Source organism: Elaeis guineensis, chromosome 1 (assembly GCF_000442705.2).
Source record: "Elaeis guineensis isolate ETL-2024a chromosome 1, EG11, whole genome shotgun sequence".
NCBI lineage: Eukaryota > Viridiplantae > Streptophyta > Magnoliopsida > Arecales > Arecaceae > Elaeis > Elaeis guineensis.
This window is the reverse complement of record NC_025993.2, coordinates 149,577,643-149,649,731: the sequence shown is the minus strand read 5'-3', so window position 1 is coordinate 149,649,731 and position 72,089 is coordinate 149,577,643. Positions and strand designations below refer to the sequence as shown.

The following is a 72,089-nucleotide window of genomic DNA, read 5'->3' as shown; positions in this document are numbered from 1 at the left end:
TTCAGCCCCATCCCAGACACCTGCCTGTTGTAGCAGTATAGCACCATAAGAAGCATAACTCCTAAATAAAAATTTTATTGAACAGAAGACTATAATTGAGATATCATTTGTTCTCTTTTTACATGGCAGTGACAGCGGAACCAGAACAAGTTATCCCCTTCCAAGAATCTCCACAGGGATCACCACCACTCCATGTCCACCCGGACAGTTGTGGAGGGCTATTTAAGGAGCTATACAGCACTCCAAGAGCTTGAACTGCAAACCAGAGGACACACACTCACTCCCAGAATAGCAAGAGTGATGAATAAGAACAAAAATGAACATAATGAAATTGCAACTATATTGCTCCAGTGATTTCACAAAATAATAGAACACAATAATGAAAGCAGATAGTTGTCAAAAAACAGCAGAAGCTCGAACAAACATGATGAGAGGAAAACAAGATTAAAAAATAATCATCTTGCAACGATGAATCTTCTTGGTCCTGAAATTCCTACTGTCTTCTACTTTTGAGTCATACAATAAAAACCAATTCACCAAATCAAGAAACGGAAGGAGAAAAAGTGCAGAAAACTTAACACACAACGAAAAACGAATTAACCGGGAGAAACAAAAGCCGGAAAAGGATTCGAATAGATAAATAATAACAATGGAAAGATGAATTCAATAAGATAGTAGAAGCAAATGATGAAAACCATCAAAGGGATCGGTGGCCGATTCCACCCCCACCACCGCCAGCGAGCCGAAAAAAACCGCAAGAACCGCGAGCGCTGCCAATGCCGCCATGGAACGATGCATTGGCCTCGGGTGATCGGAGAGAAGCCGTCTCTCTCGCAGCCCTCCCATCGGAAACCCACCCCTACCCCCCTTCCCCTCTCGCTCTCTCTCTCTAAAACTTAACCACTCTCTCTATACTTGCCCGTGATGACAGCTCCTCCTGTGATCAAGAAAACAGAGAGATTCAGATTCTTGCCTCCAGACAGAGAACTAGTGTCGGCAAAGTATTTCCTTTCTTTATTTTCTTTTTTATCAAAGAAGGAGCTCACCAAGTGATGGAAGGGATCAGGAATGAAGGGGCTTGAGATGGACGAAAGAAAAACAAAACAAAAGAGAATCTTCGTAGCAAACCTTGGTATACTTATATATCTAGAGAAAGAGAGACTATTAATAAGTGGGTATTCGAGAGTGAGGAGAAAATTTTCTTTTAAAATTTAAAAAATAGTAAAATATATATCTGACTAAACCACTCCGTTAGACCGACTCCAAGAAGGGAAAGAAGGGTCGCGTCAGAACGTGAAGGCCGTGGGCGCATAAATGAGGAGCGGTGGGTGCGTTACGTAGGTGGGACCCTCGTCCATCCCAGTTATTATACCATTTGCGGTGCTGGTTATGCAGGGGCACGCAGGTGGGGAGATCATGAGGTTGGCCGCGGCATTAACTGCCGTTGTGGAGGTACTCCGGGGTGGTCTTTTGCTTGTTTTTTATTATTATTCGCTTTCCGTGCGATGACGAGCGGGGAATGGCGTGGAAAGGGAAAAGTGTTCCTCTCTGGCCGACCATTGCGGGATGACATGCACCGGGCGTTTGTATCTGGGGTTTTCGTCAAAAGATGTGATCGAAGACCGGATACGAAAAGAAGACACCCGGGAAACCATGCGCTTGCAACCCACATAGTTAAAATGGATGGTTCGTGGAAATCATGAAAGCGATCGTGACAAATAGTAAATGATATTGGTTGGATTTGGACCACAAATTTATGGCTCTTTTGTTAACGTTATGGTTGCTAGTATTTGATGGATGGTATATGCTCTAGGTACCTCTTTTGATTCAGATTCAGATTCAGACTAGTTAAAGGATTGAAAATTTTTAATTTTAATCCAATATCTATTCATGCGATAATTGGATCCGGTTCAACCATTTGGGTTTGAGCAACTAATTATAATGCACATGTAGCCACACATCATTGCTAAAGATTTTAATTTTGGAGTAATTAATTCATAACTAAGTAAATTCGAATAGGTTACCTTTGTTACTACGATCAGAAATCTCTCTTCCCTGAGATTTGATAGGGTGCACATACTACTATATATATTTTAGGAGTTTTAGAATCCTTTCTCCTATAGAAATATGATATATTTTAATTTTTTAAAAGATGAATCTAATGAAGACTATTTTTAGAATCAAAAAAATTGAAAAAAATGAACCATCTTTATATAGTTCAAGGATAGGTTAATCTAGGTATATAAAAACCTATATATGATCTGTGGTGGATCTAGATAGGTTCCAAGTCGTGATTCATAATCTCGGTTTGCATCAAACCCTCATAAAAAGATTTGTAAAGAAGGTCATGATTTAGGACATAAATTATGATTATCGAAAGAAATGTAAGAGGTACAGGAGTAAAACTATAGAATCGATTTTGAATCAAGTTAGCCTTTTTAAAACTCAATCCCATGCCCTAACATCTTACAATATTGAGTTTACTCAATGTACAATTTTATCACTCCTAGATCCATGATAATAATATTTTATGGGCATGTTTCTTGATACATACCTGATCCACAGGTTGATGGCATAAATCTAAATAAAGCATTTACCTATGGTTTGTGAAACCATTTTGGATTTTTGCAAAGGATGAGGAAAGAGTGACTGTTTAAGGCATAAAGGTGTTTGCTTGAGATAATAATGGTAGTTTCTAAACATTATTATGACAGTAATATGATGTTCTTAATTTGGTAGGGAGGAACTGAGAATAAAACTTATTTGTGTTAACTTGGAAATTAAGAAGTCGATTTCCAGCAAGACGAACGAAAACACTTGATTTTGAAAACTTTTATTTATTTTATGTGTGTGCGCGCACATGCACATACATTTGTATTATATATATGTATGTATATACATACATACATCGTACATACATACATACATGCATACACATACACACATACATATGGGGTGGATTTGGATAAAGTCGATTGGATTTGGCCTCATATGCAATCAGATCAAAATTAGACAATAAGAATCCTATATCGATGATCCAAATATTAGATATGATCTATTACTTTAAAATTACTTGTACACAAAAAATCATATGATCTAGAAATCCTAATCTGTGCATTAAGTGATCAAAAAATATATCTAATTTAATTTTACTTCAACTATCCAATTTTTAACTAGTTGATATATAGACTAGGATCTCCAAATCTTATAAGATTTTGGTGTGCATTGAGAAGGCAATCCGTTGATCAAATGGATCACTTTTTTTGGGGCAGACCCAAGGCGACTTGGTGAAGTCGCACTAGATGTGGATCTAAGGCCATCGACTTGACCAGGCACATGAGTAAAGCTTGAAACAGACATCTACGACTAACAAACCTTGATCCGAAGGTTGGATGGCAGAGTTCTTCTCCATTAAATGGTCAGAACATGGATCAATGGTCTAAAGAATCAAGCTTAATAAATCTACAGATTCCGACTAACAGCCTAGAGCTCAAGCTCCATATAAAAGAAGTATAAAAGAGACTTTGAGGTAAGCAAGCTAAACTAGGAGAAGAACCAGAAGAAAAGCACTATACTCTTCCACACCCTCTCTCTCTTTTCTCTTTACTGTTTTTAAAGCTCCGGCTAACTTAAGCATTGAAGAATCCCTCATCAAAAACCTCGACAAAGATGGACTTCCTTTGCACATTCCCTCCAACGTCTTGGATCCTGGATAGCATCCAGTTTCAACCACATCAGCACCTTTCTAGAGTCATGCGGTAATAAATTGGTGCTAGAAAAAGGGCCTCAGCCCCTTTCGAGAGAAAATAGAGCATGGTGCAAATGAGAGCACAGAACTCCACTGCCTCCCATCGATAGTCCATTCATCTTAGCTAGAGCAGTGCTATCTGTGGGTCTGTTGTGGTGCAGCCTCCGACCACAATAGACCCACAATCACTCCACACCCTAACTCACCAGATCTAGCACTCATCGATGTCGTGCAGTGACTCCAATAAGTGACGAAGCAGTAGCAGCATATGGAGTTGAATTCTCAAGCAGCTTCTTCTTGTCGCAATCGGTAATCTTGCTCTTAGAGCCTGAGATCTGCCCTTTAGTGACACTCCCGTTATTCTCCTACCTTTGGAGCCTAATCCTCCTTCCATCAGAACTTGAGGGAGGAGGAATGGTCGAGAAGCTCTTCCTCCATTGAAGATTCAACCTCGGTCTACTTCCTAAGGCTCGAGAGATCATGGTGAGAAGAGGAGCTTGAGAAGAAAGTCTAATATATTGATCATCGCCTTGGTAAAGTTCAAAGTGGACCTCATTGGAGTAATGAAGGCCTTAACTTCAACTCCCAACCTCCATTCTCCCAAAACCATTCTACGTGAACCCATCCTGAATTGTTCAAATACCTTAGCTGGAGCCGTACGATGGTTCCATGGATCTCCACGATCACCTTCAGGGTTACACAACCCTTATGATGTTGCAGGGTGCCTCAGATGCCTTCCTTTGCCTCGCTTTCTTGGCCACCCTCAAAAAATTAGCACGAACGTGGTATTTAGGATTCTAACTTAGATCCATCAATTCATTCGCGTAGCTCGATTGACTATTAATTATCCACTTTGGTAGCAACTGAGCTCTACCAAAAAATTCCGACAGTCTCTTCTCTCTCTCAAGCAAGAAGAAGGTGAGTCACAGTGTGACTATATCATGCACTTCAATGCCACCATCCTTGAGATGTGCAATCTCAATGAGTCAGTGATAATATTAATGCTCAAGCGAGGGTTACGAAATGAGCATCTCATCTTCTTTCTTAGCAAGATTTTTCTAAGAGACCATGCTAATCTGCTTGTCTAAGCTTAGAAGTATGTCCAGACGGAGGAGGCCCAAGTAGTGCGCAAGTATGCGGAAGGCAAAAAGAGGGGTTGGAAAGATCCTTGAATGGCCCGAGCTAAAAGAAAATCTTTTCGACCATCAAAGAGCTACAGATCGAGAAGTCTGCTCAGTGGTTTGATAGCTACATTCCTTTGTCTGCCCCTCGATCCTAGATTTTATGGAGATTGAGGGCCAGAGAAACCTACAATGACTAGAGTCAATGAAGGCCCTTTTGGATAAGAAGAGTAAGAGAAAATACTGTCACTTTCACCGCAACCATAGCTATAATATTAAAGAATACCGCTAGCTCAAGGACGAAATCAAAGCCTTGGTTCAAATAGGTTACCTCAACAAGTATGTTCGTGAGCAACTGAATCAAGCATCCAAATAAGGAAAACAGTAGCAACTAGTCAACAGCCAGCATCATCAACACCATCTCCGGCTTCACCAATGGCGTGAGGGGTAGAAGACCAAACTGAGGAAGAAAAAGAAAGTGTTCAGGAGGCATTGTTTTTTTTTTTAATAATAATTTTCAAGGAAAATACATTTCTTGCTATGGTACTATTGTCATACTACTGACAATAGCAAGCCACACTATAAATAAAATTTTAATTCATAATGAAAGTCTGACTGTGAAGGATAAAATGACCCATCGATCCAAGAAAAGCATAGGCAGAGCCGAGATGAGATCGAATGAGGTTCAATCCAAATGACAACACCTCCGATGCAATCTCGAAATGCTCATAAGGCTCATGACGACCCAATAAGGAACCAAACCTAGAGCAAGCTGAGGAAATTGGGGCCTTTTGCTGGATCACATGTATGGACGAAGCCTCGAATCTCCAGAGGCTTGGGGACTGAAGGTGGCTCGATACTATCCAAAGAAGCATGAAGAGATTCTTTGGAGCTTTTTAGAATTCGGAGGTCCCACATACGCAAAAATACGAGGAAACCTGAACCGATGCTTGACCCCCTCAGGCCATCTGATGCTCTTTGCCCATATGTGGGTTGAGGAGAAGGCCATGACGAAGAAGACGATGGGGCAATCCTTCAGGGACCTTGCCAGGCCACCTGGCGCCTTCTATCTACAGACGGGTCAAAGTGGAGGCCATGACGATGAAGACGAAAGGGCTAAACCTCTGGAGATTTCATCGAGCCATCTGGCCTTCTCTGCCTATGAGCGGATAGAAGTGGAGACCATGATGATGAAGACGAAGGAGTTAAACCTCTAAGGACCCCATCAGGCCATCTAGTACTTTCTGCCCATGGGTGGGTCAAAGTGGAGGCCACGATGATGAAGACGAAGGGGATATCCCTCCGAAGATGCTGTCAGGCCACTTGGCACTCTTTGCCTATGGATGGATCGAAGTAGAGGTCACGACGAAGAAGATGAAGGGGCTAATCCTCTAGAGACTCTACTAGGCCATCTAATATTTTCTGCCCATGGTGTTATGCAATTTGCAAGAATATGAAGATTTGAGAACATTAGCAAACCACTCACAAAGGAGGCGACATCAGAGTTTTGCTTGAGAAGGGAGCGTCTCCCTTCTTACTTTGCTTAAAGGTGGTGCAGCAGCTAGGGTTTGCTACCCCTCCTATATGGCATGCAACCAGAGAGAAAAGAGAGAGATAAGGGTTTCGAAAGAAAATAATTCGATTCATTCCTCTTGTAACAGGTTACATATATATAGTTTATATAATGGATCAAAATCCAAACTAAAAAAACTTTCTAGATTAATCCAAATGCACTCATCCAAACTCATGTACATCCATGGTCTAATTATGCACTCACCCCTTGAGTTACACTACAAGAAAAGAGAATTTTTGCGATGAATTTTTTTACGATGAAATTTTTTTTTGTCATAAATAAAGCTATTTACGATGTTTCAATATTTTCATCGTTAATAAAAAATTATTTACGATGATATTATATTTTCATCATAAATAAAAAATATTAACGATGAAAAAAAATTTATCATAAATATAGTTAATTTACGATGATTATTTTTATCATAAATAATAAAATATGATTTTAATTTTAAATTTTTAAATATTATCAATGAAAATTTTTTCATCATAAATAGTGCAAGTGTTTGCGATGAAAAGATTTTTCGTCGTAAATATCTATTATTTACGATAAAAAATTTTATCACTAATATTTGAAAAAAAATAATTACCTTATTTATGATAAAAATATCTTTTATATCATAAATAAAAATTATTAACGATAAAAATTTCATCAATAATATTTTAAAAAAAATTTAAAAATTTAAAAATTTAAAAATTAAAGATTATTTGTGATGGAAAGGTTACGTCGTAGATAATAAAATATTTATGATAAAGAAAATATTTTTTATCACCAAATATTAATCATTTACGATGAATCTTTTTCATCGCTAATATGTGAAAAAATAAAAAAAAAATTTAAAAATTTAAAAACTTCATGATTAGCGATGAAATAATTTTCATCATAAATAATTTAGATATTTATGATGAATAATTTTATTACATCTCTAATACTAAAATTTTGATGACAAAAATATTTTATCACTAATAATAAAAAAATTAAAAATTTAAAAAATATAAATTATTTATGATAAAAATATTACATCATAAATAATCTCGTATGTACGACAGAAATTTTATTTTCTATCGCAAAATCATTGATTATTTATGATGAATATTTTTTGTTGCTAATATGTGAAAAATAAAAAATTTTTAATTTTTAAAAACTAGATTATAGGTGATGAAAATATTTTCATCATAAATAATCAAGAATTTTATGATAGAAAATAGGTTTTCCATCGCTAATAATCTTATTTTTACGATACAACTTTTGCATCGCTAATATTTAAAAAGTCTTAAAAGTTTAAAAATAAAAGATTAGTTGCGACGAAAAGGTTATGTCGTAAATAATCTATATTTACAATGGAATATCACTTATCCATCACAAAATCTTTGATGATTTACGATAAAAATTTTTCATCGCTAGTATATGAAAAATAAAAAAATTTAAAATTTCAAAAACTCGACTATTAGTGATGGAAAAACTTATTTTCATCACTAATACATCTTTTTACAATGAAAATATTTCATTGCTAATACTTAAAAAATTTAAAAATTTAAAAATAACATAGTAGTTGCGACAAAAATATTACATCGTAAATAATATATATTTACGATAAAAATAACAGATTAGATAAGTAAATTGAAACAAAGTCACTTGATATGCATCCTAGACAATGTGATCCAGTTTAAATAATTTTTTATTGGAAGACTTGGATTCCAATTCTAAATCCATTCTCATATAAATACCAAACAGTACTGTTCATTCAATTCTAAACAAAACCAAACTTATATCTCTAAATCTTTTTTTTACATTTATGTTGGTTGCCCATCTTATATTATAACTTTACAATCATGGTCTAAAATATAAGTGGATTCTGACATGATAAAATGATGTATGAATCATTGAGGTACCTATGATAGGATCTTTAAAGGCAAGGACCATGCATGAATACTTGAGGTACCTATCATGAAACCTTTAGAGGCCAGTAAGAATTACAAAATATTTATCCTTTCAAAGCAATATATATATATATATATATATATATATATATATATATTATATATATATATATATATATATATATATATATATATATATATATATATATGTTTAGATCTGATTAAATCAAAACTGGACAACGAAAATCTTATATCAATGATCCAAATCATTGGATGTAATTTACTATTTCAAAATTGCTTTTATACAAAAATATTATCTGATTTGAAGATCCCTAACCTATGCATCAAATGATCAAAAAAATATATCTAATTTAATTTTATTTGGACTATTCAATTTTTGACTCGTAGATACATAAGTTAAGGATTAGAAATCATATGATTTTTTGTGTGCAAGCAGCTTTGAGATATTAGATCACATTCAACGGTTTGAATCATTGATTTATAACTTCTATTACAGAATTTTGATATGATCATATCTGAGTCCAAATACTATCGATCTGATCCAAACTTGGCGACACACACACACACACACACATATATATACATATATATATATACATATATATATATATACATATATATATATATATATACATATATATATATACATATATATATATATATATATATATTTTTTTTTTTTTTATGGAAGACCCACCAACCAAGGAGTTAAGTTGCATCACATGGCTCATGTTTATTTTCTGATCCTAACTTGGCTACATATATATATATATATATATATATATATATATATATATATATATATATATATATATATATATATATATATATATATATAAACTTTCTATGGAAGACCCACCAACCAAGGAGTTAAATTGCATCACATGGCTCATGTTTATTTTCATCACAAATTTTTTAGAAAAATAGAGAATTTTTTTTCAGTAAGTATTAGCGATGAAAATATTTTTCGTCGCTAATAACATAATTAATGACATAAAGCTTTTTATCGTAAATAATTTTTTTTAGTGAAAAAACTTTTTTAGTGAAAAATATATTTTTTTGACGGAAACTATTAGCGATGAAATTTTTCTGTCGTTAATAATATTATTAGCGACGAAATTTTTTCTTCCGTCGTAAATAATATTTTTCAAGCAACTATTAGCGATGAAAATAAATTATTAGTGATGAAAATATTTATCGCTAATAGGTCGTGTCCCATCTAGTCTTATCCCGAAACTCATTTTCTTCCCCTCCGCCCCCCCCAGTTTCGTGCGAAAGTGGTCCCCCCTCCCCCTCTTTGCTGTTCCCCCTCTCCCCGCCGCGTCCGCCATCCGGCCGCCGCCATGGCCGCCGCCATCGCCGTCCATTACCGTCTGCCGTTGCCGTCCGTCGCCGTCGCCATCGCCGTCCACCGATAAGGTAAGGTTTTTTTTTGGTATTTTCTCGGGCCACCGGTGGACCGTCGGGGATGGGGGAGACGTCGACGGGGATGTGGCCGAGGCTGGCGGGGATGGGGTCGGGCCGGGCCGGTGGGGACAGGGCCGGGCCGATGTGGATGGGGCCGGGCCGGGCTGGGTCGGTGGCACTTGCGTCCGCAGTCGGTAAATATTTTTTTTGGGGGGGTTTTCTCGAGCCACCGGGGAGCCAGCGAGGATGGGGCCGGGCCAGGCCGGTGGGGACAGGACCGGGGCCGGCGGCGCCTGCATCCGCCACCGGTAAACTTTTTTTTTCTTTTTTTTTGGTGTTTTCTCGGACCATCGGGGGGTCGAACGGATGGGGCCGGGCCGGGCTAGCGATGCAGATCGAGGCCAGTGGGGATGAGGCCGGGGCCGACGGGGATGGGGATGGGTCGGACCAGGCCGGCAGCGCCTGCATCCGCCGTCGGTAAGTTTTTTCTTTTGGTGTTTTCTCGGACCATCGGGGGGCCAACGGGGATGGGGCCGGGCTAGGCCAGCGGGGATGGGGCCGGGTAGGGCCAGGCCGGTGGTGCCAGCATCCGCCATCGGTAATTTTTTTTTTCTTTTTTTTTTGGTGTTTTCTCGGGCCATTGGGGGGCCGACGAGGATGGGGCTGGGCCGGGCTGGGCCAGCAATGCAGACCGAGGTCGGTGGGGATGAGGCCAGGGCCGACGGGGATGGGGTTGGGTCGGGCCAAGCTGATGGTGCCTGCGTCCGTCGTCGGTAAGTTTTTTTTTTTGGTGTTTTCTCGGACCATCGGGGGGCCAACAGGGATGGGGCCGGGCCGGGCAAGTGGGGATGGGGCCGGGATGGCAGGGATGAGGCCGGGGCCTGCGGGGATGGGGCTAGGTTGGGTGGGGATGTGGCCGGTCTGATCTGTCATCCAATGAAGTTGAAGCTAATTTTGTATTTAATCTTGATGAGTCGGAAGATGATGATCCGTTCATAAATGATGATGACATAGAAGATGATACATATATCGATTATTATAATTTGAAGGAGGATCTACACATCAAAGAAGATACGAATATTGATGAGTAGATCTATATTTTTCATTCAATCTTCTCTTACAATAATGGTATGCGATATAATTATATTTATTAGAATATTATTTATTTATTATTATTATTATTATTATTCAATATTATATTTATTTATATGTCAATTATTACAGATATGGCACCAGGAGACAGACGACGACGTTCGCGTTCAAAGTCTAGCCTGAAGGTTAAGGCACCTTCATCGATCTCTATTGTCACACCGGCTCCACCATTGTCAGAGGGTCCTGCATTGACAGGTCCCAGTGAGGCGGGTCCCAATGAGATGGATCCATATGGTGTTATTATACTTTTTATATAATAAAATTTGATTCTTTCATTTGGGTAGCTATCATACTATGATTTATTTATTGTTGTTTCAGGCCAATTTTCATCTGTAGTGAGGCGAGGGTGAGGTCCATCGAAGAACCTCACTCTAGAGCGTTGGAGACGTGAGCACCCAGGATAGCATCTCCGGATCGAGATACTAGCCGGCTACACCAGGCCCTTTAGTGGATGGTGCGAGCCATGGCAGACTGAGCTGGGCATCATATGCTGCAGCTATGCCCCTGTGACGCTCTTTGATTGGCGTCACGTTCTACCAGCTCAGAGAGAGATTTTATACACCCACTTACAGGTAAAATAAATTATATTATGAATATTTAATTTGGATAGTATTCTTCTAATATTTATTATTGGCAGGGTGTATTAGACATCATTGATTTTAAGAAGGATCGTGTGAGGTGAGCCATGGACAGTCATTTATCATTGCATTTCAGAGATTATCGTCATCACATGCATCAGCATTGGTACCATATGGTGCAGGATCATGGGAAGGAGGCAGCATGGTAGTAGCCCTATAACAGCATCACTATGGGTGACTGGACTGTCATATGCCGGCATTACGAAGATCCGGCATATCAGGTTACACATCCAAACTTCTTTTTTTTTAGAGTTTAATGATTGAATTATTTATTCTTAAATTAAATTTATTATCTACTAATTTGACTGGTAACTGTACAGAGAAGATGTATCCAGAACGTCGTGAATCGGCAAGACTGATCATACCGCATTATGGGGGTTCGAGATTGTTCGCTCGTCATATGAAACATATGGTAGGTAATTTTAAATTTTTAATTAACATATAATTCTGTAGTTATTTAAATTTTTTTAATTAATTCTCAAATTATAGAGAGATGCTGAGAGTGACGAGCTTCTTGATAGGATTGATATCTATCAGCGAACCCACCAGTGACGGTCAGAGGAGTGGATGACGGAGAGCCAGGAGCTCTTTATAAATTTTTTTAATTATTTTTTATTTACAGTCTGATTTTTATTATAAAATTAAAATAACTATAACTTTAATTTTCAGGACCGTATGACAGACATGAGATCTCAGTCTATCCCTGAGGGCTCGACTGTACTCACAAATGATGAGATCTATGATCAGATGCTTGGTACGAGATCCTGTTATGTTAGAGATCTAGGATATGGGATCACTGCTCCCTCATCGTCACGCTCATCTAGGGCTGACATCCATTCTGCATGCGAGGCTCGATTAACGGAGGTGCAGAGGCAGACTGAACAGCGAGCTCAAGAGTTGGCTGTATGCATCGACGAGTATCAGCAGCTCCAGATCCAGATGATAGAGTGGATGGTGTAGATAGAGCAGACGATATAGCTGATGAGGAAGCAACAGATCGGTCTGAGCTCTTTCGAGCGCTCTCCTTCTCCAGCTCGTTCTCCAGATGCCGACACTTGACAGCTTCTTCATGTATTTTTTTATTTTTATTTAAATTTTTTTATATATTTAATTTAATATAATAAAATAATAAAATTTATTTATCTATTTATTATGTAAATTTTTTATTTTTAGTTTTTTAATTTATAAAAAATATTATAGATATAAATTAAAAAAATATATTCATAAATTATTTTTTAAAAAATATGATTAAATTATTAGTGATGGAATTATTTTTAATAAAATATTGGTCATCAAAAATATTTTAGTATGATAATTTAATTTTTTAATAAATATAAAATTATTAAAATTTTACATATAATTAATAGCGATAAAAAATTATTCATCGTAAATAATTATTAGCGACAAAAATTTTTATCAAAAATTATCTTATTTACGACGTAAGATTTTTATCACTAATATTATTTAATTTTATTTTTTAAAATTTTTTATTAAATTAATAGTGATAAAAAAATTTCATTGTAAAAAATATTTATTGCGATAAAAATTTTTCATCACTGAAAATTTTTAAATTTTTTTTTTCAAAAAATATTTTAATTAACTTAATAGTGATGAAAATATTTTTATCACTATTAATTTTTATTTTTAATGATGTTATAATTCATTATAAATACTTTTTTTTATGATTAAAATTTTTTGACGAAAATATTTTAAAGATGAAAATTATTCATTGCAAATACCATTTATTAGCGATGAAATATTTTTTTATCATAAAATATTTTCAATGACATGATTATTTGCAATGAATAATTAGCGATGAATATTTCATCGTTAATAACTATTAGCGACAAAAATTGATTATTAGTGATGAAAACTTTTTATTTTCTTAAGATCCATCAAATCAGGCCTTAAGATCCTAAGATCAAAACCTGATCTTAGACCCAAACAGAAATCCCATGAATCTGTTCTCGCAATTCGAGTCAGCTCGATCAGAGCTTGAGTCGACTCGACTACACTCGAGCTGGCTCGACCAAACCCCGAGTCAGCTTGGATGCCATGCCACCAGCATACCATGAAATGCTGCTCTCTGTTTGGTATCGAGCTAGCTCTCTCAGAGCTCGATTCAGCTCGACCTGATCCGAGTCGACTCCTCCTAGAGTCGAGTCGACTCCTCTGCCGGTAGAAGCCCTTTGTTTGGTTCCTTGCTCCATCTTGTGTCTTAGGTATTCAGAGTCCTAACCAAACTCTTTGAAGTTCTAATTGCTGAACCTCAAGCCCATGAAAACTATGCACTACCTCCATTCTAGGACCTCTTCTGTCCTAGCCTATGACCGTATCCGTCATAGTGTACTTGGAGTCTATCAAACCGACTGCACCTATGGTCACCTCCAAGGCTATGGGGTACTACAAAATCTCCACAATCTCTACTTTGGTTCCCCCAAAACCTTGACGATCACCACTCTTCATCAAATTCTGATCTTCTGCACGACCTGACCAAAGAGGAGTAAAGCGAACTATGTAGTCCTCCTCACCATCGTAGTATATCTCAATCTTGGAGCATCCGAGAGACTGCCACCGCCTCCCTTATGATTGAAGATCTCATCCTACGTCCGGATACTTCTCTTGTAGGTCTTATCATCAGCAACTATGCCCACCACTAATCCAGCAGCTGCACCCGTTGCTGCCTCCATGACTCCATCTGTTGCGCCACCAGCTATTCCACTTACGACTCCCAACAATCATAGCCCCAGCAACTTTGCTCATCGTTGCTTTAATGGCTTTAGTTAGCACTGGCTCAACGGCTCTGACCGCCACTGCTACTGCGATATGCTCCACCACAGCATCAGAAAATTCTGAAATGACCGCAAGTCCACTCTCCTACCTCGACCCACCTATGGTGCATGCTGGTGGAAATCTCCTCATGGGTCTCCAAATTCTCTTTGCATCTTGTCACCACTATAGCACCTATTCCCTATGTATACACCTCTAGGCCCTCTCTTGGTGTCCGCCCACCACTGCCAGAGCGACTGGGAGACTCCACCTCCCTCTGCACCTCCTCGCCTAGAGCCCATGCCATGGCCATAGTCTTCATCATCACCTGTGAAGGAATCTCTCTCTGGTACTCCTCTTTCTCCATGTGTGGATGCATCTGTGCTTGGTGCCCCACCTTTCTGTAATCCAGTAACCCCACAACAGGCAGATTCGATAAACATACCATCAGCTATCCAATCTGCATCGACCGAACCCCCGACTAATCCTCCATGATTAAAGCAATTACCTCGACCTCTTTGAATATAATAGATCCCACCATCTGATATAGATGACTCCTTAACCTACTCCCTATCATCACAATCCTATCACTTTTAGAGACATTCAGCATCCCTGAATCGCTTTTGAAAATGAAGTCCTTTTCCTCCATGTATCCAAGTGATATTACGCTCTTCTTGAGATTTGGGATATGATGCACATCTGTCAAAGTCCGCACTCTCTCATCATACATTCTCAGTCTGATGGAACTCACTATTGCTACATCACGAGAGTTTCCATCTCCTAATATCACTTGCTGCCCCTCATCCATTTGTATGTAGGAAGCGAACCATGTCTGGTGAGGTGTACAATGATAAGAGCTAGCAAAGTCCAGTACCCATCAATCTATCTCCTTCTTATGTCCAACCGATAACATCAGAAGATTATCTGATACAATCGCTCTCAGCCACTGCATTGGATGACTCTAGTCTGGAACCTTCTCTTTTTTCTTTCTTCTTCTGTGGACAATCTCTCTTCATGTGCCTTAGCTGCTTGCACATGCAGCACTTAACCTCCCTGATACTCCTTGGAGACCTCTACCTTCCCGCTGCCTTGTGTCTATCCTTCCCCCTCTTAGACCTTTCACTAGCCACCATGGCATCTTGGGGAACGTCCGTACTACCTCTCACCATCCACTCCCTCTGCTCATTCGTCCAAAGGACCGACACTCTCTCTTCATAAACTAATATCTTCTTTCCATACAATAGAGTCATTACCAGTAGATCGTAGCTCTCGGATAGCGAGCATTGCAACATCAAAGACTTGTCCTCCTCCTCTATAACCACACCCAAATTGAGTAAATCCATATCCAACTGGTTGAACCGTTGAACATATCCCAATATATCTTCATCTTCTTCCATCCGAAGGCTATAGAGTTATTTCTTCAGCATAAGCTTGTTGCACATATTCCTTTCTATGTACAGTGAGTACAACCTTGACCACAATCCTTTGGGTGTCTTCTCTTCTAGCACGCAATATAGCACTAAGTCCACCAAACACCATCTGATCAGCGAACAAACCCTCTTCTCTAAAGAACTCCAAGCCCGATCTGTCAACTCCTCTAGCTTTTCCTCCAAAGTCAAATTCAGCTCATTTTGAACCAACAGATCCTCAACCCTTATCCTCCATATCGAGAAGTTTTTCTTTCCGTCAAACTTCTCAAAATCGGTCTTCAACCTGTTACTCATGATGTCTCAAACCACAACCACAAACAATACAAATCTGGTTGAGAAAAAATACTTTTGACAGAAAACCTCTAATCCTGACATCTCCTTCCTTCTCCACACTCAACTTAGGCTTTGATACCAATTGTTATGCAATTTTTCAGAATATGGAGACTTGAGAACACCGGCAAACCACTCACAAAGGAGGCGGCACCAGGATTTTGTTTAAGAAGGGAGCATCCCTCTTTTTACTTTGCTTAGAGGTGGCAGCTAGGGTTTGCTGCTCCTCTTATATGGTGTGCAACCAGAGAGAAAAGAAAGAGATTAGGATTTTGAGAGAAAAAGATTCGATTCATTTATCTTGTAATAGGTTATATATATATAGCCTATACAATGGATCAAAATCCAAACCAAAAAAATTCTCTAGACTAACCCAAATGCACTCACCCAAATCTATGTATATCCATAGTTTGATCATGCACTCACCTCTTAAATTAGTCTCCTTAAGACCCATCAAACCATGTCTTAAGACCCTAGGATCAAAACCTGATTCCAGACCCAAATAAAAATCCTATGCATCTATTTTCGCAGTTTGAGTTGGCTTGATCAGAGCTTGAGTTGACTCGACTGCACTCGAGCCAGCTCGACCAAATCCTGAGTCAGCTCAGATGCTATGCCACCAGCGTGCCATGAAAGGCTGCTCTCTATCTAGTATCCGAGCTGGCTCGATCTGATCCGAGTCGACTCCTCCTAGAGTCGAGTTGACTCCTCTACTAGCAGATGCCCTTTACTTGGTTCTTTGCTCTACCTTGTGTCTCAGCTATCCAGAGCCCTAACCAAGCTCCTTGAAGTTCTCATCACTGAACCTTGAGTCCGTAAAAATTATGCACCACCTCCACCCTAGGACCACTCCTATCCTAGCCTATGATCGCACCCATCATAGTGTACCTAAAGCCTATCGAACCGACTCCATGTATAGTCACCTCTAAGGCTATGGGGGCACTACAAAATTCTTGCATATGGATGGGTCGAAGCAGAGACCACGATAAAGAAGACGAAGGAGCTAACTCTCTAAGGACTTCGTCAAGCCATCTGGTGCTCTCTGCCTATAGACGAATCGAAGCGGAGGCTACGATGATGAAGATGAAAGGGGTAAGCCTTTAGGGATCCCGTGTGGTTCACAAGGCTAATTCTCAAAAGACCCCGCACTACCAGCAGAAGCCAGCAATGATGATAGTAGAGGATCTAACCCTCATAGAACCCCATCTCGAAGAAGAAGAAGGAACCTTAGAAGATACATGAAGAAAATTTTGACAAAAGGACACTTCGTTAGAGGTTCATACACATTCCAGAGAAAGTTTATTATAGATTAATCTTTTTTGAGCAAGACTTGCTACAACAAAGAAAAAAAAATATAAGGTTTGCACTCGGTTAGCTTCCATGGATGAAAAATCAAACACCATTCGATGGTATTCTCGATGATGCCACAAAGAGAAGCCCTCTTCCGATGATCACCGACCCCGCTAAAGGATATTGGGGATGGTATGATCGATTTTTTATTGAAAATCCATCCACCTCCAAAATATTCTTTCAAGAAGAGTTAGAGAGCTATATTGGGGAGGCAAAAGATGGCCCTTTAGAAAAGTCTAAGATCTTTCTATAGAGGACAATGCATTAGAAGTTCTTAGGTGACCACTATTGCGGCTTCGCGGTTGGAACAATGAAAATTTTCAACACCTCCCATGCCAAAGTGGGATGCTTATTAGTATATTTCCTCAAAACACTTTGTGACTGATCGGAGGAAAGAGAAGACTCTCCCGGACAGAGGAAAGCACTAATGATCCTTTAACATAGGATGAGGTAGTGCCATCATGACATTGCGAAAGATGACCAAGGCAAAACCAATCTTGAGCGATAGGACCTCTATTTATAGAGGGGACAGATCTGAATGCATTCAAATATCCCACTGAACACGTGACAAGTCTCGCCATTCGAAGGGCCTCAAAGACCATGACCCTTGAAAAAAGGAGCTCCGATTATCCTTCCGAACATACCATCATTGTCAGATGGTGCCAGCATTAAAGGCCATGTCTCTCTAGGCCTCTAGATCATATGATTCTCTATCATGTGACCTCTTAGGTGGATCACTTTCTCTGATTTATAGAAGGTGGTATGGTGTTCATCAACATCCAGCACCTGATGCGTGAGCAAATCCATAATTTTCAAAAATTCATCCATCATACATTGCTGAAATAAGTATTTCAAGGAGAGTCAAGGGAGACCCTGGCTCGGATGTGGAGTTTGACCCATTCGAGCTCCTGACCATAATAAGAGCCAATCAACATAGACAGCAAGAAGAAACAAAGGACTTCATTGAGAAGGTAAAACACAATATTTTTTATTAACAAAAATTTTATTATAAAAATTTTGCCAAAAAATAGAAGGCATCAAGAATAGCTACAAAAACAAGAAAAAACTAATCTTCGTCTGAGAAAAATACTCTGGCTTCTTTATCACTGTTCCCAAGATGAAGACATATGAAGGCGACCGAGTATGCCTTGAGGACTTTATTCTAAAAGCCCGTCAAAGCTTTGTACTCCTCGATATATTTGGATCTAGCCTCGCCGGTAGCTCCCCCAGTAGCCTTGGCAAACCTCAACTAGTCCTCAGCTATCTTTCTGGCCTCCTCGATGGCCATTGCTCGATCCTTGGCTGCCTGAAGCTCTCGATCAAGGACAACAATATCATGCGCAAGCGGTAGAAAAGAGCAAAGGTTAGAAAGAGGATCAAAAGATTAGGACAAGTATGAGAATCAGCAACTCGCCTTAAGAAGACTGGCATAAGAGGCCTCTGTGATCTCATCTGAGGGACGAGCCCCCCTCTCCAACTAATTGACTAGCATCAGCATTGACTCCACCAGCTCCTGTGCGAGCTGATGGTCTTAAAGCAAAGGCATCCTCCGCACCGACTCCATAGTGATGGTGAACTCCCCTTCACCTCCGAACAGGTTAGGGCTTGCCCTAGGCCTCATCGATCCGCTTGACAGCTCAAGAGAAGGCTGGGTCTGGCCAGAGAGATGAAAAGGAGCCCAAAACAGCTCCAAGGCCACCAATGCAACACATTGCAGGAACCCCACTGCTATCGGCTCATCCTCGATCCCTACTAGATTTACACCCAATACCCCCAAGGACCATGGTAGAGCAGGAGCAGGAAACTCGGCTGAATACTCCTCAGCCTCTTGGACAAGGACTCCTTGCTCGAAGACCTCATCCTCTTCTTCACCACCAATTTGATGGATGAGAGCGATGACTTTATCTCTTTAAGACAAGAAAAGCAATGTGATCACCAATGGAAACTACGTCAGTAAAAGGAAGGAGTCTTCTCCCAATAGCTACAATGATGAGAGAGCAATTGATGGTTAGATGATAGAAAATCTGATCAAATGAGTGGTCTATTTATGCGGACCACCGATGGTGTAGATTTGACTATCGAATTGTTAGATCTTGCCACTTGGTTAACATTAGAGGCATTAGATTTTATGGCCCTTCATCACACCCTTCCCAGATTGAGCCGCATGAGGCAATCTGCAAAGCATGCCTCAAAGCCTACCAACATAGAACATGTGGTGAGTCCCAACAAATCTAGAAGCAATTTTCAAATCTCTTCTCTCCAAGGCATCATTCGGCGACTCCTCGAGCTCCATTCTCTAATAATGATGGTGTGGATTATGAAACGATACATTATCAATCCTCAGAAGCCCTTTTCTTCAAGCGCAATAAAATAGATGCTTTCAAGAGGAAATCAGATCAGCGGCTAGCTGCCAGATTGACTACTTCTTTCATCTGAGCCAAAATACTATTTTGAGATTGAAAGTAGAGAGCAAGTATTGCAGAGGCGACCCACCGATTGGATAGATCCTTTTCATTGGAGCACATCTAAGGTGACTTGGTGAAGTCACACCAGATGTAGATCCAAGGCCACTGACTCGACTACTCATATGCGTAAAATCCGTGATGGACATCCATGACTAACAACATCGATCCGAAGGTTGGCTGGAAAAATTTTTCTTCCATTAAATGGCTAGAACATGGCCCAACAACCTAGAGAATCAGGCCTAACAAACCTATAAATTTTTGCTACTAACCTATGGGCTCAGTTTTTATATAAAAGAGGTACGAAAGAGATTCTGAGATAAGCAAACTAAACTGGAAGGAGAACCAAGAGAAGAGCACTCTACTCTTCCTCGTTCTCTCTCTCTCTTCTCTCTACTATTCCCAAAGTTCTGACTACTAACTTAAGCATTGAGAACACTCTTGATGAGTGTGAACTTCTTTTGCAGGTTCTCTTTGGCATCTCGGATCTCAGACAATATCCAATTCCAGTCACATCAGCACCCTCTAGGAGTCTTGTGGCAATAGTGTGTAAGTAATTTTCTGGTGATAAGTCATATCCAATGGTTTGGATTATCGATGTAGAACTCATATTATAAAGCTTTGATCTGATCGGATCTAAGTTCAAATATGATCGATCTTATTCTAGTTTGACTCTCTTTCTCTCTCTCTATATATATATATAATATGTTTGTGTATGTATATATATTTATGTGTTTGTATCTTTTATTAGACATACAAGACACCTTATGAAGACTGAAGGGATAAAGAGTGATAAGTGGACTGCAATTATGAGGGTAGTTATCACAAGCATTTACATTAAATTTAAAGCTTGATGTTTAGGTGACTTAGACCCACTCCAACCATGCATTACCACTTTATATCAATTTTTTTTGATATGCATTTATTTTTTAAAGTACATATCAATAGGTCAAAGAGACAAATCTAGTCTTCCTACACAACCAGCTGAACAAACTTAGATTAAACACATCTATTTCTTTAGTCTTGGTTTTTTTAAGAGGGATCTTGATTAAAAGAAATTGGGGGGAGGAAGTGTGGAGAGAGAGAGAGAGAGCTCTTTTCCTAAATAATATAAAAAAAAATTAATTACATAAATAATTCAAAATCTAACTTTTTAATCAAAATAATGCAAAAGGAGAAAATACCATTTTGAATGGCATTTTCTCCCTGCCACGTCACCCCTTTTTTTTCCACGATGGCATCGTCCAAAAAAAAAAAAAAGGAAACGCCATTCAAAATGGTATTTTTATTTTTTCCACCCAAAAAAAAGAAAAAAATCGGGAAAGAATGGGAAAAAAATATTTTTTAAAATTTTAAATTAATAAATAAATTAAAATTTTAATTTTGATTGAAATTTAAAATATAAAAATAAAAATTTGAATTTATAATTCAAATAAAAAAAATAATTTTAGATGATCTTTTTTTTGAATTATTTTTTTAAAAAAATGTCTAAAAAAATTTTAAAAAATAAAAAGTGCCATTAAAAAATCAAAATTTTAAAAAAATCAAGAAAAACAAGAATTATAATTTGAAATTTAAAAGAAATAAATTTTGTAAAATTAATTAAAATAAAAATATCATTTCAAATTACTTTCTCAAATTAAAATTAATTTATTTAAAAAATATTTGAAATAAATAAAAAAAATAGCCTAAAAAAATTTCATAAAAATAGAAAGAAATGAAAAAAATAAAAAAATTATATAATTATAAATTTGAATAAAAAAATTAAAATTTTAATTTGAAGTAAAATTTGATAAAAAAATAAATGCATAAAAAAGTGAAAAAATAAGGAAAAAATGTGAAAAAAAGAAATTTGTAAATTAATTTTTTTAAAAAATAAGAATTTTAACTTTAATTCAAATAAAAAATATAATTTTAAATTACGTTGTCCATTTTAAAATATTTTTTAAAAAATTATCTCAAGAAAAGAAAAAAATATTGTAAAAAAATAAAAAATACCCTAAAAAAGAAAAAAAAGGAAATAATAGAATTGAAAAAAAATAGAAATTATAATTCTAATTGAAAAACAAAATTTATAATTTCAATTTTAAGAAATAAAAATTATAATTGTAATTGAAATAAAAAATAATATTTTAAATAACTAAATTAATTTAAATATAATTGTTTAAAAAATATTTTAAATAAAAAAATATGTAATAGAATGCCAAAAAGATAAAAATGGAAAAAAAACTAAAATTATAATTTCAAATTATAAAAATTATAAATTAAATTTAAAAAAATGTCATAAAAGAAGTAAATAAAATAGAAAAAATGGTAATAAAATAGAAATTATAATTATAAATTAAAAAAAATTAACTTTAATTTAAATTAAAAATTATCATTCAAATTACTATCCTTATTAATAAATTTAATAAATAAATTTTAATTAAATTTATTTATTAAAAAATCATAAAAAAATAATTAAATAAATTAAAAAAATTAAAAAAACTAAAAAAAAGGAAAAGAGAAAAAAAAAGAAAACACCGAAGAGAATGACGTTTTCTCCTTTCCCCACCTTCTTCTCTCCTTCTCCCTCTTCTCCCTTCTCCCTTCTCCCTCTTCTCCCTCTTCTCCCTTCTCCGGCGTCTCTCCGACGGCACGACGGCATGACGGTGAGCTGCCTCCTCTCTCTCCCTCTTCCTCTCTCTCTCTCTCTCTTTTTCGTTGGCCACCGGTGTCAGAAGGTCGGTAAAAAAATATAAGAAATAATTTTGAATTTAAAAAAAAATTAATTTTAATTGAAATAAAAAAAATCATTTCAACTTATATTTCTCATTTAAAATTAAATTTTTTAAAAAAAATATCAAAAAAAATAAATTTAAAAAATAAAAATTATCATAAAGAAAGCCAAGGGGTCGACTCACAGAGTGTGCCAGCCAAAAATTTTGTGTGCCGTTCAGCCCTTTTAGCCATGAGTCGATTCATAGGGTCGACTCAAAAATATAAACCTATTTTTCTTACAAAATACACTTCCAAAAATGTTGAAATTGCCTCCAATAGATTACACATCTTTTGTTCTTGCTCTTAAGACTTCCGAATCAGATCTGATAAAATTATGATTTTGCCCCTGAAATATAATAAATCTTTTTTCAAGCCAAAATCATTAGTAATTCTCTCAAATGCTTTGTAACCATCAAAATCAATTCAAAGAGCAACATTCGATATATTGTTATTTACGTTATAATTTTTATAGTCCTTTCAGCATAACTTTTTCTCTCCTAATATTCTGAGACACGTTCAAGTATGCGTATCCATATGCACAAAGCATAATATCCGATCATTTGAAATTAAATAATATAAAATAAAATTAATATTTAATATTATTAAATAAAATAAAAATATCAAATATATAAAAAATAATATAATAAAAATATAAAAAATACTAAATACAAATATAACAAACACTAAGTCCCACAAGGACGTCGCGGTGCCCGTGGTCGCTTGGACCTTCTCAGGAAGGTCCTCGCCAGCTGCTCCTGCTGTGATGGCTCCTCCTCTATATCAGTGGAGGAGATCTGTTGATCATGCTGCTCAGAAATAACTGATGCTGTCGGATCATCTACGGACTGAGAGACCCGTTCAACTCTCTCATCTGGATATACGGATGGACCTGAAAAGAAAGTATCATACTCATGTGGCCAACTGGTACCCGATGATGTCATCTGAAGGATGTAGGAAGAAGAAGGCGCTGCCATCTATAGATCAAAAAGCGGTGGCATCTGTGCAGCATCGAATGATGATATCTGCGGAATATGCGGTGATGGCATATGTGAAACATATGGTGACGGCGTATAACTCATATCTGACGTCGGAGCTGCTCCATACCAAGGCGCACAGGTATATGGATCAACACCAATTGCCACCTATATTCTGAAACTTGTTCTCTCTATCTTCCGCAGTATCCGAATCCGCTCGTCCTCATCAGTCGTAGATAAAGCACGACGAGCGTCCAACACGAGATCCGACATAGAATCAGTCTGCAAAATAAAAATAAAATAGTCAGTATAGTGTAAAATATAAAATAAAAATATAACATAAATAACATAATTAATTTTCATAATCTTATCAAAAGATGCACAGTAGAACTCTCGCCCTCGTATCCAGAAACTGCATATTGAGACTGTCCAATGACTCGCACTGTAATGCTAAAAAATCAAGCCATGTAATCATCGGTATATGAACGGCCTCTCAAAATAGGATCACCATGAACAATGTGATCTCGACGTGCATCTCAAAATAGGATTGTAATGCTTACGCCGCCATCTAAAATAGTCTGTGATCGATGGTGCTCCTGCAATGTAAGAATACTGCTGTCTCGAGGATCGGGATACCGCGGATCGTAAGTCATAATACGCTGTCTCAAGCAATATTATCACAGATATATTAAAAAATAAAATAATATATTTTAAAAGAATTTTTTTTAAACACAATATTGTCACACAATACAACTTAAACACAAAATTTAGTTCATCTCAGGATATTAAACACGTAAATTCAAATACAATCTCACAGAAATACATATAACAATGACAAAAATAAATCTTCGAAGCCTTTAATTTCTTCCACTGCTTGAAGTTGAAGTATGTTGAAGTATCCTAGGACAGCGACGGCGGTCATGACCCTGTTCCCTACAAATACCACAGTGGTTCTTACTTCTTATTTATCTATCATCCATCTCATTTCGTAGTCTCGTTGACTTTGGTCTACCTTTCTGCTTAGGTCTCAAACGATGATGATCAGGAATATATTTGAACATACGTGTATGCATCCAATAATCTTCATGTGGTAATGGATTAAAATCACCGCTCCAAGCATTCATATATGCTGTAATTGTATATGCATCATCCACAAAACCACTAAAATGTACAGCAATTTCTTGACACACAGCTAAAACATACGAACATGGATATTTGTACATGCTCCATTTTCCACAAGAATATTTTCTTTCAGCTAAAATAACAGTATGAAAATTTTCTCCACCTCGTAATCCTTCACTTGCTCTCCTCGTAAGCACTTCATATATACCTCTTTGAAGGTTGAATGCTGTTACTCGGTGTTGGTTAGTTTTAACTTGATCTTCAGCAATCTTAATTGCAATATGAGGAGTAAAAAGATTATTTGATTCTCCTCTACATATTTCAAGGCTTGAGCATGTCTCGTATTGAAGTATTTTACAAGACGATAAAATGTCATGGGAACACAAGCTGTAATTGGCATATTTCTAGTTCCTCGTAAAATACTATTAAAAATCTCCGACAAATTTGTAGTTAAGACACCATAGCGCAGGCCATCATCATGTGCCAACATCCACTTCTCCTTTTCTATCTCAGACAACCAGCTCCAAGCCTCTTCATTCACTGTTCTGATCCTACCCATGATAAAGTTGAACTTGCGAACTTGATGAGCGCTTCCTGCTTGCCATACTGCTCTTTTCAGCTGCACATTTTTGAAATGAGTGTTGAAATTACTGCAGATATATCTTAAATAGTATCGGTGATAGGCACGTGGTGGACTCCATCCAATAGACTCATCTGCGATGTCATTTAATATACCTAGATGCCTGTCAGAAATTAAGCATATTCCATTTCTATCTTTAACGATATGTGTTCTGAGCTGGAAAAGAAACCAACTCCAACTTGCAGTCGTCTCCTCATCGATAACTGCATATGTTAATGGAAATATCCCATTCTCTGCATCAATTCCTGTTGCAATTAACATCTTACCTTCAAATTTTCCATACAAGTGCGTGCCATCAATGCTGATTACAGGACGGTAGTGCGTAAAATCCTGGATAGATGGTTTGAAAGCCCAGAAAATATAATTTAAAACTCGGACATTGGAATTCACAGCTTGAAAAAAATTCTATGAAACAACTGTACCGGGATTTGCATATTGAAGTGCAGCCATATAATAAGGTAATTTAGCATAAGACGGCTCCCATTCTCCATAAATATCAACCAATGCCTTCTGCTTTCCACACCATGCTTTCCTGTATGATACTGTATATTGAAATTGATCATTAACGGCTGCCACAATAGCTTCAACTTTAACACCGGGATCTTTCTCAACAATATGTCGGACTAATGTGCTAATCATCATTCCACTGACATGTTTGTGGTCTCGACTCAATCCCGTAAACAAACAAGTGTGAGGATCCTCATATTTTGTGATTTGAAAATATCCATATTTTTTCAACAATGCAGCACGAAGCCTCCATTTACAATGCTGAACATTATCTGATGATGCGCATCGTACGGACCATAATTTCGAATGCGACTGAACTACATTGTATGTCCGATGCTTCATAATGTGATAAAGATCAACAGCTCTCCTTACATAATCTTTACTCTCAAACATTAGACCTTTAGAAAATTCAGTCATCGAGGAGTCTCAAAACTGATTGTCAGAATTCAATCTTCGACCAGCACTAACACAACCACCATCATCTAAATTTATATCGTTAAAATATTGTGGAGGTTCGTGCAAACGAGGGTGAGATTCTTCCACATTAATATTAGCTTGAACATCTTCATCATCATTCTCATCTTCATCATCATCATCATCATCATTACTGCTATTGTCCTCATCCATCCAACAGTCTTCATCTCCATTTTCATCTGACTCAAAGTCCAGACTATCAGAATTTATTCCACCGACTACCCAGTCATCGTTTCCTACATGAGTGTCGTCTTCCGCACTTACCACTACTTCTAGCAAAGGAGAAGTCACCATAGCAGAAGACACAGGAGAAGTCACCATAGGACTTGGAATAATTGGACAACTAGGACCGGCAGTAGTGAAATGCTGTTTTGCAAAAATGGCCTCAACACTATCGGTTTGCATCATAGGAGTTACGAAAGGTGAAGAAGGCCCAACATTATTATCTACTTGAGTTAAAAGCCGAGTATGGTATCCAAAGCTTGGTACATCTTCCATTTCAATATATAATTCTAAAAATCGATATTCTGAATATTTCAAAGGAAAGGTTAGCATTTCTTCGACATCTTCATCGTCATCAATTGGAACCAAGATATATTTACTCTGCATTAACTGTCCCGACAGATTAGGATATTTCCATTTCAATTTTATTTCATATTTTTCTTTGTCTACAGGAATACTGCTGTATAAATGATCCAATAATTCTTGACGTGATAATGGTGAAGATACTCTAATCATCCGATTTGCAGGGTGACTGTACTGCACACCAGTTTCATCATTCTGTATCATACCATCATAATACAATAGTATATGAACTCGAATACTAGCCATTTTCTCAGAAAAACCTACGATAAAATCAAAATTAAAATATTTAATATTATTAATTATTTTATCATTTCAAAAGATTTACATGATATATGCATCATATCATCAACAAATAGGTACAGATAGATCCTATCCCATTCGAGAATTGTATTAATTGTATAGATTAATTACATTAATCAAACGATACGCAAAAATGATCGAAAGAAATTTTGGCGGCATTTTTCCTTAGTTCTCCCCCACACGACTCAAAATGTGTGAGGAGAACTAAAGAAAAATACTGTTCGAAATTTTTCTCGAACCCTCCGCATATCATTCGAATAATGTAATTATCTATAGAATTAAATACAATTCCCAAACTGTCCAAACTGGACAATCAATTGACCAATGTATATATTTTATGATATCCATACAAAAATATATATTTAATATATATTTTATACGGATAACGTAGAATATTCTACATGGGTCAATTGACGGGTCTACATTTTCAAGAAATGCAATATATTTAAAAATTTAAAATACATCTGAATCTAATGAGACAAAATTAAAAATAAAAAAATTAATGAGATAAAAAAAAGAGATTGAAATAGACGGCCGATCGCGGGGACCGTCGCGGAACCGCCATCGGGAACCATCACAGAGCGACCGTCGGAGGCCGTGGGCCCCACCGCCATCGTGGCCCATCACGTGGGACCTACCGTATCCCACCGTCGGAGAAGGGGAGGGTCGGGGCCCACCACAGGAGGCTGCCGCTGCGCCACGGTGGGACCCGCCGCGCCACGGTGGGGCCCACCGCCCACCCCCATGGGGCTCACCACCGGGATGCGGGACCTGCCACCGGCCGTCTGTGGCCAGCGGCTAAGGAAAAGGGAGAGAGAGAGGAAGAGAGAGAGGAAGAGGGAGAGAAGGGGGCCGGGGCCCGCCGCCGGCCGTCTGTGGCCGGCGGCCAAGGAAAAGGGAGAGAGAGGAAGAGAGAGATAGAGAGAGGAAGAGGGAGAGGAGGGGGCTGGGGCCCGCCGTCGGGGCGCGTGGCCCGCCGCTGGCCGTCTGTGGCCGACGGCCAAGGAAAAGGGAGGGAGAGAGGAAGAGAGAGAGGAAGAGGGAAAGGAGGGGGTCGGGGCCCGCCGTCGGGGCGCGCGGCCCGCCGCTGGCCGTCTGTGGCCGGCGGCCAAGGAAAAGGGAGAGAGAGAGAGGAAATGGGAGAGGATGGGGTCGGGGCCCGCCGTCGGGATGTGGGGCCCGCTGCCGGGCGTGCGGCCCGCCGTCGGCTGTCTGTGGCCGGCGGCCAAGGAAAAGGGAGAGAAAGGAAGAGAGAGAGAGAAAAAGAGGGAAAGAAGGGGGTCGGGGCCCGCCGTCGGGGCGCGCGGCCCGCCGCCGGCCGTCTGTGGCCGGCGGCCAAGGAAAAGGGAGAGAGAGACAAAGAGAGAGAGAGAAAGAGAGAGGAAGAGGGAGAGGATAGGGACGGGGCTCGCCGTCGGGACGCGGGGCCCACGTCGGGGCGCGCGGCCCACCGCCGGCCGTCTGTGGCCGGCGGCCAAGGAAAAGGGAGAGAGAAGAAGAGAGAGAGAGAGGAAGAGGGAGAGGAGGGGGCCGGGGCCCACCGTCGGGGTGCGGGGCCCGCCGCCGGGGCGCAAGGCCCCCTCGGCCGTCTGTGGCCGTCGGCCAAGGAAAAGGGAGAGAGAGAGGAAGAGGGAAAGGAGGAGGCCAGGGCCCGCCGTCGGCAAGCGGCCCGCCGTCGGCCAAAGAAAAATGGGAAAAGAGAGAGAGGGGAAGAGGGAGAGAGAGAGGAAGAGGGAGAGAGAGGAGGAAGCTCACTGCCGTCGAGAGCTCGCCGTCGTGCTGCCGTGCCGCTAGAGAGACGCCGGAGAAGAGGGAGAAGAGGGAGAAGGGAGAAGGGAGAAGGAGAAGAGGGAGAAGGGAGAAGGAGAGAAGAAGGGGGGAAGGAGAAAACGCCATTCTCTTTGACATTTTCTCTTTTTTTTGATTTTTTGATTTTTTTTTTAATTTCTTTAATTATTTTTTAATAATTTTTTAATAAATAAATTTAATTAAATAATGAAGATAGTAATTTGAATGATAATTTTTAATTTAAATTAAAATTATTTTTTTTAAATTTATAATTATAATTTCTATTTTATTACCAATTTTTTCTCTTTTATTTATTTTTTTATGATATTTTTTAAATTTATTTTAAAATTTTTATCATTTGAAATTATAATTATAATTTTCTTCTATTTTTATCTTTTTGGCATTCTATTACGTATTCTTTTCCTTTATTTAAAATATTTTTTAACAATTATATTTAAATTAATTTAGTTATTTAAAATGATATTTTTTATTTCAATTATAATTACAATTTTTATTTTTTAAAATTAAAATTTTAAATTTTTTTTTCAATTAGAACTACAATTTTTATTTTTTTCCTTTTTTTTAGGATATTTTTTTATTTTTTTATAATATTTTTTTCTTTTTTTGAGATAATATTTTTAAAAAATAATTTAAAATGGACAACGTAATTTGAAATGATATTTTTTATTTGAATTAAAGTTAAAATTCTTATTTTTTTTTAAGTTCAATTTATAAATTTCTTTTTTTCCACATTTTTCCTCATTTTTTCATTTTTTTATGCATTTATTTTTTTTATCAAGATTTAATTCAAATTAAAAAAAATTTATTTCAAATTTATAATTATATAATTTTTTTATTTTTTACATTTCTTTCTGTTTTTATAAATTTTTTTAAGCTATTTTTTATTTTTTTCAAATATTTTTTAAATAAATTAATTTTAATTTGAGAAAATAATTTGAAATGATATTTTTATTTCAATTAATTTTAAAAATTTTATTTCTTTTAAATTTGAAATTATAATTCTTATTTTTTTTTTGATTTATTTAAAATTTTGATTTTTTAATGACATTTTTATTAATTTATTTTTTGAATTTTTTTGGCAAGAATTTGAAATGATGTTTTTCAATTAAATTTAAATTTTTTATTTTTTTGCATTTCTTTCTCTTTTTTTTCTTTTTCTATGATATTTTTAATTTTTTAATTTTTTTAATTTTTTAAAATTTTTTTAGACATTTTTAAAAAAATAATTCAAAAAAAATCATCTAAAATTATTTTTTTATTTGAATTATAAATTTAAATTTTTGTATTTTAAATTTTAATCAAAATTAAAATTTTGATTTCTTTATTAATTTAAAATTTTAAAAATTATTTTTTTCCCATTCTTTCCTGATTTTTTTCTTTTTTTTTTTTGTGAAAAAAATAGAAAATGCCATTTTAAATGGCGTTTTTAAAAACGCCATTCAAAATGGTATTTTTAAAAATACTATTTTAAATGGTGTTTCTTTTTTTTTTTCCGACGATGCCATTGTGGAAAAAAGGAGTGACGTGGAAGGGAGAAAACGCCATTCAAAATGGCGTTTTTCCTTTTTGCATTACTTTGATAAAAAAGTTAGATTTTGAATTATTTTTGTAAATAATTTTTTTTTTGTATTATTTAGGAAAAGAGCTCCCTTATGAAGACTGAAGGGATAAAGAGTGATAAGTGGACTGCAATTATGAGTGTATTTATCACAACCATTTACATTAAATTTAAAGCTTGATATTTAGGTGAGTTAGACCCACTCCAACCATGCATTACCACTTTATATCAATTTTTTTTGATATGCATTTATTTTTTAAAGTACATATCAATAGGTCAAAGAGACAAATCTAGTCTTCCTACACAACCAGCTGAACAAACTTAGATTAAACACATCTATTTCTTTAGTCTTGGTTTTTTTAAGAGGGATCTTGATTAAAAGAAATTGGGGGGAGGAAGTGTGGAGAGAGAGAGAGGGCTAGAGGTAGGAGAATTTGTTTTCATCTCCTCCTTTCTTCTTGTTTTCGTTATCATTTTTGATTTTGTTCATGATATGCATATGTATATATACATGGACATATTTATAAAGTATGTTTGCCTATTTTTTCAACAACATTAATCATGAACAAAACTTTTTGCTCATAATTTTGGTACACAATAAAAATATATATTTTTATTTTTTTCGAAAAATATATATTCTTCGTTAATGTTTATCTTTCAATGATACAATACAAGAATTAGACAATTTTTTTTTTTAAGGAGCAGGATAGAAAATAAATGCTCATTTTCTTTTTTCTTTTTCAATCTTTTATACTTAATTATATAGTTTTTTTCTATTGTTTGACATATGATCATCACTTTGTAATAAAATTATACTAAGAAAAAAAATAGAAGAAAGTGGATGATCCTTTATTCTGTCAAGCTTTATCATCCTTCCAATTACTTTCTATAGCTTCATGTAATGTATTTATCAATTGTCTCTTTTGTAATTATAGCAAAATTGATTATAGATTGTACAAATGAAAGATAAATGTTAGCAGGCACTTGTCAAACAAGAGGTCAAAAGATTTTTTTTTTTGGTACGAAATAGTAATTTTTTTAAAAAAATTATTTGATTATAATATTTTAATTATTTTAAAAATAATTTGATTGAAATTATTATTATGCAATATCAGATGCCTCTCGTTAAGATCTCACTTGACAGGCCCAATTTATGCTGGACTTTATGCCAAGAATGTCTCAACGTGGCTGGAAAGATGGGCTCAAATCCAAAAGACCAAACTACAAACCCCAGTCCTTCTGTGTCGCGGACCTCAATCTGGCCTTCTATATAAACTCCGACCCCTTCACTTCTTCCACTCGGAAATCCCTACCCTCACTCTAGCTTCTCCTCGCGCCGCTCTCCTCCTCATCCTCCGATGCCGGTAACCGAGACCCTAGAGTCTATCATTTAGTTCTCTTCCTTATCATCTCTCTGCAGATGCTGGTAACGCGGCGTCGAGATGCGGGGCACGCCGTTCCTTCGTCATGGCCGAACGCTTCCTGAGACCAGCGAAAGCTATCACGGATCGCATGACCGAGCGGATTCTTCAATTCTCCTCTCGAATTCCGTTCTTGTAGTTGATCCGATATTCTTTCCCTCCTATCTATTTACCGAGTTTATGGATTTTTTTTTTTCTCTATGTTTTCTATTGGCTCGTTACAGCTGTAGATTCGTTGAGATTTATAGGGTTTTTTCCGATCCGTGAGCTTTTGTTTGATTCGGAATTTCTTTTCCTTTAATTTGGGACTATATGTCCAGGTTTTTTTTCTTCAATTTGGAATTATTTTTTCCTCAGAAAAAGGGCAAGAAAAGGTAGAGACCGGGCATAGTCAGGTATCTGCCGGAGATCCAAGATCCAATGGCTGATACAGTTACATGCTCGGGAGATCGATGTGGCCTATCGTTACACGCGCTGCCCCTTCCAAATGCTGTCGCGTGTTCCATTTGGGCTCCACATGCTTTTCGAGAAATTTGTGTTTAAAATATAATCATGTATTTCTCATTTCTTTGGGTAAAGAATTATCTTGTTTTCATGATTGATAGGTAAAGAAAATAAATGCAAATTTGCTGTATATGATTCTCTTTTTATAATCCAAGGGAGGCTGTAATGTTTCTTTCTTTTTTTTTTTTTTTTTGCGAAACGGAGGGGAATTGAGTCTATTGTATTACGCACTGAAGTAACTGTCCATCTAAAAAGAGGTCATGTTTCTAGGTAGACACCCCTGATTAACCTCTTTTAAGCTGCTTCCAGAGTTGTCTAGTTCTATATAAATGAGGAGTATTTTTATTTTCCCTTATTTCCTCCTTTTTCAAAAGGACCATATGTTTGTATAATTGTATTGTTTTCGAACCAATTGATTTAGGATAAACGCCAGTCCAGACATGCGGTCGCGAATACTAGATTACATGAGCATCCTTACACAATAACACCATTGTTAGCTGTGGAGTTTGTCTAGTTATCGTGTTCCATTTTCCCAGGGATAGGCTTTCATTGGACACTGTTACCTCTTAGATGAAGAAGCTTGGAGAGAAGCAAAGAAATATATGCATAGCTGGATTTAACCATTTTTGAATTGTTCTCTGATGGGCCAATCAGATCTGATCAGGTCTATATTGGACAATAAGGATCCTGATCATCCAAATTCTTATGTGATTTCTAATATATATGCATGTATTGTCAAGTGTTATTAAGATTGCCCATTTCTAGGCTATTTGATGCATGTATTAGGTTTTTTCAAATTATATGATATTTGATACTATCAGCAATTTTTAGCTACAAAATTATATCTAATGGTTGGAATTATTAATGTGGGAACTCCATCATCTAATCTAGATTTGGTTGAATTCATTCGAGTATAACTTAATCTAACTCTCTATCTCTCTCTCTCTCTCTCTCTCTATATATATATATATATATATATATATATATATATCCTTATAATATCCTTATAAGGTGGTGAGATGATATTTTTAGTGGTTATTATTGTGGACAAGGGCTTAGCCCGTCACGTAAGGTATTTTCTGTTTCTGACCTATGGGCCTTATGATTTTGCCCTTGTGGGAAGGATTTTTTAAATCTTACAAGCGCGAGTCTCTCTTGATTCACAACCGATGTCGAACTATTGGTGTCTTTCACATTATTATAATCCATGGGTTTCATGATTTTGCCTTTTAAAAAATGCCTCACGTGGGAAGAAAATTTTTCTCCTTATAAGTGCGAGTCTCTTCTGACTCACAATCGATGTGGGACTATTGGTGTACTTCACATTATTAGAAACACAACAGTTATGTATCTAGGCTCTTTGATGCAGATGGATGTGTCTATACGAATATTTTTCATGAAATTTCTTTCTTTTGATCTATATATATCCATATCATTTTAAACTCATATATTGATGAAAATAATTAATCTAATTTATCAAAAGAATTAATCAAGAACCATTAAATAATAATGAATTATTCTAATCATTTTTTTATAGAACAATTAATCAAAATCTTATGGATTATAGGTTTCTTATAATTAGTCCCCAGTCTTGGTTTTTTACAACATCTAGAAAAAATATAAAGTATAATTGGATTTTCAAAAATTTAAAATAATTATGTGATATTTTTGTGAAATATAATATTGAAATGAGTGAGAGCAGAAAATGATGCAATTAAGTAAGCTAAGATATGAAGGAAATGAAAAAGCAATAGAAGAGGCAAGCAACACACAAATATCATAAATTTTATAGTGTACGTCTATGCTTCAAGAATCTCTTAAGTATTTTCATAATAATCACGATTGTGATCGGATAGTTTTCTGGTTTACTATTTAAAATTCAGTTGGTTTTATATGGAATTTATCAATTAAAATCTATTTCTGATTCATAATTCAATTATAAAGCTCAGATCAGCTTATTTCGTAGCTTCAATCCCTAATTGAAGTTAGTTACAGTAGAAGGATAGAAATAATAACAATAAAACTATAAAAGTTTCTTTAATGAGGAAAAAATTGTCAGAGAAATTTTTTTCATGAAGTTTTTTATAGGTGAAATTTGTCTTCGTGCTGAAAAGGCTTGATTTGATAATTGAAATGGTTAAGGAATGAATACATACTACTCAATTCTTCTGATTTTTTCTTGTTATCTCTCACTTTTTTGTATATTGATATTCTTCAATGAGTTTGGTTAATATTTAACACTGTTTGAAAGGTTAAAAAGTTATTTTTGATCGTTGAAATTTGAAATAGAGCCATAGAAAATATTTTTGAACTGTACTTAAACTTTTTGAATTATCGATAAACTTAGTAAGTATATTAGTAATGGACTCATTTGGCTCCATTTTAAGTAACTCATATACATAATCAAGTATATTAATTTTAAATTTCTTCACTTGGTTGGTACCTTTATGGATAACCTCTAACATATTTTAAATATCTTTAGTTGAGTTATATGTAAAAATTTTATTAAATTTATTAGCATCTAATGTATAATATAGGACATTAATAGTTTTAGCATTAAGCTCAATCATTTTTATATCATGTTCATCCCAATTCGTTTCGGATATGGGAACATCAAAACCATCTATTCTAATCTGAGGTATGTATGGTCTATTAATTATCACTCTCTAAAGTTGATAATTAAGTGTTTGAATGTAAATATGTATGCGAGCCTTCCAATAAGTATAATTTATTCTATTGAACAAAAGTGGATAGTTAGTCGATTGCTCTTTCGTAAGAGAAGCATTCATTTGAATTGCTATTTGATCTTAATTTTTGATCATTGGATCAAATACAACTGAGTATCAAACTTTGATACCACTTGTTGTCCAGCTAGACAACCTAAGAGGGAGGATGAATTAGGTCTTCAAAAATTTAAAATAATTATATGCTTTTTTTGTAAAATAGTGAAGTGAGCGAGTAGAAAATAATGCAATTAAGTAAGCTAAGATATGAAGAAATAGAAAGCAATAGAAGAGGTAAGCAATACATAAACATCATAAATTTTATAATGGTTCGGTATATCTGAGGATTTACGTCCACTCTCCAAAATTTTTTTGAGAATTTTCATTATAATCTATCCAAGATTACGGTTGGATAGTTTTTTAGATACAATTCAAAATCCAATTTGTTTTGCACAGGATCACTAACCAAAATCTAACCCAAGTAAATTTTTAGCTCACAATTCAATTATAAGATTTGGATGAGTTTATCTCCTAGCTTCAATTTTCAATTGAAGTTAGTTATAGCAGAAAGATAGAAACAATGACAATAAAATTACAAAAGTTCTTTGGGCAAAGATAAAGTTCGAAGAATCTCTTTTTGATGAAGCCTTTTAGAGGTGGAGCTTGCCTTTTTGTTGAAAGGCTCTTTTGATTTAATGTTTGAGGTGGTTAAGGAATGGATTCACACTGCTCAGTACTTCTAATCTTTTCTTGTTATCTCTCACTTTTTTTTTAATTCTCTTATGTGTTGATAATCTTCAATGAGTTTGGTGGATGTTTAACATTGTTTGAAAGTTTAAAATTTTATTTTTGACTGTTAGAATTCAAAATAGAGTCGTTGAAAATATTTCTGAACTATTTAAAAAATTCTGCAGAGCTAATCGTTAGGTTTTGAGCTGATTTGGATAGGATTCGAGTCGACTCGAATACCTTTTGAGTCCACTTGAGCTAGAAGTCCATAAAATGTTGTCCTCTGTCATTTCTGAGAACTTTGATTCAAATGTAGGAGAGCCATGTGCTAAAATAGGACAGATGCCTCAACAAGCGGGTGGAAACAACCTATGGAAACAGTTGAAAAAACTCAAATGGAAACAACCTATGGAAACAGTTGAAAAAACTCAAACTGGGACCCATCCCTTCCCTATGTTTAAGCCCACAACTCATTTAGAAGGAAAGGAAAAAGGAAAATAAAGAAAGAGAGCAAGGAAGCAGCAACACAAATAAATGAAGCTTTTGTTCTTGCTTTCGTTGATATGTTACTCCATTGGCAATGCCGAAACCCACAAATCATTAAGCTACCGGAACTTCAACGTTCTGGATTATAGTGCCCGAGCCAATGGCATTACTGATGATAGCAAGGTCTAAATCCTGTCTCTCTCTCTCGCTCTAAAGAAAAAAAAAAAAAGGAAAATTGCTAGAATCATGAATGTTTAACTGTAATGAGTTTGTTAATAATCTTGCTTACGTTTAGTTTTCGGATTGATTTAGTTGCATGACTTTGTCTCATCTGCTTTTCTATAGTATTTTCTCGCAATATGTGCTTGGTAGATCTTTTGTTCTTTGTTTTTAATACAATTGCTGTTTCTGAGTTATGATTCGATCATGATCCATGTTTTTTACTCTTTCTTTTCTTCTCCCTTCAACTCTTCTCTCATCCTTTTTTTTTTTTGAATAATAAAATTAAAATAACTAACGTTTAAGTTTTTCTTTTGCTTGATTCTTTTTGGAAGTATTTTGTTCTGCATGCCGGGAGGCCAATTTAAATTGAAGCTGAACCTTCCTTCATGATCCAACATAACGAGAAGATAATGTGATCTCAGCCATCTATTGAATGGACTTCAGAAACTGATCATCACATAGAAATCTATCTTCCAAATGTTACGGTTGTTGTCATTTATTTTTGTTTTAAAGACATAATGGCTTTTTTAATAAACTACAATGCTTCAAAACTTTTTGTTTGGAGATAATATACTGTCCTTAATTCTAAAGTGAGAAACATTGCATCAAAGGTAGTCTTAGAACATCAAAAGCAAGGTAGCAATGTTTAAATCTAGGATTTGTTCTTGCTGTGCTAATTGTTTCCTTGTTGGTGATGGGTAAGCTGGCTTTTAATCAATTAGCTAAGGTACGACTCAGAACAACTTCTCATCGAGCTATGAGCTCATGGAGTGTAAATATGGTGGTTCTAATTGTGCCTTCTTCTCTTTGTTTTTACCTCCATCCAACTCAGGCATTCATGGCCGCATGGAAGGCAGCATGCGCAGCAGTTGGTGTGGTCAAGCTTCAGATACCTGCAGGAACTTATCTTATTGGCCCTACTAAGTTTGCTGGTCCTTGCAAAAATGTTCACTCCCTTACAGTGAATATGAAGGCAAGTCACGTATTAGAACTTGATTAAGATTAGTGAATTCAAAAATGATGGAACATTTGGTGCTATGTCTGATTAAATCTTGTTGGCATATGATGATCACATTAAGACTTCAGAAGCAGATCATATCTACTTTAGCTTGCCTGATTGCCCAACAACTTAATGCATCTTTATAAATTTGCTGATAGTTTGATTAGCATAGTGATAACCGAGCAATTTAATCTCCAATTATTTTTTGGCTATTAATTTTGATTAAGCATTGTGTGGTGCATACAGGGATACTTGAAGGGAACAACAGATTTGAGCCAGTATGTCACAGGTGATTGGGTGGATATGTTGATATTGACCGGAGGAGGGACCTTCGATGGCCAAGGAGCTGTATCATGGCCCTATAACAAGTGCCCTACAAATAAACATTGCAAAGTCCTCCCCACTGTAAACTCTCAAGCCTCATTTATCCTTTATGCTCTCTACGGTAGATCTAATACTTGCAACTCGAGTATATATAGTTACCACGTACACGTCCTTTCTAATTTGACAATTTTGCACAAAAGTAGAAATAATGTATGAAATCAAGCCAATCACATACTGGTGCATTTTAGAGCTTTAAAACTAGCTCACTGCATAAGGCAATTAGTATTTCCCAGCTAGTAGCTACTTCACCAAAAGTTTCACAGTGGAATAATGGCAGTGCCAGATTTTTTTTTGTCCGCATCAAGGAAGAATGAATAACTCTATATAGGCTTAGATTAATGAATATTCTAGACTAGAGTAGTACTTTCATGTTGCTACCCAAACTGCAGTAGCAAAATTTGTCCAACCGTTGTCTTTTAGATGTAACACTTGCCCTCTGCATTTTAGGGTGAAGTATTTTTCTAAGACAAGCATTGTAGCATGAAGTTATAGCAGCTAGCTATCAATACTCATAATTGCCAGCATCATTAAGATCACAGATGTTGTAAAAACTGTAGAAGCTCTATAGTCCAAATTTGCTATTCAGCTTATCATCTAAACATGCTTAATTGTCATTTTGGTGATTATCTTGAGCATTTCAGTCGGTCAAGTTCGTTGTCACATCAAACACTCTGGTACAGAACATCAAATCAAGTTTTTCCACATAGCTCTGGTTGGCTGCAAGAACTTCTGGGGCAAAAATATCCAGATCACCGCCCCTTCAAACAGCCCCAACACCGACGGAATTCACATTGAACGGAGCAGAGGCGTAACTATATATAACTCGGTGATCGGAACTGGTGATGATTGTATCTCCATTGGACATGGTAACTCACAAGTATTACTGAGTGGCATCAGTTGTGGACCAGGGCATGGGATCAGGCAAGTCCTCTTGAAGTTCTCCTGCTACAATATTGTTATGTTCTGATTGAAATTTTTGATCCAATCCAAATGAGAACAGATCCTTGGATTAATCCTGGGTTTAGACTGATGTCCGATGCACTTCTATTTGACCCTCACCAGACCCCGCAATGGTAAGAGCCTCGTGTACTAGGGTACCTCCTTTTTTTTGTTTTCCGACTTTTATGGGTTAGATGTGGCCCAAGTAAGGTCTAGAACTGCTAAATGAGCTAAATTGTGCTGCCACAGCTGCTGCTAATATTGCTGATGCAGTTTCATTTTATATGGTCATTGCAGCATTGGGAGTTTAGGAAGATATCATAATGAAGGGGACGTCCGAGGACTCGTCATCAAAGATAGCACCCTTGCCGGGACTTCAAACGGTGTAAGGATCAAGACATGGGAGAACTCTCCAGGAACCAGTAAGGCTGTTAACATGACCTTTGAGAACATTGTCATGAACAGTGTTGCAAATCCCATCATCATTGACCAGATGTACTGCCCCTACAGCTCTTGTGCATCAGATGTAAGCAAGCTAACACAATCATGTCATGCAAAAATATGAGGGGCTCATATAATATTTTTTCCGCATATAGTGCTTAGAGCTTGATAATGCATGCATTTAAACAACAAAACTTGGCCAGGGCTTGGAGGAGATGGTCCGCTGTGGTTTCTCCTGTGAATAGGCTCTACTTATCTTTCCCTGCTACAGAAGAAGGCATTACTTAGTTTGACAATAAAATTGTGCAAAGTACTAAATCAATCATGACCAAAACAAAGCATGCCCTAGTTCTCTAGTTCATTTTACCTAGTTTTATGTTTGAGCTTGGTTTGGAAGCCCAAATTAAATCTGCGACCAAACTCGGGTAACAAGTAGAAACCTGAAAATAAGACAAGCTAGCTCAACTCACTCAAGCTTGCAAATTAGGCTCAACTGAATGGTTGCAACCCTCCATTTGGAGGAGTTTTTAGCTTCAAATCTAAGGAGGTGCTCCTCGGATGTTCTGATCTTAATAATTCTCAAATCATTTCTTTGAATAACTGGTGATGCCTCTACAATTGTCTTCCTTCAAAAAAGACATAACTAACTAAACAAAAATCCTAGACTCGCTAAAGCATCTCAAGCTACAATGCAAGGGTAGTTTAGTTCTCATAACTCTTGGTGATATTTAGTTTTAATTTATCGTGTAGATGAAACTCATAGGCAAGTTTTTGGTGCACACAATAATATGAGAAGCCCTCTGCCTGTGTTCCCTGATTCCTCTATCCTGAATTAGGTGGGACTGGTTCTTAGGTCTCTGACAGAGCACAAAGTCATCATCAATGAATAAACTTTACCAGTGAACTCTAACAAGAACATTCTGATGCAATCCTATTATGACATTGCCCTACTTTAGATTTGGTGCTGTTTCCTATCTTAAGCCAGAAGAACATAAACTAATATGAGCAGTGAGTTTAGCTAAATCTTTCCTAACGTTCACCCTAAGAAAAATAAATTAAAATCAACACACAAAAACAATAGCAATGAGTGTATGTGATTGAATGCAGGCACCATCTGGGGTGATTCTGAGTGACATCTTCTTCCGGAACATAAGAGGGACGTCGACGACTCCGGTGGCGGTGACCCTCAGGTGCAGCAGAGGAGTGCCATGCAAGAACGTCAATCTCCAAGACGTCAACCTCAAGTACGTTGGCCAGCTTCCGGCCACTGCCTCGTGCATGAACGTCAAAGCAAGCTTCAGCGGGACCCAAATCCCCCCACCTTGCCGCTAGGCAAACCGACCCAAAACTTAGCTAATTGGCCCCCTTGGTGCTCGTGGAACTCATTGAAGCCATTCTTCCTGGCCTCCATCTAAGGCTGGGTTACATTCTTTCCTGTGGGTTGTAACCATCTTACCATCAAGCATGAGTAATTTGTTTTTGGATTATATTTACAGGCTGTGGAAATCCGGGGACTGAGTAATTTGTTTTTGGATGGATTATATTGAGAGGTGGCTCTGGTTGAACCGCCATTCTTTCTGTGGTTATCTTTCTTTCTTTGTATTTTTTGGGAACAATGTTGTTATCTTTGTTTAGTTGTGGGATTTTGATTTGTTTTGAACATGTTCAGGCACGACAGTGATCCCTATGGATGTCTATCAATGCCATGAATGCTCATAGTTTTGGTTGATTGATAGATGATGGCTATGATAACGATACAGGGAGACATTAAAGTTGGAGCAACATATCTCAATGCAAGTGAAATAATATGTGGAGATAACTATCAAAAGAAGTCGAGACAGGATTCTCTCAATCTTGGTCTCCAAGTATGATGGTGTAGCTCACGAGTCATCATAACCATCCCACGATCAGATGGTCGAGCGCAGACCAGAATGGAGAGAATCTTAATCAAAGAAGGTTCAGCGGATGATTGCTAAGTGAAATGAACGCTTTTTCTGGAAATTATTAAGTGGACCAGGTCTAGTTCGCAATTTTTTACCTTATACCACCCCTTGCACGTGGAAATCTGTACGCTACCTAATAGTAGAAGCCGGACCGAAGTTCTCGACTTGTATCCCAAGAACGGCTCACATGTGCTGTTTCCCCAAGACTCGACTAGGGATGCTTCTCCACTACGAGGACACCTATCAAGTCTCCAAATGTAAAAACCCACGCACACCTAATGGCATAGCAACTTGCTTTTATTTAGCACATAACATGAATCTACCAGGACTCAAACTCCTAAACCACCATGCATATAAGATGAAAGCTCTCTACTTTTTTTTTTTTTTTTGGATAAATTGGAAAAATTAAACCACATAAGAATAAATACATCAATAAAAAATTAGAATCAGTAAATAAAATATCCAACAGTGAAATAGAAAGATCTATTGAAAACTCCCATAATGTAATTTCCATGTGATGAACCATGTACAAGATGCTATCCAATCTAGGAGTGTAATTGAGTTGAGTCGAGTCAAGTAGTTGAAAACTCTACTTGACTCGACTCAAAATATTCAGACTTAAAATTTGACTCGAGATCGATCATGTCTTAATATCTTAAATTTGAGCTCGACTCAATGAAAAATAGATAAAACTCAAGATCGACTTGACTCGACTTGACTCGAATATTAACCGAACTAACTTGAGCTCAAGATCGAGCTCGAACCTTAGTCTACTAATAATATATATATATATATATATAATATTATTAAAAATATATATAAATTCGAGTAGTCTCGTGAGCTTTCGAGTCAAGTATCTCGCTATTCGAGTTTGACTTAAAAAACTATTTGAGCTACTCAAATTCGATAATAATCGAGTCGAGCTAAGCTTAGACTTGAGTCAAACTCAAGTCGGCTCAACTTGTTTGCATCCCTAATCCAATCAGTTGAAGCTTTTTACTTTTTTATCAGATCACCCATGCTCCAACATAGAGACCAAGATTCCTATTTAAATAAGAAAACCTAATACCAATAAAGTCAAAAGTCCTTTATCTAAACTATACTATAACTCCATTCTGTAACCCAACTAGTCCTACTTCATCAAAGTCTCCCTGGTCTATCTAAAACACCATGCTGTACAACTCCAATCCATGTTCTTTTTATTCCAACTAGAATTTATATATACTGTAGCAAGATATTCGGCTCGAAAGCTCGTAAGCCTATTTGAATTTATATATATTAATAAAATTAATTTTATTTATAATATATATTAATATATATATTATTAGTAAATTAAGATTCGATTTAAAATTTAAATATGGTTCAGCTGATATTCGAATCGAGTCGAGTCGATTACGAATTTTGACTATTTTTTATCGAGCCTAGTTGGAGCTTGGAATATTAAGCTTCAGTCGATTGTGAATCGAATTTTAGACCGAGTATTTTGAGTCGAATCAAGTTTGAGTTTTCAGCCACTCAACTCAGTTTAGCCACTTATTTGTGTTAACTTGGAAATTAAGAAGTCGATTTCCGACAAGGCGAACGAAAACACTTGATTTTGAAAACTTTTATTTGCTTTATGTGTGTGCGCGCACATACACATGCACATGCATATGTATTATATATATATATATATATATATATATGTATATACATACATACATTGTACATATATACATGCATACACACACATGTTATTGATAATATATGAAATAATATATATAATGTAACCACAGGAAAAATTGAAAGCACAGAAAAATGAACTAATTAAAAAAATTTGTATTGAAGAGTAAGCATAAGATGAAAAAAAAAATGATGAAATAAGTTAAAAAAAATTATTTGTAATTTTGATACCAATCAAAATATATATATATATTAAAATATATATATATTTTTTGTGATGTGTGTGATACAATTAAATATGATGTGATAAAAAAAAAATAGAACCTAGTTCGGGAGGCAGATAAACCATTGTCCTAAAGGTGATTCCAGTCCCTTTTCTTACGAAAATCTGAGCCGCACACCCTCCTTCAAGATACAATCCGGAAGCCAAGCACTCCAATGCTTGTCGGTGGCACAATCTTGAATGGATGCTGATCAACTTCATCCTCAGCCCAATCAATAAAATGAATGAAAGAGAGAGAGAGCACGAAGAGAGAGAATTTTTGAAGATGGGATAGAATTTTTGAAGATAGGAAGACTCCATATTTTTTTTCTCATTTCAAAACTGAGAAGGGGGCACCTTTTATAGGCGCAGACGATCGCGGAAGCTCCGTGTGCGAGAACGGCACACGGAACTGCCGTCCGTGCATGGAGAGTTCGCAAAACGATCGCAGAATGGCCGCACGAAATGTTGCCATGCGATCTTCTTGCAGAATGGCCGAATGGCGTGAACAAACGTGCAAACGTGGAGAGCACACAGAAGGAGTTTTGAAACTCTGAAGAGTCACCAATCCCCTATAAGTTTCAAAACTCATAAAATATTTAAATTCAGCAAATATTAAAAGCTTTATTAGGCTTTTACTATGCTTAGTACAAGTACCTTCCAGGTTTGAACATGCATTTAATATAAAATACACACAGTATGAAGATGAACTAATCAAATTGTGGGGAGCGCTATTTAGGCCATGTGCTTGTCTTGATTTTCATGAGAGTTACTAGGGATTTGTCCTAATCCCATAGTCGCGGCCTCACGACTACTTTCACTAAGGTAGATCCTCCAAGGGTATGTGTAACGGAATCGTATTTTGCTAAACTTTCAACCTTGGATCTATTGAGAGCTATGCTCAATCTAACAGTTACATATAGAGCACTACACCATAGAGATGGGTTAGAGACAAACTCCAAGAATCGGTGCTCTCAGATGTTACCTCAGAGATCGTTACCCTTTAAACCTTGACCTTGTGATCTCTAAACGTAAAGGTAGGGGTCCACTCTAGTGACTAATATATAGGCTTAAGCTCCATCCCCTTTGATGTCTCAAATACCAAAGCCTTTGAAAGACCTTTGGTTAAAAGATCGGATAGATTATTCTTTGATCTTGTAAATTGAAGTGATATCACATCTTTCATTTTATATCTCATAGTCTTATATCTGATCAAAATATGATTGTTCATCTTTTTATTTGATATTTACTGATTTAACAGATCTATTAGAGCTTTACTATCATAATTTATTGGTACTACAGATATTTTGAATAGAAAAATTTCAATATCATTAATTAAATCTTTTAGCCACTGTGCTTCAGTGTAAGTGGTGTCAAGAGCAGTTAATTCAGATTCTAATGTACTTTTTGTTATTATTGTTTGTTTACATGAACTCTAAGATACTGCACCTCCTCCAGACATGACGAGATAACTTGTGGTAGACTTAACATCTAAATAATCTGTTATCCAGTTAGCATCACTATATCATTCTAGTATTTCTGGATAATCGGAGAACAAGTGAGAGTAATCTAGAATCCCTTTTAGATATCTAAAGACTCTTTTTAGGACTTTTTAATGTTCTTCACTACGATTGCTAGTATGCCTACTTAGCCTGCCTACTGCATAAGCTATATCAGGATGGATTCTATTTACTACATATAATAATGATCCTATCCTCTAGAAATACTCTAATTATCTTACAGGTTCTCCAAAATTTCTAGTTAAATGAGAACTATTATCATATGGGGTAGAGATAGGATTTAGATCAAAATATTCAAACTTTTTAAGCATTTTTTCTATTGAATGTGTTAGGTTTATGGCTATTTTATTATTTGTTCTTTTAAGTTTCATTCCTAAGATTATATCAGCTTCTCTTAAGTCTTTCATATCAAAATTATTTGATAAATAATCTTTAGTTTCTTATATTATTTTTAGTGATATTTTTAATAATAGAATATCATCTACATATAGGCATAAAATGATAAAATCTAAGTTATTTCTTTTATAATACACATATTTATTGTTGGGTATAAAATACCCCCCAGCCGAAGTTCGTGACGGAAATGACCCTCCGGGGATCCAACTGACTTTCGACCTCTGGCAACGTCTCTTCAAACCTCCCTGACGGTCGAGCCCCCGCCACGCTTCCAAATTTTGCCGACGGGCAGGACCCCGCCAGCGTCGACCGGATTCTTCGCGACGTCCGGACTCCTACAGGAGCCGGACCTCGCCCCCGACTCCAATTGCAGGACCAGATTCTTCGCGACGTCCGGACTCCTACGGGAGCCGGATCTCGCCCACGACTTCACCTGCAGACTCTGAAATGGCTCCTACGGGAGCCGGACTCCGCCCACGACTTCGCTTGCAGACTTCGTCCGGACTCCTACGGGAGCCGAACTTGTCCCCAACCTCAACTGCTGGAAGGCTTCGCCCGAACTCCCATGGGAGCCGGGCTCCGTCCTCGACCCCGACTGCGGGAAGGCTTCACCCGAGCTCCTACGGGAGCCGGGCTTCGCCCACCACTTCGCTTGCAGGTAAACTTCGTCTGGACTCCTACGAGAGCCGGACTTCGCCTCTGACTTTAATTGCAGGTAGACTTTGACCGGACTCCTACGGGAGCCTGATCTCACCAGCTGCAGGCAGACTTCATCCGGACTCCTACGGGAGTCAGACTCCGCCTTCTACTCTGACTGCAGGAAGACTTCGTCCGGACTCCTACGGGAGTCGGACTCCGTCTTCTACTCCGACTGCAGGCAGACTTCGTCCGGACTCCTACGGGAGCCGGACTCCGTCTTCTACTCTGACTGCAGGCAGATTTCGTCTGGACTCCTACGGGAGCCAGACTCCATTTTCTACTCCAACTGCAGGCAGACTTCGTCCGGACTCCTACGGGAGCCGGACTCCGTCTTCTACTCCGATTGCAGGCAGACTTCGTCCGGACTCCTACGTGAGCCGAATTTCATCTTCTACTCCGACTGCAGGCAGACTTCGTCCAGACTCCTACGCGAGCCAGACTCCGTCTTCTATTTCGACTGCAGGAAGACCTCGTCCGAGCTCCTACAGGTGTCGGACTTCACTTCCGACTCCAGCTACCGACTCCAACCGAGCTTCGACCGACAAGTCTGGACCCCTTGGCAGGCCACAGTAACGGACAGCACTGCTCCACTCCCTGCGGCGGACCCTACGCAGCTCCATTACTCCCTGGCAGGCCATAATAATGGCCACGGTTCTGCTCCACTCCCTGCGGCGGACCCTACGCAGCTCCATTACTCTCTGGCAGGCCGTACTAACAGCCACGATTCTGCTCCACTCCCTGCGGTGGATCCTGTGCGGTTCCACCACTCCCTGGCGAGTTGCGACAACGGACGCCGCTCCACTCCCCGCAACTGATTCCACGTGGCGAGCCATGATGACAGCCACGACTCCACCCCATTACTCTTCATGATAAACTCCTCCTGACCATGGGCAGTCCACTGCCAGACGGTTACAAACATCACTATCAGTCTGTTGCTCCCTCCGCCTATAAAAAGGGGACCCCAGATACGTTATTCTCTGAGCTCTCATTTTTACTTAGAAACTCTGCTAAAATTTTCGTTCGAGCACTCCATTCTTGTTAAGGCAGAGAACTGACTTGAGCGTCGGAGGGTCTTACCGGAGCAACCCCACCTTCGGTTTAGACTTCTTTTGCAGGTCCCGGCGGCGATCGCGACTCCAACTTCTCCGGCGCAAGCGGATTTTTGCACCAACAGGATTGGCGCAAGCGGATTTTTGCACCAACAGGATTGACGCTAGAGGAAGGGGTTGAACCTTCGCAGTACCCTTGTTCTTAAAGGAGCACTCAACGGAACCGCCTCTGGTCATCTTCTCTGACATCCGCTCCTCCTTCCCCCCACTGGATCCTCGCCTGATGACTTCTCGCGAAGCATCCACACGGCGACCCACGGCCTCCGCGGCCAGATCTCAGGCTCCGGCCTCACCTCTGGTTTCTTGGGCCCCACATCCTCCAACAATGGTCGCCGGTATGGAGTGGTTGGACAATCGGCCTCCGACGGATTTCGCCAACACCATCTTGGGAGGATCCCGACAGGAAGCAACCAACGTACTGGCCGTACCCCCCAAGCGACAAAAGATTGAGGAGCCCATAACTTTTACTGAAGAAGACGCTCAGGGAGTTTAATTCTCTCATAACGACGCGGTTGTAGTTTTCTTGAATATAGCAAATTATGATGTCCGTCGCATTCGTCGACAATGGAAGTTCGGCCGACATTTTGTTCTACGATGCCTTTTTAAGAATGTCCATCCTTGACGGCCATTTGAGATCGATTAGCTCCCCTCTGGTAGGATTTACCAGCGATGCTGTTCCAGTGGAGGGAATAGTAACTTTGACTGTGGCCGCAGGTCGATATCCAAGGCAATCCAGGGCTCTGATGAATTTCCTGGTGGTGAAGGTGCCATCAGCCTACAACGCAATCCTCGGCTGACCTGGCCTTAATGCTCTCCGAGCCATCATATCAACCTACTATTTGAAGTTGAAATTCTCTACCAACCAGGGGATCGGAGAGGTCCGAGGAGACCAAGCCCTAGCCAAACACTGCTATAACATAGTCTTGCAAAGAAGCGACCAATCTGACCCATGTCCAGTCGATGGACTAGATGCTCGCGATGACCTCATTGAAGAGAGGGGCGTTCCAATTGAAGATCTGGTACCGATCCCTTTGAACGACGGGAACGCGGAGCATGTGGCGATGATCGGCTCCAACCTGGGGGAGGAGGTGCGGATGCGTCTCATCAATTTTCTACGAAAGAATGCGGACGTTTTCGCTTGGATTCCAGCAGACATACCGGGATTGACATGAAAGTCATGGAGCACCGCCTGACCGTCGATCCAAAGCATCGACCGACGAAAGAAAAAATTCGAGGTCATGCACCAGAGAGGCAGGAGGAGGCGATAGCCGAGGAAGTGGACAAACTCCTTAAAGTCGGATTCATTAGGGAAGTCAATTATCCTGATTGGATTTCTAACGTTGTCCTAGTAAAAAAAGCAAACGGCAAGTGGAGGATGTGCATAGACTTCAAAAAGCTGAATAAGGCCTGCCCAAAGGACAGCTACCCCCTTCCCAGAATCGATCAACTGGTGGACGCGACCTCGGGCCATGAGCTCCTCACCTTCATGGATGCATTCTCTGGCTATAATCAAATCAGGATGGTACCGGAAGACGAAGAAAAGACCGCTTTCATTACTAACTGTGGCCTTTACTGTTACAGGGTCATGCCTTTCGGCCTCAAAAATGCAGGCGCAACCTACCAGCGGTTGGTAAACAAAATCTTCAAGGAGCAGATTGGCCGCAATATGGAGGTCTATGTGGACGACATGCTCGTAAAAAGCAAATCTTCCATGGATCACATCGTCGACCTCGAGGAGACCTTCGACGCTCTCCGAAAATATAAAATGAAGCTGAACCCGACTAAATGCGCTTTCGGAGTAACCTTGAAAAAGTTCCTGGGCTTCATGGTGTCGGGGTGCGGGATCGAAGCCAATCCAAAAAAAATTCGCGCCATCCAGGAGATGGCCGTCCCAAAGTCGATAAAAGAGGTTTAGCACCTTACAGGGAGGGTAGCGGCCCTGAATCGCTTCATCGCAAGGTCGGCCGAACGGTGCTTACCCTTCTTTCAAACCCTCAAGCAGTCGAAGAACTTCTGTTGGACCCCTGAGTGCCAACAGGCGTTCGAAGAACTAAGGAGCTACCTCAGCTCACCCCCGCTGTTGGCAAAGCCGAAGCTTGGGGAGGAACTGTTTTTATACCTGACGGTCTCTTCCATGGCTCTCGCGGCTGTCCTTGTCAAAGAAGAAGCGAAAGTCCAACGGCCGATCTACTACGTCAGTCGCACGTTGAGAGACGTCGAGACCAAGTATACCAAATTAGAAAAACTGACTTACGCCTTATTGATTGCAGCCCGGAGGCTCTGACCCTACTTTCAAGGGCACACCGTAACGCTGCTCACCGACCAACCGATCAAGATAATTTTGCACCGGGCGGACGCTCCGGGAGGATGGCAAAATGGGCGATCGAGCTCACAGAATTCGACATCAACTATCGACCCAGGCCAGCAGTGAAAGCCCAAATATTGGCAGATTTTATAGTGGAGTGTACTATCCCAGAGGAGGCCGAACCTGAACAAGGCAAAATTGACGGCCTGAAGCCCTGACCGAACTCCCCCAAAGAAGAAGCAGATCCCTCTGATTGCTTTTGGGCCCTCTACGTGGACGGGTCTTCTAACATGTCAGGCACAGGTGCGGGCCTGATCTTGATCAGTCCGGAGGGAATCATCGCGGAGTATGCTCTGCGCTTTGAGTTCCCCGCAACGAACAACGGAGCGGAATATGAAGCTTTGATCGCAGGACTGAGGATCGCCAGAGAGCTGGGAATAGATCGGCTCCGGGTCCACAGCGACTCTCAACTAGTAGTGGGACAAGTCAACGGAAATTATGAAGCGCGGGAGGGCAGCATGGCTAAATACCTTGAAAAGATAAAGGAGCTCGTCCCCGCCTTCAGCAGCTTCAACATCAGATAGATTTCGAGGTTAGAAAATACCAGGGCTGACCTTCTCTCCAAGCTGGCAACGTTGGCTCCGGCCGAATTGCCCAAAGGCATTCTTTTTGAAGTTCTAAAGTGCCCGAGTACAGAAGAATCGCGGCCCGTGATGAAAATTGACCACGAGCTCAGCTGGATCGACCCACTGATAACCTATCTCTGAGATGGGGTTCTCCCCCAGGATGCAAAAGAGGCTCGAAAGCTTAGAAATCGAGCCTCTCGATACATCCTTTATGAGGGCAAGTTGTACAAGAGATCATACTCTTTGCCCCTTTTGAAATGTCTCCGACCTTCGGAAGCTGACTACGCCTTGTGGGAGGTACATGAAGGAATCTGCGAAAACCATTTGGGGCTAGATCTTTATCCCACAAGTTGCTCCATCAAGGATATTACTGGCCGACAATGCATCATGGTTCGATTGAATATGTCAGAAAGTGCGATCGATGCCAGAGATATGCCAATATCCAGAGACAGCCCGCCACCGAGCTTACACCCTTGAGTGCCCCATGACCTTTTGCACAATGGGGGATGGACATCCTTGGCCCCTTTCCCATGACGTCGGGGCAGAGAAAGTTCCTCCTTGTAGCGATCGACTACTTCACCAAATGGGTTGAAGCCGAACCACTAGCAAAAATCACAGAAGCAAAAGTATAAGATTTCGTCTGGAAGTCGATCGTATGCAGGTTCGGTCTGCCCAGGACCCTAATCACTGATAATGGGCGGCAATTCGCGGGAGCAAGATTCATCGAATTCTATGAAGATCTAAATATCTCCCACAACTTCACATCAGTAGCCCATCCTCAAGCGAACGGCGAAGCTGAGGTGACTAAAAGAACCCTTTGCAGGGGATTAAGATAAGGCTCGAAAAGGCAAAGGAAACTTGGGCGGACTAACTTTATCATATGTTGTGGACGTATCGAACTACCCAAAGACTGCCCACAGGGGAGACCCCCTTTGCTTTAGCCTTCGGAACGGAGGCTGTCATCCCAATTGAGCTTAAACTCCCGTCGGCACGAGTCGTGGCATTCGATGAACATCAAAATTTGTAAGGTCTTAAAGCCAACCTCGACCTGCTGGAAGAAAGGTGGAAGGTAGCTCAGGTTCGAATGGCAGCCTACAGACAGAAAGTCGCTCGCTATTACAACTCCCGGGTCAAGAACAAAGTCTTTAGAGCAGGAGATCTAGTGCTTCGACGAGCCGCTGTCTCGCAACCTCAGGATCGAGGGAAGCTCGCCCCAAACTGGGAAGGCCCGTATGAGGTCAAAGAAGTAGTCCGACCCGAAACTTATTATCTTAAGGAGCTCGGAGGAGCCGACCTCCCGCGATCATGGAGCTCGAAAAACTTACGGATGTACTACTAATAACTTTATTTTAATTAAAAGTTGTATATCTACATGTCTCCCCCCTTGGCACTATCTTACGTCGACAGGGCAGTCCAAACAAACTGTATCAGAAGCAAGAGGGGAACTTCATCTCGACAAAGTCGAAGGTCCGGTTCTCTAGACCGGATGGGGGGAGAGGTCCTGCAATGCCCATATGCACCCCCACAGTCCTGTTAGGGATAGGAGGAGAACCTCGTCCTAACTTGAGCAAAGTCGAAGGCCCGGTTCTCTTTAGACCGGATGGGGGGAGAGGCCCTACAACGCTCATATGCGCCCCCACAGCCCTGTAAGGGACAGGAGGAGAACCTCGTCCCGGCATCAATTAAAGTCTGGTCGTTCAAGACCAGAAGAGAAAAAGGGGGGACCTTCCCCAGCGGCCCCTTCGCAATAAGACTCCGTCCGGACTCCTACGGGAGCTGGACTTCGTCCCCGGCTTCGACCGTCGGTAAACTCCGTCCGGACTCCCACGGGGGCCGGACTCTGCCTCCAACTTCAACTGCGGACAAACTTCGCCCGGACTCCTGCGGGAGCCGGACTTCGCCCTCGGCTTTGATCAAAAGAAAACTCCTTCCGGACTCTTACGGGAGCCGGAACCTCGTCTCCAACTTCGACCGCTGGTAAGTTCCGTCCGGGAGTCAGATTTCGCCTCTGACTTCAATTGCAGGTAAACTCCGTCCGGACTCCCACGGGAGCCGGACTTCGCCCCGACTTCGCTTATGGAAGTCGGATTCCCGTAGCCCCATCAAGAGCGGAGAAAAAATTCCAAACGAAAAAGAAAAAGGGAGGAGGTGCTAAAAAGGAAGGCGATGGACCACGTCAGTGACGAATGGAAAACAAACAGCGTCGAAGATGCAGAGAACCCTGTCTCAGCAAGGATTGGGGTTCTTATCAAGGACCCCAGCTCTCAAGGAAGCTCTCAGCACGAGCCCGAGATGAGACTTCCTCAGGGTGACGAAAGATCAGACCTCCGAACCCGAGCCCTGATGGGGGGCACCAAACCCGAGCGGCCCCGGACAAATTTGCGGCCATAGACGAAAAGGACGGGTTGATATGATGGTAATCGGGTACCTTCGAATGACGCGAAGATCGAAAAGAAGCTCGACAAGCGACAATTCAACACGTGAGTATAAGAGGTAGCAGAAATTTTCTTTCTGATATTATTCATCCAATATATATTACAGAGCTATTAGTTGAAGGAGAAGGATAACTGAAAGGCGAGCCAACGTGACCGCTACCGACAACCTATGGACGACGTCAAAAAAAAAAAAAAAAGAAAAGAGAGAAAGAAGAAGAGAAGTAAAGAGAAGGGAATACAACAACAACAATGGTAAAGAAAGAAAGTTTGGCAGACAACAATTCGATGCAAAGCGCAAACGAAGTAACAAAATCTCCTTCTCATTTTTCGATGTACGTTACCAGACCTGGAGGGTCAGAAAAAGAAAACATTATTACAAGACTCGAAAGGGATACACCGGAGGCCACTTCGAGCTGTAGACTTCTCTTCCCGGTTCTATCCTTCCCAGCAGTATTTTCCAGCATGTGTGACAAGCCTCTCGGCTCTCGCCCCCCACCTCGTTCCGCTCCACCTTCGAAATCCCAACCCTAGGGGGAAAAGGATGGGATAGATTTTAGGGGGTAGCAAGGGCAACGGCAGCGGCGACGATGACCTGTTTCAAGAAGAACCGGAATTACCTCGGAGGCAGCGGTGGCGCCGAAGACATGCGCCACCGTCATGTGCTCCATGACAACCACCGTCCTAGGTGTTCCGGTAAGGTCGGCATGTGCTACTTCCACCGTCCCCGCAACAAGTTCTGCTGTCCCACCGTCGGTGCCGATCGCTTCTGGTCCCTCGGCCCCGACGGCATCAAGGACCCCGTCACGGCTTGTGATGAAGGCTCTGCCCCCTTGATCGGTGTCGCCCCGTTCGGCTATTTTGAAGTTCTCAGGCAGAACGTCTTCACCGGTTGTCTCCGTTATTAAACCCATGTTGTTGAAGGAATTCTCCCTTGAGCCCCAGTTAAGGCGGCGGGAACCCTCAGCAGTAGTTTGACAATCGGAGAACTCGCAGACTGCTGTTCTCCTCCTTACACTCTTCTTAGTCTGTGACATCATCATGAGATTGGCCTCCGGGGCAGAGGCCCCAGCGGGGGAACCCCTTAGAGAGACTCGGGGGACCGGAAGCGGCGGAAAGCCGGCAGAGATGGCAAAGACCGACGCGAAAGACGCTCGGAGTCGGAAGGGGCACCGATGGAGTGGCTGAGTGGCTAAGCTCTTAGGCGAAAGAAGGATGTCGTGAAGCCCCTGAAGGAAAGGTGGGGGCTTAAATAGGCAATGGGGCCTGGCGCAGTTATGGTGGCAGGTGTCCTTAGGCCAACCAGTGCCCACTACGTATCCCGCGTGTCCCACTCATCGCGACCTAGGGTTGACCGTTCGCGGACTTTCATGGCACGATGCTTGGGATCACATCCCAGTGAGAGTTCCAAAAAGACTCTTCGGGTCGTCCTAATCGAAAAAAGGCTCCAGCATGTGCACATTAAATACCAAAATATCTGAGGACGATCGCACGCGGACATCGAGGGAAGAACTTCGGCTGCGATAATCTTTCTGTACTTTCTTCATTCGAAATTCGAACTTGAAAGTAGGGGGACTGGTGTTGGGTATAAAATACCCCCCAGTCAAAATTCGTGACGAAAATGACCCTCCGGGGATCCAACTGACTTTCGACCTCTGGCAATGTCTCTTCAAACCTCCCTGATGGCCGAGCCCCCGCCACGCTTCCATGTTTTGCCGACGGGCAGGACCCCGCCAGCGTCGACCGAATTCTTCGCGACGTTCGGACTCTTACGGAAGCCGGACCTCGCTCCCGACTCCAATTGCAGGACCAGATTCTTCACGACGTCCGGACTCCTACGGGAGCCGGATCTCGCCCATGACTTCACCTGCAGACTTTGCAATGGCTCCTACGGGAGCTGGACTCCGCCCACGACTTCGCTTGCAGACTTCGTCCGGACTCCTACGGGAGCCGAACTTCGTCCCCAACCTCAACTGCTGGAAGGCTTCGCCCGGACTCCCATGGGAGCCGGGCTCCGTCCTCGACCCCGACTGCGGGAAGGCTTCACCCAGGCTCCTACGGGAGCTGGGCTCCGCCCATGACTTCGCTTGCAGGTAAACTTCGTTCGGACTCCTACGAGAGCCGGACTTCGCCTCTGACTTTAATTGCAGGTAGACTTTGACCGAACTCCTATGGGAGCCTGATCTCGCCAGCTGCAGGCAGACTTCATCCGGACTCCTACGGGAGTCGGACTCCGCCTTCTACTCCGACTGCAGGAAGACTTCGTCCGGACTCCTACGGGAGCCGGACTCCATCTTCTACTCCGACTGCAGGTAGACTTCGTCCGGACTCCTATGGGAGCCGGACTCCGTCTTCTACTCTGACTGCAGGCAGACTTCATCCAGACTCCTACGGGAGCCGGACTCTGTCTTCTACTCCAACTGCAGGCAGACTTCGTCTAGACTCCTACGGGAGCCGGACTCCGTCTTCTACTCCGACTGCAGGCAGACTTCGTCCGGACTCCTACGTGAGCCGGACTCCGTCTTCTACTCCGACTGCAGGTAGACTTCGTCCGGACTCCTATGTGAGCCGGATTCCGTCTTCTACTCCGATTGCAGGCAGACTTCGTCCGGACTCCTATGCGAGCCGGACTCCATCTTCTATTTCGACTGCAGGAAGACCTCGTTCGAGCTCCTACAGGTGCTGGACTTCGCTTCCGACTCCAGCTACCGACTCCAATCGAGCTTCGACCGACAAGTCTGGACCCCCTGGCAGGCCACAGTAACGGACAGCACTGCTCCACTCTCTGCGGCGGACCCTATGCAGCTCCATTACTCCCTGACAGGCCACAATAATGGCCACGGTTCTGCTCCACTCCCTGCGGTGGATCCTACGCAGCTCCATTACTCCCTGACAGGCCATACTAACGGCCACGATTCTGCTCCACTTCCTGCGGCGGATCCTGTACGGTTCCACCACTCCCTGGCGAGTCGCGACAACGGACGCCGCTCCACTCCCCGCAACTGATTCCACGTGGCGAGCCATGATGACAGCCACGACTCCACCCCATTACTCTTCATGATAAACTCCTCCTGACCATGGACAGCCCACTGCCAGACGATTACAAACATCACTATCAGTCTGTTGCTCCCTCCGCCTATAAAAAGGGGACCCCAGATACGTTATTCTCTGAGCTATCATTTTTACCTAGAAACTTTGCTAAAATTTATGTTCGAGCCCTCCATTCTTGTTGAGGCAGAGAACTGACTTGAGCGTCAGAGGGTCTTACCGAAGCAACCCCACCTCTGGTTTAGACTTCTTTTGCAGGTCCCGACGGCGATCGCGACTCCAGTTTCTCCGGCGCAAGCAGATTTTTGCACCAACATTTATCATGTTCGTTAATCCTAAAGTTATTATCTAAGATAATTTAATCAAATTTAATATGCCATTGTCTAGGAGCTTGTTTTAATCCATAAAGTGATTTAATTAATTTACATACCTTATGTTCTTGTCTTTTGACTATAAAATCTTGACGTTGGTTTATATAGACTTCTTCTTCTAATTCTCCATTTAAGAATGTAGTTTTTATATCTATTTGATGAATTATTAATTTATGAATTGATACTAATGCTACCAAAATTTTTAAGGTGGTTATCCTAGCTACAGGAGCATAGGTATCAAAATAATCTATGTCTTTTTTTTGGCTGTATCCTTTAACCACTAGCCTAGGTTTATATCTTTCTACTGTTCCATCTGATCTTAATTTTTTTAAAAAAATCTATTTAGTTTCTATTGCTTCATTTTTGGAGGATAAATATGATAAAATTCAAATTTTATTCTCTAGGATTGATTGAATTTTACTATTTATAGCTTCCTTCTAATATGCTGAATCTGATGATGACATAGCTTCATCATATGTGCAAGGATCACCCTCTATAATATATGTAAAGAATTTTTCTCCAAAATTATTTTCAATTATGATACTTTTACTTCTTCTTAATTCAGTTTCAGTTTCAAGTTCTAAGTCCATAAATCTAGAAGAAGATGGTTCACATTCTAGGGATCTTGAAATTCTAGTTTTAAAAGAAAATATATCTTCAAAGAAAAAGCATCTCTAGCTTCTAGAATTGAATTATAACTTATATCACTAATATCTGATTTAATCACTAAGATCCTATAGGCATTACTATTTTGGGCATAGCTAATAAAGACAGTATCTACAGTTTTAGATCCTAACTTTCTCTTTTTGGGTTCAAGAATATTCACTTTAGCTAGACACCCCCACACTTTGAGAAAATTTAAGTTAGGAGCTCTATCTTTCTAAAATTCATAAGAGATCTTACCACTGTCCTTAATAGAGATTCTAATTAGGATGAAACAAGAAGACATAAGAGCTTCTCTCACAAGTTCTCAAGTAGACCTGAGTTAATCAATATAGCGTTCACCTTATCCAAAAGGATATGATTTTTATGCTCAGCCATACCATTAAACTGTGGAGAGTAAAGAGCAGTTATTTTATGAATTATTTCATATTCTTGACAGAACAGAAAAAGTTATTTGAAGTATACTTCCCTCATCTATCAGTCTTAAGAATCTTAATTTTCTTTTTTTGTTGATTTTCTACTTCACTCTTATAAATTTTGAATTTATTGAAAGTTTCATCCTTAGATTTAATTAGGTAACAATAGCAATATCTCAAAAAATCATCTATAAAAGTTACTATATACCTATTGCCACCATGAGTTACAGTTTTGGAAGAGTCACATACATCACTATGTATCAATTCTAAAATTGAAAAAATTTTTTCAACTGATTTGAATAGTTTTCTTGGTTGTTTAGATTTAGCACATATTTCACACTTAGATGTATCTAAGATTGATTTGAAAATTAACTTTAAATCCATCATATGTTTGATTTTCCTCAAGTGTACATGATCTAATCTATCATGCCACAAATTTTGATTAGGTTTATTCACAAAATAATTTTAATTTTTAATTTTATTAATAAAATAATTTATTATATTTAATTTGAATAAGCCTTCACTTATATATCCTCTTCCTATGAAGGCATTATTCTTAGTTATCACAACTTTATTACAATCAAGGATAATTTTATATCCTTTCTGGACTAGCTGAGATCCACTGACTAGGTTCTTCCTAAGGTCTGGAACATACAATATATCCATCAGGGTAAGAAATTTTTCAGAAGTTATCTTCAAATTAATTCATTCTTGTCCCTTGATCCTGGTAGCTGTATTGTTCCAAGGATTACACCTCCTTCGCTTGAGTCCTGAATAGTAGTGAATCAGGAGTGATCAAAATAAATGTGAACATTAGCTCTTGAATCTAACCACCAATCAAGGTTAGAGAAAGTAAAATTAACTTCAGAGTTAAAGCTTACTGACCTAAAGGTGGTATCTTCTGGACCTTCAACTACATGAGCTTGAGATCCCAAGGAACCAGAAGGTTTGCGAAAGGGCTCCTTCTGGTGATAACAGTCTCTCGCAAGATGATTGGTTCTTCCGTATACAAAGTAGAACTTATTACATGGACCTTGGGTAGGTTTGATGGATTTAGTGTTATTGGCCTTGAAGTTTTTACTCTTAGACTTGAACTTATTTGAGTAGGATCGATTAAGATGGTTTGACTGGTGTTATTGATTTGGTTGAAAATTAGGTTTTGATTTGGATTTGGTAAGGATTAGGTTAGCTTGAGCATCTGGGACTCTGATTTGCTGGGTTTTAGACCTATGTTGGTCTTCTACCCTAATTGAATTGAGAAGTTGAGTTAGGATTAGTTCTCCTTGCTTATGGAGCTGACCTTTAGCAAAGCCATCCCAAGAAGGAGGTAATTTATCAAGAAGGCTCAAGATCTTAAATTCTTCAGAGAGAGAGGTTCCATTGGTTTGAAGCTTCCTAAGATATTCTTGAAATTAGTGGAGTTAGTCATTTATAGATTTATCATCTACTATAACATATCTAAGAAATGATGTGATGTTGAATCGCTCAACACCAGTATCATTCAGGCCATATTCAGACTCTAGATTATCTCATAATTCTTTTGCACTCTTTGTAGATAAATAAACATCATAGAGTGAATCAGAAAGGGTACTTAGAATTTTATCTTTACGAAGATAGTCTTCTTCAGGGGTGGCAGGAGAGGTTGAACTAGAGGAGGCAGAGGATTGGTCAATAATCGATCAGAGCCCCAAAGTGGTTAGTCAAAATTTGATTTGGCTTTGCCATCTCCTAAAGTTGGTTCCATCAAACTTATCAGGTTGAAGACTATAGGTTTCATCTCTAAGAGTAGCCATTTGATCCAAGTAAGGTTTGGAGAGAAAAAACTGGCATTTAAAAAAAATTTATTAGTTAGCCTTTTTTTTTTTTTTTAACTAGTGAACTTAATAAGTTTTATTAAGGTTGAGCATGCAGCAATATAAGTTTTGAGGAGATCTTTAATTAATTTGTACAACATAAAACTATAGAAAATAATACTGATCAATTAAAAATTAAAAAATAATATATAAATATACAAAGAATATAAGTACAAATAATTATATTAAATATGCATACACTATATAAGCCCTAAATATATACAAATAATTATATTAAATATGCATGCACTATAAAAATATTTTTTGGATTCTCCTTTAGACTGTTATTGAGAATATATGAAATAATATATATAATGTAACTACAGAAAAAATTGAAAGTATAGTAAAATGAACTAATTAAAAAAAAATTGATATTGAAGAGTAAGCTTAAGATGGAAAAAAATGGTAAAATAAGTTAAAAAAAGTATTTATAATTTAGATGTCAATCAATATATATATATATTAAAATATTTTTTTATGATGTGTGTGATACAATTAAATATGATATAATAAAAAAATAAAATAAATAGAATGTAGCTCGGGAGGTGGATAAATCACTGTCCTAAAGAAGATTTTGGCTCCTTCTCATACAAAGATCTGAGCCGCACACCCTCCTCCAAGATACAATCCAGAAGCCAAACACTCCAACGTCCATTGGTGGTACGATCTCAAATGGACACCGATCAATTTCATCCTCAACTTAATCAACAAAATGAATGAAAGAGAGAGAAAGCACGAAGAGAGAGAATTTTTGAAGATGGGAGAGAATTTTTGAAGATAAGAAGACTCAGTATTTTTTTTCTCATTTGAAAATTGAGAAAGGGAGGCACCTTTTATAGGTGCAGAGACTGCAAAAGCTCCGTGTGTGAGAACGGCACGTGAAATTATCGTCCACGCATGGAGAGTTCGTGACACGATCGCATGGAACGTTGCCGCATGATCTTCTCGCGGGACGTCCGAATGGCGTGAACAAACATGCAAATGCGGAGAGCATGCGGAAGGAGTTTTGAAACTTCGAAGAGTCAACAACATATACATATGGGGTAGATTTGGATAAGATCGATTGGATTTGACGTCATATCCAGTCAGATCAAAACTAGACAATAAGAATCCTATATCGATGATGCAAATGTTGGATATGATCTACTACTTTAAAATTGCTTGTACATAAAAAATTATATGATTTAGAAATCCTAATCTATGCATTAAGTGATCAAAAAATAAATCTAATGTAATTTTACTTCGACTATTCAATTTTTAATTAGTTGATATATAGGCTAGGGTCTTGAAATTATATGAGATTTTGGTGTGCAGTGTGAAGGCGATCCGTTGATCAGATAGATCACTTTTTTTGGGGTGGACCTAAGGCGACTTAGTGAAGTCGCACTAGATATGGATCTAAGGCCACCGACTCAATCAGGCAAATGGGTAAAGTTTGAAACAGATATCTACGACTAACAAACCTCGATCTGAAGGTTGGATGGTAGAGTTCTTCTCCCATTAAATAGTCAGAACGTGGATCAACGGCCTAAAGAATCAAGCTTAACAAATCTACAAATTCTGACTAACAGCCTACGAGCTCAAGCTCCATATAAAAGAAGTATAAAAAAGACTTTGAGGTAAGCAAGCTAAACTAGGAGAAGAATCAGAAGAAAAGCACTCTGCTCTTCCACACCCTCTCTCTTTTCTCTCTCGACTATTTTCAAAGCTCCGGCTAACTTAAGCATTAAAGAATCCCTCATCGAAATTCCTCGACGAGGGTGAACTTTCTTTGCACATTCCCTCCAACATCTTGGATCCCGGATGGCATCCAGTTTCAACCACATCAGCATCTTTTTGGAGTCATGTGGTAACAAATTGATGCTAGAGAAAGGGCCTTAGTCCCCTTCGAGAGAAAATAGAGCATGGTGCAAATGAGAGCACAGAACTCCACCACCTCCCATTGATAATCCATTCATCTTAGCTAGAGTAGTGCTGTCTGTGGGTCCATTATGGTGCAGCTTCCGGCCACAATAGACCCACAATCACTCCACACCTTAACTCCCCAGATCTAGCACTCTTCGGTGTCGTGCAGTGACTCCAATAAGTGATGAAGCAGTAACAGCATATGGAGTCAAATTCTCAAGGGGCTCCTTCTTGTCGCTGTCGGCAATCTTGCTCTCAAAGCCTGGGATTCCCCCCTTAGTGACACTCCCGTTATTCTCCTACCTTTGCGGCCTGATCCTCCTTCCGTCAGAACTTGAGGGAGGAGGAATGGTCGAGAAGCTCTTCCTCCATTGGAGATTCAACCTTGGTCTACTTTCTAAGACTCGAGAGATCATGGTGAGAAGAGGAGCTTGAGAAGAAAGTCCAATATATTGATCGTCGCCTTGGTAAAGTCCAAAGCAGATCTCATCGGAGTAATGAAGGCCTCAACTTCAACTCCCAATCTCCGTTCTCCCAAACCATTCTAAGTGAACCAATCCTAAATTATTCAAATACCTTAGTTGGAGCCGTATGATGGCTCGACGGATCTCCTCGATCACCTTCAAGGTTACACAACCCTCATGATACTGCAGGGTGCCTCAGTCGCCTTCCTTTGCCTCGCTTTCTTGGCCATCCTCAAAAAGTTGGCATGAATGTGGTATTTAGGATTCTGACTCAGGTCCATCAATTTATTCGAGTAGCTCAACCGACTATTAATTATCCACTTTGGTAGCAACTGAGCTCTACCAAGAAATTTCGATAGTCTCTTCTCTCTCTCAAGTAAGAAGAAGGCGAGTCACTGTGTGACTATGTCACACACTTCAATGCCACCATCCTCGAGGTGTGCAATCTCAATGAGTCAGTGATAATATCAATGCTCAAGTGAGGGTTACGAAATGAGTATTTCATCTTCTCCTTTAGCAAGATTTTTCTAAGAGACCATGCTGATCTGCTTGCCTAAGTCTAAAAGTATGCCCAGACAGAGGAGGCCCATGTAGTGCGCAAGCATGCAGAAGGAAAGAAGAGGGGTTGGGAAGATCCTTGAATGGCCTGAGCTGAAAGAAAATCTTTCCAATCATCAAAGAGCTGTAGATTGAGAAGTCCGCTCAGTGGTTTGATAGCTACACCCCTTTGTCCGCCCCTCGATCCTAGATCTTATAGAGATTGAGGGCCAGAGGTACCTACGATGACCAGAGCCAATGAAGGCCCCTTTGGATAAGAGGAGTAAGAGAAAATACTGTCACTTTCACCGCAACCATAGCTATAATATCAAAGAATGCCGCTAGTTCAAGGACGAAATCGAGGCTTTAGTTCAAATACGTTACCTCAGCAAGTATGTTCGTGAGCAACTGAATCAAGCATCCACTAAGGAAACCAGTAGCAACTAGTCAACGGCCAGCGCCATCAATACCATCTCCAGCTTCACCGGTGGCGTGAGGGATAGAAGACCAAACTGAGGAAGAAAAAGAATGTGTTCAGGAGGCATTATTTTTTTTTAATAATAAATTTCAAGAAAAATATATTTCTTGCTATGGCACTGCTGTCATACTACTGACAATGGCAAGCCACACTATAAATAAAATTTTAATTCATAATGAAAGCCTGACTGTGAAGGATAAAATGGCCCATCGATCCAAGAAAAGCATAGGCAGAGCCGAGATGAGATCGAATGAGGTGCGGTCCAAATGACAACACCTCTAATGCAACTTTGAAAAGCTCATAGGGCTCATGACGACCCAATATAAAACCAAACCTAGAGCAAGTTGAGGAAATTGGGGCCTTTTATTGGATCACATGCATGGACGAAGCCTCGAATCTCCAGAGGCTTGGGGACTGAAGGTGGCTCAATACTATCCAAAGAAGCATGAAGAGATTCTTTGGAGCTTTTTAGAATTTGGAGGTCCCACATATGCAAAATTACGAGGACACCTGAATCGATGCTTGGCCCCATCAGTCCATCTGATGCTCCTTGCCCATATGTGGGTCGAAGAGGAGGCCATGATGAAGAAGACGATGGGGCAATCCTCCAGGGACCTTTCTAGGCCACTTGGCGCTCTCTATCCACAAACAGGTTGAAGTGGAGGTCATGATGATGAAGATGAAAGAGCTAAACCTCTAAAGGCCTCGTCAGGCCATCTGACCTTCTCTGCCTATGAGCGGTAGAAGTGGAGGCCATGATGATGAAGACGAAGGGGCTAAATCTCTAAGGACCCCATCAGGCCATCTAGTACTTGTTGCCCATGGGTGGGTCAAAGTGGAGGCCACGATGATGAAGACGAAGGGGATATTCCTCTGGAGATACTGTCAGGCCACTTGGCACTCTTTGCTTATGGGTGGATCGAAGTAAAGGTCGCGATGAAAAAAATGAAGGGGCTAACTCTCTGGGAACTCTACTAGGCTATCTGATATTTTTTGTCCATGGTATTATGCAATTTGCTAGAATGTGGAGATTTGAGAACACCAGCAAACCACTTACAAAGGAGGCGGCATCAGAGTTTTGCTTGAGAAGGGAGCGTCCCCCTTCTTACTTTGCTTAGAGGTGGTGGTAGGGCTGTCAAAATGGGCTTGGCCCATAGGACCAGCTCGACCCAATCCTGTAAATGGGGTGGGCTAGACTGCCATATGAATAGCCCAAATAACAACTGAGCCAGTTTGGCCCGCCCCACATCAGCCCAAGGGCTAAAATGGGTTGGGCTGCATTAGCCCGGATGGGCCATGAAAATTAAAAAAAAATCTTAAAAAAAATTTTATTTATTTTTTAATCCTTGACTCCTGAGCCCCGCTGGCCCACATCGTCGGCCGCTGCCGCAGACTAGCAGGATGACCACCTCTACCAGTTCTTCTCCCTTTTGCCTCCCAACTTTACAGATCCCCTCCTCCTCCTCATCACCGATGCCGCTGCCTCCGGCCTCCGAGTCTGATCACAAATCAAGATATGCCGGCCCCCTCCTCCCTTCTACCGACAGACGCCCCTCCATCCAACCTCCAGGCGATCCCCCTCCTCCTCTGGGTCCCTTTTTTCTTCCGCCAACGGACGTCCCTCCATCCAACCTCTGGACGAACCCCTCCTTCTCCTCCTCCTTGTCGTTGGCGCCACCACCTTTGAGTCAAATCCGACCGCAGCTCCTTCTCCTCCTCGAACTTTCTCGGTATCTCCACTCTCCGAGTTTGATCCACGCTGCCTCCCCTCGGGCTCTCTCAATCTCTCTCCACTCTCCATGCTCGATCGCTCGAGGCGTCGCCACCTCCAAGTCAAATTCATTCATAGCTCCTCCTCCTCAGACTCTCTTGATCTCTCTACTCTTCGAGTCAGATCCGCACTGCCTCCAGCCTCCCCTTAGGCTCTCTCGGTCTCTCTCCACTCTTCAAGCTCGACTGCTCAAGGCTCTCCCCCTCTCGGACTCTCTGCCTTTCTTTTTTTCAGTCTTCACTCTTCCGTCATTTGAGGTTCAAGGTCCATGGGCTAGTCCGGCCCGACCCACAGCCCTTAAACGGCTGGGCTGGGCCAGCTATATTGTGTCCCATTTTTTGGCTGGGCCTAGCTCGGTCCGATGCATCAAATTTTAGGCCCTTATGGGTTAGGCCGGACCGGACTGGGCCAGGCCAGCCCATTTTGACGGTACTAGATGGTGTCTAGGGTTTGCTGCCCCTCCTATATGGCATGCAACCTGAGAGAAAAGAGAGAGATAAGGGTTTCAGAAGAAAATAATTTGATTCATTCCTCTTGTAACAGGTTACATATATATACCCTATACAATGAGTCAAAATTCAAACCAAAAAAACTTCCTAGATTAATCCAAATGCACTCATGCAAACTCATATACATCCAAAGTCTGATCATGCACTAACCCCTTGAGTTAGTCCCCTTAAGATCCATCAAACCAGGTCTTAAGATCCTAGGATCAAAACCTGATCTCAGATCCAAATAGAAATTCAATGAATCTGTTCTCGCAATTCGAGTCGGCTCGATCAGAGCTCGAGTCGACTCAACTACACTCGAGCTGGCTCGACTAAACCCCGAGTCAGCTCGGATGTCATGCCACTAGCGTACCATAAAATGCTGCTCTCTATCTGATATCTGAGCCAGCTCTCTCAGAGATTGATCCGGCTCGATCTGATCCGAGTCGACTCCCCTTAGAGTTGAGTCGACTCGTCTACTGGCAAAAGCCCTTTATTTGGTTTCTTACTCCACCTTGTGTCCCAGGTATTCAGAGTCCTAATCAAGCTTTTTGAAGTTCTAGTCACTGAATTTCAAGCCTGTGAAAATTATGCACTGCCTCCATTTTAGGACCACTTCTGTCCTGGCCTATGACTGCATCTGTCGTAGTGCACCTGGAGCCTATCAAACCGACTGCACCTATGGTCACCTCCAAGGCTATGGGGGTACCATAAAATCTTCACAATCCCTACTTTGGTACCCTAAAATCTTGACGATCACCACTATTCACCAAATTCTGATCTTTTGCATGACCTGACCAATAAGGAGTGAAGCCAACTATGCAGTCCTTCTCACCACCGTAGTATATCTCAGTCTTGGAGCATCTGAGAGACTACCACCGCCTCTCTTATGACTGAAGATCTCATCCTGCGTTTGGATACCTCTCCTGTAGATCCTATTACCAGCAACTGTGCCCACCACTGATCCAGCAGCTGCATCCGTTGCTGTCTCTATGACTCCATCTGTTACGCCATCAGCTACTCCACCTACGAGTCCCAATAGTCATAGACCTAGTGACTCTGCTCGTTGTTGCTTTAATGGCTTTAGTTACCACTGGCCCAACGGCTCTGATCGCCACTGCTCCTGCGACATGCTCCACTACAGCATCAAAAAATTTTGGAGTGACTGTAGGTCCACTCTTGCCTTCGACCCACCTACGGTCCATGCTAGTGAAAATCTTCTCATAGGTCTCTAGATTCTCTTTGCATCTTGTCACCATTATAGTACCTATTCCCTATGTATACACCTCTAGGCCCTCTCTTGGTATCCACCCACCACTGCCAGAGCGACTGGGAGACTCCACCTCCCTTTGCACCTTTTCACTTAGAGCCCGTGCCATGGCCATGGTCTTCATCATCACCCATGAAGGAATCTCTCTCTAGTACTCCTCTTTCTCCATGTGTGGATGCATCTGTACTTGGTGCCCCACCTTCCTATAATCTAGCAACCTCATAACAGGCAGATCCGATAAACATACCATCAGCTGTCCAATCTGCACCGATCGAACCCCCGACTGATCCTCTATGACTGAAGCAATCGCCTCGGCCTCCTCGAACACAATAAATCCCACCATCTGATATAGATGACTCCTTAACCTACTCTATATCATCACAATCCTATCATTTTTGGAGACATTCAGCATCCCTAAATTGCTTTTGAAAATGAAGTCATTTTCCTCCGTGTATCCAAGTGATACTACGCTTCTCTTGAGATTTTAGACATGATGCACATCTATCATAGTCCGCACTCTTCCATTATACATTCTCAGTCTGATGAAACTCACTATTGCTACATCACAAGAGCTTCCATCTCCTAATATCATTTGCTGCCCCTCACGTCTGGTGAGAGGTACAATGATAAGGGCTAGCAGAGTCCAGTATCCATCGATCTGTCTCCTTCCTATGTCCTGCTGATAACATCAGAAGATTATCTGATACATCACTCTCAGTCACTGCATTGGATGACTCCAATCTGAAACCGTCTTCCTTTTCTTTCTTCCTCTGTGAACAATCTCTCTTCATGTGCCCTAGTTGCTTGCACATGTAGCACCTAACCTCCCTGATACTCCTTGGAGACCTCTACCTTTCTACTGCCTCATGTCTATCCTTCCCCCTTCTAGACCTTTCACTGGCCACCATGGCATCCTGGGGAATGTCCGTACTACCTCTCACCATCCACTCCTTCTGCTCGTTCATCTGAAGGACCGACACTATCTCTTTATAAACTAATATCTCCTTCCCGTAGAGTAAAATTATCATCAGTAGATCGTAGCTCTCAGATAGCGAGCACAGCAATATCAAAGACTTGTCCTCCTCCATAGCCACATCCAAATTGAGTAAATCTATATTCAACTGGTCGAACCGCTGAACATGTCCCATTATATCTCCTTCTTCTTCCATCCGAAGGCTATAGAGTTATTTCTTCAGTTTAAGCTTATTGCACATATTCCTTTCTATGTACAGCGAGTGCAACCTTGACCACAATCCTTTAGGTGTCTTCTCTTGTAGCATGCAATATAGCACCAAGTCCACCAAACACCACCTGATCAGTGAACATACCCTCTTCTCTAAAGAACTCCAAGCTCGATCTGTCAACTCCTCTGGCTTTTTGTCCAAAGCCAGATCCAGCTCATTCTAAACCAACAGATCCTTAATTCTTATCCTCCACATCGAGAAATTTTTTTTTTCATCAAAATTCTCAAAGTCGATCTTCAACCCTCTACTCATGATGTCTCAAACCACAACCATGAATAATATAAATCTGGTTGAGAAAAAAATATCTTTGATAGAAAACCTCTAATCCTGGCATCTCCTTCCTTCACCACGCTCAATCTGGGCTCTGATACCAATTGTTATGTAATTTTTCAGAACGTGAAGACTTGAGAACACCAGCAAACCACTCACAAAGGAGGCGACACTAGGATTTTGTTTGAGAAGGGAGCATCCCCTGTTTTACTTTGCTTAGAGGTGGCGGCTAGGGTTTACTGCCCCTCCTATATGGTGTGCAACCAGAGAGAAAAGAAAGAGAGATGAGGATTTTGGGAGAAAAAGATTCGATTCATTCATCTTGCAACATGTTATATATATATATATATTTTATACAATGGGTCAAAACCCAAACCAAAAAAACTCTCTAGACTAACCCAAATAAACTCACCCAAATCTATGTATATCCATGATCTGATCATGCACTCACCTCTTGAGTTAGTCTCCTTAAAGCCCATCAAATCAGGTCTTAAGACCCTTGGATCAAAACCTGATTCCAGACCCTAATAAAAATCCTATGCATCTGTTTTCGCAGTTCGAGTCGGCTCGATCAGAGCTCGAGTTGACTTGACTGTACTCGAGCCAGCTTGACCAAACCCCAAGTCAGCTCGGATGTCATGCCACCAGTGTGACATGAAAGGCTTCTCTCTGTCTGGTATCCGAGCTGGCTCGAACTGATCCGAGTTGACTCTTCGTAGAGTCAAGTTCACTCTTCTATTGGCAGAAGTCCTTTACTTGGTTCTTTGCTCTACCTTATGTCCCAGATATCCAGAGCCCTAACCAAGCTCCTCGAAGTCCTCATCGCTGAACCTCGAGTCCGTGAAAACTATGCATAGCCTCTACCCTAGACCACTCCTATCCTAGCCTATGATCGTACCCATCATAGTGTACCTAAAGCCTATCAAACCGACTCTACCTATGGTCACCTCCAAGGCTATGGGGGCACTACAAAATTTCTACACATGGATGGGTCGAAGCAGAGACCACGATGAAGAAGATAAAGGAGCTAACTCTCCAAGGACTCTGTCAAGCCACCTGATGCTCTCTGCCTATAGACGGATCGAAGTGGAGGCCACGATGATGAAGAGAAGGGGGTAAGCCTTTAGGGACCCCGTGCAGTTGATAGAGCTAATACTCTGAAGACCCTGCACTACCAGCAGAAGCCACAATGATGATAGTAGAGGATCTAACCCTCATAGAACCCCACCTCGAAGAAGAAGAAGGAACCTTAGAAGATACATGAAGAAAATTTTGACAAAAGGATACTTTGTTAGAGGTTCATGCACATTCCAGAAAAAATTTATTACAGATTAATCTTTTTTAAGCAAGGCTTGCTACAACAAAGAAAAAGACATATAAGGTTTGGGCTCGGTTAGCTTCCATGGATGAAAAATTAAACACCATTCGATGGTATTCTCGACGATGTACACAAAGGGAAGCCCTCTTCTGATGATCACCGACCCCCGCCAAAGGATATTGGGGATGGCATGATCGATTTGTCATTGAAAAGCCATCCACCTCCAAGATATTCTTTCAGGAAGAGTCAGAGAGCTATATTGGGGAGACAAAAAATGGCCCTTTAGAAAGGTCCAAGACCTTTCTATAGAGGACAATGCATTAGAAGCTCTTAGGTGACCACTATTGCAGCTCCGCTTTTGGACCAGTGGAATTTTTCAACACCTCCCATGCCAAAGCGGGATGCTTGTTAGTATATTTCTTCAAAGTACTTTGCGACTGATCGAAGGAAAGAGAAGGCTCTCTAGGATCGAGGAAAGCACTAACGATCCTTTAATATGGGATGAGGTAATGCCATCATGACATTGCGAAAGATGACCAAGGTAAAACCAATCTTGAGCGATAGGACCCCTATTTATAGAGGGGACAGACTTGAATGTATTCAAATGCCCCACTGAACACGTGACAAGTCTCGCCACCTGAAGGGCCTCGAAGACCATGACCCTTGAAAAAAGGAGCTTCGATTATCCTTCCGAACATACCATCATTATCAGATGGTGCCAGCATTAAAGGCCATATTTCTCTGGCCTCTAGATCATATGATTCTCTGTCATGTGACCCCCTAGGTGGATCACTTTTTTTGATCTATAGAAGGTGGTATGGTGTCCATCAACATCCAGCACCTGATGCATGAGCAAATCTATAGTTTTCAAAAATTTGCCCATCATACATTGCTGAAATAAGTATTTCAAGGAGAGTCAAGAGAGACCCTAGCTCGAATGTGGAGTCTGACCCATTCGAGCCCCTGACCACAATAAGAGAAAATCAACATAGACAGCAAGAAGAAACAAAGGACTTCATTTAAAAGGTAAAATATAATATTTTTTATTAACAAAAATTTTATTACAAAAATTTTGCCAAAAAATAGAAGGCATCAAGAACAGCTACAAAAAGAAGAAAAAATTAGTCTTTGTCTGAGAAAAATGCTCTGACTTCTTCATCACTGTTCTCAAGATGAAGACATATGAAGGCGACCAAGTATGCCTCGAGGAATTTATTCTAAAAGTTTGTCAAAGTTTTGTACTCCTCGATGCATTTGGATCTAGCCTCACCAGTAGCTCCTCTAGTAGCTTCGACAAACCTCAACTAGTCCTCAGTTGCCTCTCTGGCCTCCTTGGTGGCCATTGCTCGAGCCTTGGCCATTTGAAGCTCCCGATCGAGGACAATAATATCATGCGCAAGTGGTGGAAAAGAGCAAAGGTTAAAAAGAGGATCAAAAGATTAAGACAAGTATGAGACTTAGCAACTCACCCTAAGAAGACTGGCATAAAAGACCTCTGTGACCTCGTCTGAGGGACGAGCCCCTTTCTCCAACTAATCGACTAGCATTAGCATTGACTCCACCAACTCCTGTGCAAGCTGATGGTCTTGAAGCAAAGGCATACCCCGCACCGATTCCATAGTGACGGTGAACTCTCCTTCATCTTCAGACAGGTTAGGGCCTACCCCAGGCCTCATCAATTCACTTGACAGCTCAAGAGAAGGCTGGGCCTAGCCAGAGAGAAGAAAAGGAGCCCAAAATGACTCCAAAGCCACCAATGCAACACATTACAGCAACCCCACTGCTATCGGCTCATCTTCGATCCCTACTAGATTTACACCTGATACCCCTGAGGACCATGGTAGAGCGGGAGTAGGAAACTCTGGCTGGATGCACCTCAACCTTTTGGACAAGGACTCCCTGCTCGAAGACCTCATCCTCTTCTTCACCACCAATTTGATGGATGAGAGCGATGACTTTATCTCTTCAAGACAAGAAAAGCAATGTGATCACCAATAGAAACTACATCAGTAAAAAGGAGTCTTCTCCCGATAGCTACAACGATGAGAGAGCAATTGATGGTTAGATGATAGAAAATCTGATCGAATGAGTGGTCTATTTATGCGAACCACCGATGGTGTAGATTTGACCATCGAATTGTTAGATCTTGCCACTTGGTTAATATTAGAGGCATCAAATTTTATGGCCCTTCATCACACCCTTTCCAGATTGAGCCACATTAGGCAATCTGCAAAGCATGCCTCAAAGCCTACCAGCATAGAACATGTGGTGAGTCCCAACAAATCTTGAAGCAATTTTCAAATCTCTTCTCTCCAAGGCATCATTCGGCAACTCCTCGAGCTCCATTCTCTAATAATGATGGTGTGGATCATGAAACGATACATTGTCAATCCTCAGAAGCCCTTTCCTTCAAGCGCAATAAAATAGATGCTTCCAAGAGGAAATCAGATCAGCGGCTAGCTGCCTGATTGACTAATTCCTTTATCTGAGCCAAAATACTATTTTGAAATTGAAAGTAGAGAGCAAGTATTGCAGAGGCGACCTACCGATTGGATTGATCCTTTTCATTGGAGCACACCTAAGATGACTTGGTGAAGTCACACCAGATGTAGATCCAAGGCCACCGACTCGACTAGTCATATGCATAAAATCCGTGACAGACATCCATGACTAACAATGTCGATCCGAAAGTTGGCTGGCAAAATTTTTCTTCCATTAAATGGCTAGAACATGGCTCAACGACCTAGAGAACCAGGCCTAACAAACCTATAAATTTTGGCTACTAGCCTATGGGCTCAATTTTTATATAAAAGAGGTACGAAAGAGATTCTGAGATAAGCAAACTAAACTGAAAGGAGAACCAAGAGAAGAGCACTCTACTCTTCCCCATTCTCTCTCTCTCTCTCTCTCTCTCTTCTCTCTACTATTCCCAAAGTTTTGGCCACTAACTTAAGCATTGAGAACACTCTTGATGAGTGTGAACTTCTTTTGCAGGTTCTCTTTGGCATCTCGGATCTCAGACAACATCTAATTTCAGTCACATTAGCACCCTCTCAGAGTCTTGTGGCAATAGTATGTAAGTAATTTTCAGATAATAAGTCATATCCAATGGTTTGGATTATCGATATAGAACTCATATTATAAAGCTTTGATCTGATCGGATCTAAGTTCAAATCCGATCGATCTTATTCTAGTTTGACTCTCTCTCTCTCTATATATATATAATATGTTTGTGTATGTATATATATTTATGTGTTTGTATCCTCTATTAGACATACAAGACACCTTATGAAGACTGAAGGGATAAAGAGTGATAAGTGGACTGCAATTATGAGGGTAGTTATCACAAGCAACTACATTAAATTTAAAGCTTGATGTTTAGGTGAGTTAGACCCACTCCAACCATGCATTACCACTTTATATCAATTTTTTTTGATATGCATTTATTTCTTAAAGTACATATCAATAGGTCAAAGAGACAAGTCTAGTCTTCCTACACAACCAGCTGAACAAACTTAGATTAAACACATCTATTTCTTTAGTCTTGGTTTTTTTAAGAGGGATCTTGATTAGAAGAAAT

The 72,089-nt window shown here is 40.0% G+C and overlaps 2 protein-coding genes across 3 annotated transcripts in view; one reads left to right on the top strand and one right to left on the bottom strand.

Annotated features, from left to right (window-relative positions):
* LOC105061037 (protein STRUBBELIG-RECEPTOR FAMILY 8) overlaps positions 1–1,193 on the bottom strand; it is a 12,766-nt gene extending 11,573 nt beyond the window's left edge. The window contains exons 1-4 of one of the 2 annotated variants that reach the window (XM_010944961.4): positions 1,047–1,193; positions 696–937; positions 123–255; positions 1–24 (exon numbers count right to left, since the gene is read on the bottom strand). The exon at positions 1–24 is cut by the window's left edge and continues 48 nt beyond it. In XM_010944961.4, coding sequence (XP_010943263.1) covers positions 1–24; positions 123–255; positions 696–846 — 308 coding nt within the window. In that variant the 5' untranslated portion in view covers positions 847–937; positions 1,047–1,193. Of the gene's footprint in view, positions 25–122; positions 256–695 lie in introns of both variants that reach the window. The other variant, XM_019845962.3, reaches the window with a different exon arrangement.
* Positions 1,194–31,904: 30,711 nt separating this feature from the next.
* On the top strand, positions 31,905–41,093 carry LOC105036763 (exopolygalacturonase). The gene is given in 7 exon segments (XM_073243582.1): positions 31,905–36,656; positions 37,528–37,668; positions 37,942–38,100; positions 38,721–38,766; positions 38,769–39,000; positions 39,316–39,544; positions 40,567–41,093. Coding segments are annotated over 7 exon segments (1,167 nt in total). The 5' UTR covers positions 31,905–36,521; the 3' UTR covers positions 40,792–41,093.
* The last annotated feature ends 30,996 nt before the right edge of the window (positions 41,094–72,089 follow it).